General features: G+C 36.3%; 1 protein-coding gene across 1 annotated transcript; it reads left to right on the top strand.

Moving 5' to 3' along the window:
- Nucleotides 1-13,956: 13,956 nt before the first annotated feature.
- NTS (neurotensin) lies at nt 13,957-25,601 on the top strand. The gene is made up of 4 exons (XM_004417923.3): nt 13,957-14,117; nt 16,391-16,452; nt 22,495-22,719; nt 25,255-25,601. The coding sequence occupies exons 1-4, from the start codon at nt 14,045-14,047 to the stop codon at nt 25,405-25,407; spliced, it is 513 nt and encodes a 170-aa protein (XP_004417980.1). The 5' UTR covers nt 13,957-14,044; the 3' UTR covers nt 25,408-25,601.
- Nucleotides 25,602-60,948: the final 35,347 nt, after the last annotated feature.

Raw genomic sequence — 60,948 nt, 5'->3', positions numbered from 1 at the left:
AGACCATAAAAAAAGAATTATGTGTCTCTTATTCACTGTTTAATCCCCCATCTTTAGCTAAGTGCTTGACAAAAAGTATGTTCAATAAACATGTCAAATAAATTAATTAAAAATGAATGAATACCTGAAAAACAGATTCCTTTATATCAAGTTGTTTGTTGCCATTTACCTTGTTTCAATCAAAGTGTTACGTAGAGAGTTATTTCTGGTTCACTGATAGTCCCTCCCATTTAATTGAGTTCCAAATATTAAATATTTTGCTGTGTCTTTTACAATTGGAGCAGGAATTAGAGAGTGCAAAATGAGAATTGAAAGAAAGGTAAAGCAACTAGCTATTTGAAAGAACGTCATTCATTCAGTTGAGTGTAAGGAGTTGTAATAATGAGGTATATACACAGCCAGTCCTAGCCACAGGAGGGTAATGGATATAAGGTTTATCTTCCTGCCATAAAAATCAACAAAATAAGATAAAATATATGAAACAACTCTTTTCAAGCTTTGGGAAAAACGCAGCCCATAACTATAATTCCTGGAAGAAGGATAACGTGTGAGCCGAGTCCCATGTTCACTCTGGTTTTCTGCCCAGGCACTTCTCAGACTGCTGCACGGGAAGGAAGAACCGAGAAAAGAAGGCAGCAGCCTTGCTGGGCAAAGAAAACAGTGATCCTATTAGGGAACTGCTGACGCTGCTGTATTCTGTGGCACAAGTAGCATAGAGAAGGAGCCTCAGAAATCTGCATACTGGTCCCTACAGATATTTGGCTGAACACAAAACAGTGCAGCGTAGGGCTTGACTCCACAGGCCTAGCACAGAATAATTGTTGGGAAGGTAAGAGCAGAGCAGAGATTCTAGAAGTAGGCAGGTGTTGGAAGAAATTGGATTTCCAAACTGCTAGAGTGAAAAAACCAGAGGAAGGCTGCACCTTAAGAGTAAGAACCATGCCTGAGAACAGTGGCCCCTCAAGTCTCGTCCTCAGACAGCAAGATTAGCATCATGTGGGAATTTGTTGGAAATGCTGATTCTCTGACCCCAACCTGCTCTACTGAATCAGAAAGTCTGGGGGTGGGATCCAGCACTCTGTGGATCAAATAAAAGTTCACAAGGAAATTATGAAACATTTTTAAATGAATAGTAATGAAAATACTACTTATCAAAATTAGTGTAAAACAGCAAAAACCATGATTTGATGGAAATTTACAGATTTAAATGTTTATATAATACAAGAGAAAAAGTTTGACATCAATGTTCTAATCCTAACCTAAAGAAAATAGAGAAGGAAGAATAATTTAAACCTAAAGTAAGTAAAAGGAAATAATAATAATGATAAAACTAAAAATCAATAAAATAAAGAACAAATAATGGGCAAAATCAACAAAGCCAAAGTTGGTTTTCTGAAAAGACAAATAAAACTGAAAAATCTCCAACAAAATTGACCAAGAAAAACACAGACAACACCAGCAATGAAAAAAGAGAATGTTGCCATACATCCTCCAGACAATGAAGAGATAATAAAGAAATATTATGAGCAAATGTATATGAATAAGTTTGATAACTTAGATAATATAGTAAAATTCATTGAAAGACACTAATCATTAAAACAAGGATAATCCAGTCAGGTTATATATCTGCATTTAAAAACAATGGGATACTTGCTGAGGCAGCATCTCAGTATTGTGATCATAATATCAGAATTAATAGATGGTTTCCTAGTATGATCACAATGAAAGACAGTTATTGTGATGTGTCAGTCTTGACATGTATGTTCATTTAAACTGTTGGTTATCCATGTCTTAAATAATTTGTGGTACTCTCAGCATCTTGTAGACCTACATGAAAAGACTTACAAATAAGGACAGGCTGGCCCTTCTGTAATCATGATTAGTTTTAGATAAAAGATAGATTAGATAAAAGAAATCAAACATATAAAGAGTAATAGATTTGTTAAAAAAAAGAAATTCAAAAATTTAAACTTTCCCACCAGGCCGAGGTGTTTTCACTGGTAGATTCTAACCAAAGTTAAAACAATAACACCAATCTTATACAAACTTTTCAGGAGACAGAAGAGGAAAGATGCCTTCCCACCTCATTTTATGAGGCCGGAATAATTCTGATACCAAAATTAGTCAAATATATTCCAAGAAAAGAAAACTACAGACCACCATCTCTCATGAAAAGACATGAAAAAATCCTTGACAAAATATGAGCAAAGTACATCTGACTATATATAGAAAAGATAATAAGACAAGACATAGCAAGGTTCACCCCAATAACAAAATATTGATTTATTATTTTTAAAAATCAGTGCAAATAATTCATCACATTAATAGAAAGGATAAAATTTATGTGATATCTTAATAGCTGTGGAAAAAGTACTTGAAAAAATTAAACATCCGTTAATGACAAAAACTCTCAGCAAACTAGGAAAAGAAGGAAAAACCTACAGTTAGCATAAAATTTATTTGTTAAATATTGAACTCCTCTCGCTTAAAATCAAGAATACGGTAAGGATTTCTGCTCTTGCCAGTTTTATTCAACATTGTACTGAAGGTCTCAGCAAATTCAATTAGAAAAACAACAACAACAAAGAAGCAAAGGACTTAAAGTTTAGAAGGAAGACATAAGAGTGTCTTTATTGGCAGAGAATATGATTGTTTAGGTGGAAAATCTAAAGGAAGATACAAAAAAGCTAGTAGATCTAATAAGTGAATTTAGCAAGATTACAGGATACAATGACAATATACAAATATCTACCTGATGTCTATGTGCTAACAATAAACAATTAAAAAATAAAATTTAATAAAATAGATCCCTAGCCTGAAAACTGCAAAACATCGCTGAGAAAAGTGAAATTTAAAAAGACCTAAATTAAGTGGAGAATATGCAATGTTGAAGACTCAATATTTTGACGATATGAATCATCCCCAATTTGGTCTCTAGATTCAAAGCAATCTCAATCAAAATAAGACTTTTTAAAATATAAACAAAGAACCCAGTTTAAAAATTTATAGGAAATGCGAAGAACCTAAAGTAGCAAAAATGATTTGGAAGAAGATAAAGTGGAGGAATTCATACTTGTTAATGTCAAAGCTACTATAAAGCCACGATAATCAAGACAGTGTGACATTTACATAAGGACAGGCAAAAAGATCAATGAAAGAGAATAGATCTATACATATATGATCAATAGTCTTTCAAAGCAGGTGCCCGAGAATTTCAACAGGGAAACAAAAATCCATTCAACAAATGATTCTGGAGCAACTGAACATCAAAAGGGAATTTTGAATCTTGATCTGTATAGTATTCTCAAAAAATAATTAGAGATGTTTTATAGATCTAAATTGAAAAGCCAAAGTTATGAAGTTTCTAAAAGCGAACGTGGAGGAATATTTTCGTGACATCGGGGTGGGCAAAGATTTCTTAGGATCTTAAGAGCACTAACCAGAAAGGATAAAGTGATAAATTAGATTTCATCAAACCTAAAAGCTTTTGTTCATTGAAAGACATTTTTATAAAAATAGGCAAGTTGCAAACTGGGAGAAAATATTTGCAATACATGTATCTGCCAAGAAAACCTTATAACACAGTAATAAAAAGGCAAACAACCCGATTAAACAATACGTAAAGACCTGGACAAACGCTTCCCAAAGAAAAATATAAGAATGTCCACTATGCGCATGAAACAGTTCAGCATCTTTAGTCATCAAAGAAAAGCAAAGTAAAATCAGATACTGCTGTATGCCCAATATAATGGCTAAAATTCAAAAGAATGGCAACAGCAAATGTTAGCAAGGATTTTGCTGGCGTGATTTTAAAATGGTACAACCACATAAAAAACTGGCAATTTCTTCCCCCCCCAAAGCCCCAGTAGATAGTTCTATGTCATAGTTGTACATCCTTCTAGTTGCTGTATGTGGGACACGGCCTCAGCATGGCTGGAGAAGCGGTGCGACGGTGCGCGCCCGGGATCCGAGCCCGGGCCGCCAGCAGTGGAGCGCGCGCACTTTACCGCCAAGGCATGGGGCCGGCCCTGGCAATTTCTTTTTGAGTAAAACACACACCTACTCTATAACCCAGCACTTCCATTCCTGGTATTTATACAAGAGCAATGAAAATACATGTCCAGGAAAATACTTATATTTGAATGTTCCTAAGAGCTTTATTCAAAATAGCTCCATACTGGAAAAACGCAATGTCCATTTCACAGGAGAATGTATAAACAAATTCTAGTACATTTCTACAGTAGAATAACAAGCAGTAATAAAGAGATACAAACTGCTGATACGTGCAATAACATAAATTAATCTCAAACACATTATATTGAGCAATAGTAGACACTCACAACAAGTATATAATGTTTTATTCCACTTTTATGAACATCCAGAATAGGTAAAACTAAGTGTTTGCCTGTGATGTCAGAGGAATTCACCAGGAATGTGCATGAGAAAATTTTCAGGTATGAAGGAAATGATCTTCATCTTTATTGGGTTTTGAATTACACAAATTCAAACATTTGTCAAAACACATCAATCTTTATACATAGGATCTATGCCTTTCACAGTATGTAAATTATACCTCAGTTAAAAAACAAGCCACAGGGGGATAAAAGTCATATATTGGACTATTATTAAAAGACCTCAAAATTGGAAAGGAAAGAGGAAAAAGAATATTCATCTTTGGAGAGAAAAGAGAAGGGTAAGTTTCACACAAAATCTCTGAGATGGAGTCTAAGTTAAGATTTTGTGAATAGATACTGGAATGATTTAAAAAGATTAAGGTATATAAAATAGAAAGTAGAAAGAAGACAGGGAAAATAAGAATTAAGGTATATAAAATATAAAGTAGAAAGAAGACAGGGAAAATAAGAATAAAAGGAAGGAATGTGTGTAGCTTACAACTGGATGCACAAGCTAACGTTTATCGAGTGTCTGTTACATACACACTGTGATATATATGTACCATGTGAAAACAAATATAATTCCCATTACCATCTTTTAGACAGTAATTATTATTTTTATTTTACAGATGATGAGAGAGGTTCAGAGAGTTAAAATCTAAAGCCACAAAGGCAGAAAGTTTTAGGAATAGGATCTAAACCAAGGACTAGCAAAATGGTGGATCTTGAGGCTGAATTCAGTCACATAGACATTTCAATTTGTCTAGTGAGGGTTGTAAAAAAGAAAATTGAACTAAACATTTGCATTTAAAGATTGTGACATTTCCATAAAAATCTGAATTTCTGGAAAATGCTGAAAAGTTGGAAGATCTGCCATCTTGGGTCTGTTTCTGCATGGAGAAAGATCATCTGAAGCTCAGTGGTAAGTAAATGGCCCCCTTAAATAGGACGTAAAAAGGATAGGTTACCTTCCTGGTCCGTGTAGGCATTTGAGTGTGGATCCCTGATTCATGACCATGTTTATTTGACTTCAGGGCCAGAGAGGACGTAGAAAAAAGCTGACGATATTACACAGTGAAGGAGCGACAAAAGACCATATGAGTAGAGAATCCCTCACTTAGGAGGTAAAGATTTTACGTCTACTGAAAGATAGCAACTGAAACTGATAATGTCAAAAGCAAGATGTTATATAACAGAAGACAAAAAATATCGGCCTGTTCAAAAGGCAAGTCCATTTTATGGTGACTGATACCCTCTGGATGTTTTCCAACGTGTTGTGGGGATGTTGTCCTAATAATAGAGAAACTCACAGAAGATACATTAATTTCTCTAAATAGCTTGACTGATGGTGGAACATAACCTTCCTCTGGGATCAGGAGTAAGGTTAGACTCTGAGCAGTCAGGACCAATGTGATGGAGAGTGAGAAGGTGGAGGAAATTTGTAACCCACGCAGAGTATCTAGGTCTGTGTTTCCTTCTGCGTAAAATTAAAGTATAAGACTACTTGTTCCATACAGCCCTTTCAGTTCCAACATTCTTTGGCTTAATGAGTTAGGATGACATTAAAATATGGCCCATACCCCAAGAGGGCTTATCTGGTTTTTTCTGTCTGTACATACTAGTGCCTCCACCTAGAGTACAAAGTGGGAAATGTTCTCCTTCCCAGGCTGGTGACTTCCACTCCTCTTGGGCTGTAACCTCGCTTTCTCCCTCATTCTTCTTTCACACTTTCTAATCTTCCATCCCAGTTAAAGCAATTCAGTGCATGCAGAGCCCACTGAGGGTCTACATAGTCCTTATAATAAGAAGGAGGATTCTGAAATAAAAAGTGTATTTCTTTAATATGTGTAACACACCTAAGCCTGGAAAGGGAGAAAAAACAAGGTTAAACTGATGAATTAGAATCAATTTGCAACTAGAATCCAATCCGACTTTTTACTAATTGTACTTTTAGGTTAAAAGTGTTAGCCTGTCCTTTAGTTGGCATAATATTTTCTTCAACACGTTAATACAAGATTTTCTTTGACTTGTACTTGGATCCGGTATTAATATTACAAAGATTAGCTGTTGCTTTAGAAATGAAAGCATTGTTCAGTCCTATCCAAGCTCTACTTAATAAGTCCTCTTATCCTTATTTAAACCCTACAGCTTTTTATTCTTTTTAACCTACACAATGGGAATAATATCATTCTGTGAACCCTACTTCACAGTGCAGGGTTCCATCAAATTAACCTGGCGAAGTGCCTGTCATAGAGATTTTCAATAAATGAATTTCAATGTAATCTTTAGATTACTCTGAGGCCTGTAGTATTGGTTACAGCAGCTGTTTCCAGACTCGGAATGCTATATTGTTCACTCAATCATCTGCCTCTAAAAACTTGCCTCTACCTATTCTTTCTGCACAAACTGGCTCACCAAATTGGAAACACCAACATGTGGCTTTAGGACCACCATACTACCACTTTTCCTTAATGGTAACTTACAAAATGTCAGTTGCATTTAAAAATAATATTCAAGACTCCCTCAAAGGGAAGTATTCTCTCATACCATTTGGCTAGGACTCTCTCCAAGAGAGTTTGCTTCCTGGATTTCATCATTCACAGATTGGAGAATGAAAATGTCCTTGTGAGACATGAGGGAGACACAGCCCCCCTAAAACCACCAGGGAGGGGTGCTTGGACACCTCATTAATTCATCCACTTAACAATATTTACTGAGTGCCTACTATGGAGAGGGATTATTTTGTGTTCTGAGAATATAAGAAACAAGACAAAAAAAATGATTCCTGCTTTTACTTACAAAAGACAAAAAATAAATGGACAAATAAAGACTATACAGATTGAATGGGGTAGCAGTGGGATGGGTTTTAAAATAAATAGTTGTATCAGTCAGCTTTTGCCACCAAAATGCTGCATAACAAACTACCCTAAAACTCAGTTACTTAAAACAAATCATCTAATCCTCTTCATATGTCTCTGAGTTCACCAGGGTGACCCTGCTCAGGAAGCTCTGCTTCAAACCTCAGGTTTGTAAGACAGCTAGTTCAGCTTTGATTCATGTTTCTCCTCATTTTGGGACCATCCAGAAAAAGTTTTTCTCACAGCAGTGGCAGAAGAGCTAGAAGGCAAGCCCCATGCTGCAAAACACATATCAAGTCTCAGTTTCCCTTGTGTGTGATAACATCTCATTGGCTAAAGCACGCCTCATGGCCAAAGTCATGGTCAAAGAGTGGGGAAGAATCCCACCCACTCTGGGATGAAGCAGAGAATGAGTATTTGCTGAATGGTGACCTGATTACAGTGTTCATTGAAGGTCCTTGAGGAAAAAGGCTGGCATGTTTGAGGAAAAGCCAGAAGGCCAGGCATGAAATATACAGACAGAAGGGGAGAATGGTAGATGTGACAGTAGAGAGGGAGGCAGAGGCCACTCAGGACAACATAGGCCGGGTCAGGAATTTGTTCTAAGTGTAATAGGAAACCCTTAGAGGGTTTTAGGCAGAGAGTAACAAGAACAAATTTACATTTTTAAAAAAACTTCTCTGGCCACTGTGTGGTGGCTGCATTGAAATGCATCAAGTCTGTTGGTTGGGACACTATTCAAGTAGTTCTTGAAGCAGCTCAGGGGAGGGATTGGTGGCTTGGACCTGGGTGGTGATAATGGAGTAAAGAAAAGTACCTGGACTTGGAATATATTTTGGTGGCAGACCTGCACCCCAGGTGGTTTTGATAACTTAGAAGAGGTGAGGGGAGAGAAAAAAATTGTAAATGACTTCTACTTTTTGGTCTGTGCAACTCAGTGAATGATGGTTTCAATAACTGAAATGGAGAACACTAGAGGAGAAGGATATTTCTAGAAAGGTGTTTGGGGGAATCAAGTTTTATTCTGGACAGTAAGTTTGCTTAATGACCCTCCAAGTAGAGCTGCAGAGGATGTGATTGCATATACAACTTGCGTAGTCAGAGATGCGAACTGGGAGGTTATTAGGGAGCAGATATGATTCAAAGCCATAGGACTTATCAGGATCACTAGGGAAAGAATCTAAATTGAAAAAATAATAAGATCAGGGAGTACCAATAATATGAACCATTACATTCCAAATTCAACATCTAATATCTCCTTAAGATAAAGAAACAAAAAGTGTTTCACTGAATCAGCTCCTGGTAAATGGGAGCTCAACAGCATCTGTTCTGTTTTGTGCTGGGTATTCCAGGTGCTACAGAAATTTTCTTAAATTTTGAAACATTAAAAAAAACAAGAGGGGAAACATTTCTTTCAATGAAAATGCATCTCATTTTGTACTCTAGATAATTACACTAATTTGTAAAACTAAGACAAATAAAAGAAGAAAATTGATAGGAATTTTTTTCTTTTCCTGTAACACTTTCATTTTGATCTTACTCAAAAAGTAGGCTTATAAGGACAATTACACATAGTGATTTTGTGGACATCTCAATATTTTCTTAGATGTGAGAAACAAGATTATAAGTGAGATCAGCAGTAACTACAATGTGGAGCATGTTTAGTTAAATATGACAACTCATTAGCGCGCAAATTCTAGGCAAAGCTTGTGTTATAATTGGAGTTTACGTTGCAAAATATGCTTTGACTACAGAAATCCCTCATCAATTTTTCCAAGTTAATTATCTATAAAGATGCAAGAGCAGAGACAGGAAGAGCCAAAGGGAAACGAGCTGGGAATTTATAGAGATTATGGGCAAAGCACAGCTACGTGTAGATGGGGATATTGGACATTTGGCTTACATTTACCTAAGTCTGCAAGGACTGGGTTATATGCATTTTGTGTGTAAGATAGTACCTGTGGGTGTGGGTGTGGGCATGCACATAACTATCTGTATGTCTAGAAAATGGACTTTAATTGAACAGAAAAATCAATTGAGTTTACTAAGAGATTGACATCATTGTTTGTTCAGATGAATCAGAGTTACAGTTCCCAACCAGAGACTCATTTAGAGGAATGGAATAAACCCACAATTTATCCTAAGCACTCAGCTGATGAATGCACATGATCCCAGGGCACTCTTCTTAACTAATTTTTTTTTTTTTTGGGTGTGAGGAGATCAGCCCTGTGCTAACATCTGCCAATCCTCCTCTTTTTTTTTTTTTATTTTGCTGAGGAAGACTGGCCCTGGGCTAACATCCCCTTCTTCCTCCATCTTCCTCCGTGCCCATCTTCCTCCACTTTATATGGGACACTGCCACAGCATGGCTTGCCAAGCAGTGCCTCAGGGCACGCCTGGGGATCTGAACCGGCGAACCCTGGGCTGCTGCCCCGGAGCGCGCGCACTTAACCGCTTGTGCCTCCCAGCCGGCCCCTTAACTACTAATTTTTTAAAGTTGACTTTCCCAGTCAGGGAGGAAAAGAATGACTTGAGAAAACTGAATTAGTTAAAGGCTCACATCAAGTATTAAGATTAGTGATAACGGAGTTTTAAATAATTGAAATTAAAGTCGAGATGTGGCTGAAAGGACCGTTACAAATGGAAACGCGGAAAAACATGTGAGAAATTTAAAATAATTAGTATTTCAATTCAATTTAATAAATATGTATTGAACACTTACGGATTGTGAGCCTTAGAAGAAGAGGCTATACAACAATGAGTAAGAGTTCTTTTCTTCTAGAAGTTTACAGTTGTAGGGGAGGGAAAACAATTTTTTTCTCTACACTTCTAGGTTCTTGGCTGAGACCCTCCTGCAATAAAAGACAGATTTAGAGGAGAAAAACAAACGGAAATTTTTTAATGACGTGCATGCCTCCTGTATACATGGGAGATACCCAGGAAAACTGAGAAACTCCCCAAAATAGCTCAAGCCACCATTTTAAATACCATCTCCAGCTAAAAGCAAAAGAAGATGTTGGGGCGTGGGGGCAATTATAGGAGGTTCCAGGAAAAGCACAGTCAATAAGGGTATGGTTATTATGCAGATGTAAGTCCTTGCCTTCTCCATGGATAAGAGTTTCTAAATACTTAGTCATTCTTCCCTTCCAGGTACAGAGAGAGAGAGAGAGGGACACTCTTAGAAAGGAAGATTTCCTTTATTAATGTAAACTTCCCTTACAAAACGGTAACTTCTCCTCAGTTTTCAGAGCTTCTCTTGTGTCTGCTGTTTCTTAAAAATAACCAGCTCAAGATACTCAATATGCCAAAGAGGTATATTTTGGGGTGGCAAATTCTACTCCCCTTCACGGTTTACCACAAATGGATGAGCCGTTAGCAGAAACTAGGAAGAGTTGAAGTAGATGAGACGACTTTCAGGATTCAAACTCGGAAAGGTTTACTTGATTAGACCATAAAATACATTCTTTTAAAAATGAGAGATATGTCAGAAAGGGAAAGACAGGGAGGTCAAAGGAAAGATGGAGGTCAGATTCCAAATGGTAGAAACACCACAGGCTAAGTTTTGGATATGAAGTTACAAAAAGGTTGGAGAGCCCAGGAAGCTGTTAATGGGGCCGTGAAGCCTCCAAAGGTACAGGAAGAAATCACCTGGAACTGAAGAACCACTGTTCACCAAGCAGTTCTGAGCTTTCCCATCTTCAGATTAAATAAATTTACAGATCACCCTTTCTATTGCCAATCCTTCAGGCGTCTCTGTTGATTATTTTAAGTAATTACCTAATAAAGGTTAGACTTAAGTCACAGTAGAAGCTCAGAAATCTAGGTACTGTAGAGATGTTGCAATCTACAGGTACCCAGATAAACTTATTTAGATAGATAAATAGACAAAATCTATTTAGAATTAGCTACTCCCAGGTGACCTCAAACTGGAAAGCCAACACATGAAGATTATCAGAGAGTAATATTCAAACTTTTTATGAGTTAAGAGCTAAATAAAAGTTAAAAGGATTTTAGGCGTAAAGCCTTTAGAATAAAAATAGTTCACCCATCTCCATAGAAAGGGGCCTAAATTAAAGACATCATTTGGGTACTTCCCAGAATATTGTTTTGTGTGTGTGTGTGTGAGGAAGATCAGCCCTGAGCTAACATCCATGCTAATCCTCCTCTTTTTGCTGAGGAAGACCAGCTCTGAGCTAACATCTATTGCCAATCCTCCGCCTTTTTTTGTCCCCCCAAAGCCCCAGTAGATAGTTGTATGTCATAGTTGGACATCCTTCTAGTTGCTGTATGTGGGACGCGGCCTCAGCATGGCCGGAGAAGCAGTGCAATGGTGCACTCCCGGGATCCGAACCCCGGCCGCCAGTAGCAGAGCACGCACACTTAACCGCTAAGCCATGGGGCCAACCCCCCAGAATACTTTTTAAAGGCAAATATGCACACATGCCCTACCCTCTTAAAACAAATTGTTTAATTGGCTTTTCTATAGCTTGAAGGCATTGAGGCTAAAAAGGAAAAGGGTAATAGATTTTAAAAATACCAATTAGAGGTCAGATAAAGTTTATCTATATCATAATTTTACCACAAAAAGTTACACATCTTTTTCTCCCAAAAGAAAAATAGTGTATAGCGTCTATTTGATTTTGAATCATTTGGCATTAGTTAATACATTTTCTTCCAATTCTCTCAGATTTATCATATATTCAAAACAACTCTTACATTGACAACTAATATTCAAGTGACATACTTAAAACAAGATGAATTTCCATTATTCATTCGCCCTCTTTTTTCTAATTAATTAGGAATAAATTTGTTAACATTTCCCTGAGCTTCATGTATTAAAGAAATCACTTGAGGAAAATAGGACTCACACTTTCTCTTTACTATGAGGCTGCTATCACACAGTTTAAAAGATTATTCTTTGTATTTGCAGTTCAAAAGCAGATAAAACAACCAATTTAAATATCATGCAAAGAATATATGTTCTTGATTTCTTCATCAAAGTGGCTTTAAAAGGATCCTATCACAAAGGCAAGGGGAAGACAGTAAGTACAATCCTCAGAGTACTGATGTGATCAGTTAAGTAAAAATAAAAAGCCTTTTAAACTTCTATCGCGCCCCCTAGTGGCAGGAAAGCAAAAATTTAGACATATATATCACATTTCTTTGCCAATCACCCTTTATATAAAACTTTCCTCAAGTGAATCGTGTTCAATATTGTACGTAAGTTTGTAAAACAAACTAAAAGTAATAAAAATATCAGCCATTGTTAAATTCCTGAACATTAAATTATATGAATGACTCTTTGCTATTTTACATAATTATTAAATATTTGGAATTAATCTCTTTCCTCAAGTTTAGGGTAAAAGGGGAAGTTAATTTCAAAGACATATACTGTATAATATAAATCAAATTTTTATAGAAATCAATCCAGATTTTTTTTCTTGTTATTACTACATGGTTTATATTGATATATTTAAAAAGTGAACAAGTCTCAGACAGCTTTACCTTCAACTACTCACATTCCTAACAGCATCCTCTTTTCAGATCATTCCACGTATCTCAAAATATTTAATGCGAAAAGAAAGCTTCACTCCAAAAGACACTTTGAGCAATTTTCTCCTGAGAACCCAGAGAGGGAATGAGTATCGTCATAACTCATGAAATATGTGAAGACACTATCTTAGAAAAGTGACTTTGGTGGATGGTGGTTATTTAGGACTATCTCCTTTCTGGAAGTGCCTTCTCATTTTTATAATTACAACAGGGAAAGAAATTTGATGCAATGGTGAAAAACAGTGAGAAGAGGATTATACAAAGAATAGCATATAGCCTCAAGAATGAATCCAAAAAGATTAGAGAGCAATGCAGATAGAAAAAGGAGACACTGTCAGAAAACAGCAATCAGTGATACAGTGATACATATTTCCACCTGCTTGGATTTTATAAATTTGAAATTGTTTTTCTAAGGCATTCAACCAAAAGTCAGCAAGCATAATTCATCATTCTCCCCGTTACTTAAATTTTTCTTTTTTGTTAGGAAATAATATCCTATTCCTTAGAGGTACTAGTCTTGCATTTTTTTAAATTTCTTTCCTTTCTTTAAATTCTTTTGCTTAACCTGAATGTTATAACTGATTTTCTGCTTCTCTTCCACTTCTTTCTTCTAGCAGGTATTATCTAAGACCTATATCAGTCCCTAAATCACAAAACATTTGCTCAAAAGTGTGGGTTATCAGAAAAGAATTCTAACTCTTTAAGAACTTACAAACCTAGCGAATCACTGATTTCATGCATTCATCCTGGAGATTTCGCTTATTTTAGAAATAATAGATCTCATGCTTCACAAAATCAAAATGACAACTTCTTGGAGGCAGAGAATGAGAGGAAATGGAGACAGAATGGTACTGGAAGTTCTCTTCCAGTATGCTCTATAGGAAATTACTTTTGAATCACTCCTGTGCGTCAGAAATCCGGAGCAGCAGCCGCAATTAGGGAAGATGTCACTTTCATTCGAGGTTCAGAAGTGGGGGAGGTGGGTGGGGGGACAAAGGAAAAGGGGAGGAGGAAGTGGGGAGAGAAGAGGAGGGATGGGGATGAAGGGAGGGCACATCCTGAAGAGATAATCCCTGTACTCTCATGACATCATCTCCCTGCATGTATATATAGGGAACGGCCAAAGCATCTCTCATAGCTCAGGCACTCCAGGTCAGCTGAAGGCAAGAGGAAGCGCTAGAGCCCCCTTCAGCGTGTCTCGGACGTTTAGGAACTCGGCTTGCTAGAAGGCTCAAGGAGATGACGGCAGAAATGAAAATCCAGCTAGTGTGCGTGATACTCCTGGCTTTCAGCTCCTGGAGTCTGTGCTCAGGTAAGGTCAGCTGCATTTCACAGCTCCTTGAAGTGATTTCTTTTTCCTTTTTTGCAGTGTGTTGCCACTTACATTAATGTATCCGGGGAGAAGAGTTTCTCCCTTGTTCTGGATTTGCTTTCTAGTGATGGAAACTGAATATTTTCTTTCCCTGTCTTTATGATTACAAGAACTGAACGATTTCTTTCCCCTTTTTAAATCTTCAAAGTAATAAAAGGGATTTCAATGAAACACTTCATGCTCCCCTTTGGAATGTAACCACTAGGGAAAAAAAAAAAACCATAAAAGTTAAATTAGGCTGGTCACTGTCTAATGAGAAGTACAGGTGCCGTGTCTGCCCAAGAGCAAACCGAAAACTAAAACCCATTTCATTCGAAATGCTTTATCTCATCCTCAGTCATTCTCTTAGGAAGCAGTGGCTTCTCCCTCCCCAAATTATTTTCTTAACTGTGTGTGTGTTAAGACAACAAAGTGAAAATTGATGATTAATGAATACACGAATGAAGCGTTATTTGTAGAAAATTATTTCTAGAGAAATACAAAAAGATTCCAAGTCTTTTGAGAATATATTTTATATGTCTTTCTATGTGACAAATAGGCATACTATTAATTGTTTGTTTTTTTGCATGTAGTTTAAATTGATACAAAATGTATTTGGAAAATTGGCATTCTTATGTTAATGAAAATTATCTGGGTTTAGAGTGTTTGCACATGATAATTAAGAAGAAGCCATATATTGCTAAATATCTATCAATAACTCACCTTGAAAAAACATTTAAATTTAAAAGAGTAACAAGAAGTATTATAACGATTGCAGTATGCTCCAATTAGTGTTTGAAAAATAAGTGAATGATCACATCAAAGTGAAAAAATAAAAAACATAAGGGATAAATGCAGCATTTAATCTCATTTATACTCTTATATATTATAAATATAACATGGAAATATTCGATTCAAACTTCTGCTATGATTTTATTTAAAGTATGAAATTAAATCTAGCAGAAGATATAAATGTTAGTAAAATTTTTAATTTCATTTGATCATTAGAAAAAAGATCTTGAACTTCGCAAATTTTTTATGAGATAAATACCAAATTTTCTACAATTATGATTTTATCTAGTAGTTACATGAGGTTACAGGTGTATTTAGAGTATGTGAGAAAAACTGGGTTATTGATTAAATTGTTTATTTGTTGAAACTTCTTGTTTATTGTTGCAACTTCTTGCTGTGATAAGCCAAAATTTATGGATATTTTGATATACATTTTTTATAAATGGCTAAAGGAATTTGTCACTCCTTTTGAAAAATAGATCGCGTCCCTAACAAATAGGAGTAAAAGATCCCTGGTATAATTTAGTTTCTAGATATAATTTAACAGATAGTTTCTCCAAGTGGGACACTTTTTTTTAATGAGTGTGCAATGCAGGAAAGATAGTCTTTTTAACTTCTGCTTTGTTTTATGACATATAGATCAGTGAGTATGAATTGTCACCTTATCATAGTGTTCTATTACTTTGTTTCTACTATCTTATAGTATTTCTAAAATTTTTCTCCTCTGTTAAATATTCATTAGTGGAAACTGGAAAGGATATTCTAAAAAAAAAATCAGAAATCCATTTTCAACACATTGTATGTGTATTGATGGACAACTCTTTTGCTTAAATAATTTCCATAATGGCCTGTGATAAAATTGCTTCGTACATATAATTCTAAATTCTCATTTAAAGTAGAAAAACAAATCTTTCAAAGTGTGTTTTATAAAATAGCTTCTCAAATTAAATAAATCTCATTTTCTTTCTTATTCTAAAATTATCAGTAAGCAGTTCCCTTTGGTTTTGTCTTGAAAAAGTCTTTTGTACACACCTTTTCATTATGTTGCCTTTTAAATATGAATATGCGTGTATTTTATTTATGTAAACTATTGCTGGTAAAAATTAACCAGCATATTTGATGAAATCCCTATTATATAATATAATCAGTTTTTTTATACTGAGATTCAGAGATTAAAGAACATCAAATCATAAATAGCTCTCTTGGTGTATAATTATGTGCTTATTTTCTTCGAAGTTCTTCTATTATTCTAGCTGCCTGTTAGCCTAAAATAAAACTGTAATTGTTTTTTCTGAGTTCTATTTTAAGAAGAATAAATACATAGGAAAGACAATAAGCCTCTAAGACTAAATTATTTTTGAGATTAATCTAAAATCTGTAGGCTATAATATAATTATATGATATGTGATCATATAGTAAACATGTGGTTTGATTTTACTCAGATTCAGAAGAGGAAATGAAAGCATTAGAGGCTGATTTATTGACCAATATGCGTACATCAAAGGTAACTTTTTCTTTTCTTTAACCAAGGATTGAAAAACATATGAACTCTCACTATAAACGTGGTATCCTTTTCCTATAGTAATAATTTCCCATCAAGACCATGAAGGCAAGAACTTCTGTGCATTGGGAGGCATTTCCTTTTTTTGGGAAACTTTTCCTTGAGTTCAAAGGAGTTAAGGGTGTTGATGTGACGGGAAAAGAAGTTATAGCGGCTATCAATCAATATTGCAACTTTCACTAAGTAGTCACATATTATTTATGTGGACATGTAAATTGATTTAAAGGAATCCTATTTCCATTCCTATCACATTGTGTATGATGAAAGATATATTGGCCTCAAGTTAAATACATAAATGAAAATTAAGTGACATTTTTGCCTTTTTTATTATGTTGGAGAAAGTAAAATGGAGTTCCTAAATTAAAAATGAAAGTTCACGACAGTCCATGAAAGAAATGCGGTAGAAAGCGAAGAGCATAGGCTGGCAAAGAGAAGCCTTGAGATGTAATCTGCTACTGTAACTCATGAACGAACTGATCTTATGCAAGTGGGTTCGTTCACATTACTTGCCTTTGTTTTCTTATTTTTAAATACCGGAGTTAGAGTTTATGATCTCATATACATTTACATTAAATCCATGCCTGGATTTAAATCCTCTCTATAACAGAAGTATTATCTGTACCTGTTCATTGTTTTTACTGAACCAAGTAAAACTTTATATACTGGACTCTATTATTCCTCTCTTGGGGTCTTGAAAGCAAGGTTCCTAGATCCCAACTGACACCTATGAATAAAACTCAACTAGAATATACCTGATTACCAGGCTACCACACAATATTGATTTACCCAGAATGAGTCAATCCGTGTGTATTTAAATATAGAGTTAGAAAACAGGGTTCCCAACCAAAAGATGTTTCTCAAAGAAAAACAAATTTTGAGATGAGGTGTCATCTGGCACAATCACTGCAATCACTGTTGAAGCACTGGGACGCCAGGGCTGAGGACTCAACAGCTGTTATGGTAAGAAAGTAAATGCTCAAAACTCCTGTGTAATTTCTGAAGCAATACTCCAACTCAGGTCCTGCCACCTCAGATTTCTCTTCTCTAGTTGGATGAGCATGTTCTAGATACAACAATCCCCAGTATATAACTAGCATTGTGTTTGATAGTGGGTGTGAAGAGAGAATACCCATTTTTGTGTGTGTTTGAGAGTTTAGGGCATTATCATCTGAAAGCTAACAAAGATGTGTTTTCTACTATAGTTTTAAAAAGACTTTTGGGGAAAATTTAAGCATACAAATATTTCCACGGTTGCCCAGATTTATATAAATTGAATGGATTGAAACAAAATTCTACTATAATTTGGTAGGTTTCATATCAGGAATGATCTAATTTAGCTTAGTCTAAAACTCAGTGAACAAATATATTTAACCTTATGATAACAGATCCCTTGTTTAGCACCTAGTCAGAACAGCAATGGCTACAATCACTGCAGTTCAAAAATAGGAAGACAAGTGTAGTCGATAATCTGTGTTGGAAAATGGGGCAGGTTAGAATACCTTAGTGTCTTGGTAGAGATTTCACCTCTATAATTCCAAGGACACATAAATCTCCTAAATAATCTCCAAAACGTGGTACAGTTTGGGGAGTGCTAGCTACTTTTTGAACATATGGGAGTAGAGTTGTGATTCCTTCCCTGGCCAAGATTCTGCAAGGAAAAAACAACTCCAGTATATGGAGTGGTTTAGAATTTCTTTTAAGAGAAATACATAACAAAAGTATAAGCACAATAAAATTTTTCTCTTTCATTCATTCATGGGATATATCACTAAAACAAATAATGGAAAAAAAATTTGAATCTGATTGCCTCCTTTTAATTGAAATAAGTAAATACAGTACAGTTGATGATGAGGAAACACCTGGAAGCCTAATTATTCCAATTTTGCTGCTAGGATGAGAACAAAAAGCTCATTGTTTATTTTTTACAAAACTACCATCACTTATTTCTCTGTGATTCAATTGGTTTTTGGTGTATAGTAGGGTCCTATGCAAATGAAAACTCTAAACTTATGACGATTTTAACCAAATTATTACATTTAAAAAATTTAAGAGAATAGTATTGATATTGGTATAACTCCATTATTAAAAGATTCAGCAAGCTTCAGCTTTCTTCTCTTTATTTTAAAGGCAAATATGTGAGCAATTTCAATTTTAGAGTAAAGCTATTTAGACACCGAAATTCTAATGTAGAAGTACACTTAAGCAACAGAAGGCCAAGAGAGATTCCGAAGCCTGAAAAGAAGTGAAAGATAAAGGAATTTTTTCTCACAATGCAATTGTCTTTATTACCAATACTAGTGCATTGGTGTAGTTTTTTTTGTGTGTGTGTGAGGAAGACTGGCTCTGAGCTAACATCCGTTGCCAATCCTCCTCTTTTTGCTGAGGAAGATTAGCTCTGAGCTAACATTTGTGCCCATCTTCCTCTATTTTGTATATGGGATGCTGCCACAGCATGGCTTGATGAGTGGTATGTCAGTCCGTGCCTGGGATTTGAACCTGCGAACCCTGGGCCACCAAAGTGGAGTGCTCGAACTTAGCCATTACGCCACCGGGTCAGCCCCTGGTGTAGTTTTATTAAGAAAGAGAACCTGTACAGCGTGTTTTGTTCAGGGTCTCAAAAAGCTGTGGAAATGTTATAATTTTCTTTGATTAGATTCAATGCCTTGTATACAGTAGGAGTTTAATAAATATTTATGAACTAACAATGAGAATCTAGGATTCATTACTAACCCTTACCTTTCATATTCAACTATATAAACTTTGGGGCTCCACGACAGATGAACTTAATTATTTTCAATTTGGTGAAATGCTTGAATTTGCCGCTTGCTGTACTCATCTGAGTTCAGTGTATTACAGGTAGAGAGTATTAGTCACATAGATTAGGTCTCATTTAATCAAGGAAACAGAAATTTGACCAGGATCTTATTCAGTATTAGAAAGTTAAATCGAATAATGGTAAGGAGGAACCACAAATATTCTTGTTCTCCCCATCTTAAAAACAAGAAGAGACAATATTCTAAATTTCTTATCTGTAGGCTTAGGTCTATTATAAACATTTGTATCAAATAATTTAATAAATGAGAATGTTTATTGTTAAAGAAAAATTCAACATGACACTTGTTAAAGATAGTAAGGCAGACTTTATTCAAGAGGACTACTGCAAGGGGTGTTTTGTAGAGATTGGGTTCAACTTTGAATACAACAAGGACAAGTGTGGATTTATAACCAAGGTGAGGGTCAGTGGATGGAAAATTGCTAAGAGGAAACGTTAAGGCTAGGAGGATTCTTGCTAGATGACTCAACAGGATTCTGATATCAAGGGTGGAAATCTGACCAAAATCTGATATTTTATCAGATATCTAGGGTTACCAGATACCAAAGGTGAGGCATTTTCACTAAATTGACTAAGCAGGAGTCTTGCTAAAACTTGGCTAAGCAATCCACGCCCTAGGTAAGGACCTAGTCACTGAGAGGGCTCAAGGGTGCCTGACTCAGATTTGGTCAGGGAGAGAGTCTTTGTCATTTTCCTGAGTGAAATAGTTTAAATCTTACACAAAATGTTCTTAAACATATGTCTACTTAGACATCCTTTGGTCAAGAGTGCCTTCTCTGCTGTGCTTCCTAGGTATGACAGGGGCTAATGTGACATTAAGCAGTAGTAGTGAGTGTTGTAGAGACCATTTTAACTGGCAGAAGGGAACAAGATGACTAACTTAGTTTCCTCATCCAAAAAATAATCAGGCAACACTAGTCCTGACAGATACTTCATGAATAAAGCTTTCTGTGGTCAAATTAGTTTGGGGAACATTGGATACAATATTAGCACCATTGAAAATTTACAGTGAATATTTCCAAGTGAAAAGCTCCGAGGATACCTAAATTCAAGAAGTCTTTAAATTTCCTTTAAACTCAAGTTTTCCAATTATTTGCCAGTGGAACTCCTTTTTAAAAACAGTGAGCGCAGAACTAGTGTTCTAAGGAATGCGCTTGAGAAAGCGGTCAATGAGATGATCTTGAAAGATCTTTCCAAATGCAAAATTATCATATCCCATTCATTGGCAGGACATAAGGTGTTGCTGCCGCACAATGGAGCATGCTGCCTCCAAGTTTCCCAAAGCAGAAATATTCAAGCAATGACTGGATAATCATATTCAAGGGAGGTAGTTGAAAGGATTTCCATGCTGGGTGATAACATTATAATGAATAATATCTTTACACTTACCAATTTGCATGTCTTTAGGATGAAATCTTAATCGAAGGGTATGCGCATTTACAATTTTAATACATATTGCCAAAACACCTTTCAAAAAGTGATTCCAACCTACACCCAGACCAACAATTATTTAGAAGAGGAAGTGTCTATTTCTTCCTGTCCCCATAAGTACACCATTGAGTGTACTTACACTTTTTAAAATCTTCGGATCTGATGGTAGTAGCCAAGTTGAACATCATCCCCATATTTCTTTTACATATTCCTTCTTTGATGAGTGATTCTGAGACTTCTCTGCTTATATTACTTATCCAAGGTTTAAATTTTTTTAAGTTTTTTTTTTAAATAAGGTTATTCGCCATTTTCTTTTTGAAGAGCTCCACCTGTGTTAAAGATATTAACATATTGCGGCAGCTTGTACAATATAGCTTGCTTTTGATTTTAGTTCAGGTTATTAATTTTCCAGAGAGATATTTTACACATTTCTGTATTTTCTTTATGGATTCTGGTTTTGATATTTGCTTAATGATATCTTTCCAGATTTTTAAAATAAATTCTATATATTTATACACTATTTTATTTTTACTCTTATTTAACCCATCTGGATATTGTTAGACTATAATATGTCAAGAAAAGTTGTAACTAGATCTAAATCCAGACTTCCCCATAGCCAACTGTCCCAAGGATTTCAAATGCAAACTTGCTGATTGCTACATACTCATATGTACTTGGATCAATTTGGACATTATATTCTGTTTTGTTGGGTTTTATGTTTATTCTTACTCTATTAATTCACTCATTTGATTACTGTAGCTTTAAAATACATTTTAATATCTGATAGAGTTAAGTCCCTCATTATCTTTTAATTTTTCTAAATCTTGGTTATTCCAAATTAACTTTATAATTATCTGCCAAATCCCCTCCTCTAACTTCCAGTCTCCACATATTTTCCAAATTAGAACTTTGATTTGCCGTTGCATTACACTTAGAGAGTAACTCAGAGAGAACTGACACCTGATACTATTGTTATTGAGTCTCCCCATCAAGGCTTTGTGGTCATTCAAACCTTTTTATTTTTTATGTCCTTTAGGAAAAATTTATGCTTTCCTTCATTTATGACCTTTGAAATTTTTGTTAATTTTTATTAATTATTTCATATTTAGGTTCTCCTAAGTCCTTGTGTCTTCTCATTGGTTATTGCTGGCACATAAGAAAGTTGCTGATTATGGTAATAATGGTTTCAGATAAGATCTTACTGGAAAAGAATGGTGATTCTGGAATATATTATAATTTGCAAATAAATAAATTGGTCACCTGTGATGCTGCCTATAACAACATTATCGTGTGGAATATATTAGTGGTCTCACACTACTGTAATTGTCCAAATCTATTAGTATTATGTTAGTCTCTGCTCCATTAGACACTAAAGTGAAGCATAATTAAAAGAGAATGGTATTCTTAATATTTTCATCTGTGATGTATACATGTATATATGTATATTTATATATTTGTACTTACTGGCATTTATATTTTCTTGCTTGCTTTGCTCCTGTATGTGTGCGCACATGTGTGCATAACTATTGCATTCTTTAAAACGGAGGATTGGCACTATTTAACTTTGTGATATGAAGTTACTAAATTAATAACAATGTGTTTATTAGGCTAGAGTTACAATTAGACTCTAAAATGTAATGGCTTAGCACAATAGAAATTTATTTCTTACTCATATAAAACAAGTTTTAACTGCAATATCTATTTTTTTTTCTATATTTCAGATCAGTAAAGCAAATGTGCCCTCTTGGAAAATTACCCTGCTAAATGTTTGCAGCCTTGTAGCTAACCTGAACAGCCAAGCTGAGGAAACCAGAGAGTTTCGTGAAGAGGAGCTTATTGCAAGAAGGAAATTTCCCACTTCCTTAGATGACTTTAGCTTTGAAGCAATGTTGACAATATATCAGCTCCAAAAAATCTGTCACAGCAGGGACTTTCAACACTGGGAGGTAAAACAAAAACAAAACGTGAATATTATTATGCTTATACTAGTTAGCTCTCATTTGTACTGATTTTTTTAATCCTGATCATTATTATAACAGGAAGACTTAAAAATATTAAAGAAGAATAAACCATGTGTTGAGATAAACATTGCTTTAGATCTCCAAAGTGTCCTTCACATATTTGGAGTTCAACAAAATATTTTTTCTTCAATCTTAAAAGAGGGATATATCTTAACGCAGATTTGATCCATATGCTTTTATTGTGCATAATGGGTGTCATGCTTAGGCTATTTTTGGTGGTAGTGGCATGCTTAACAAATTCAGGGAACTCAAAATGTTTTCTTAGAAACACTAAGTCGTGTGTTTATCCATAGACATACCCAAAACACAAAAAGTTCCGTTTGTATTTGAATATATTAGGCAAATAAAACCGGAATGATAGGGATATATATATACAGCTAATATGAATGTGTGAGAAGAACCAAGAAGATTTAGAAAAATTAAAAGATAATGAGGAGGGACTTACTCTACCAGATATTGAAATGTATTTTAAAGCTGCAGTAGTCAAATGGGTGAATTAATAGAACAAGAATAAACATAAAACCCAACAGAGGAGAATATATTGTCCAAAAACTGATCTGAATACCTATAAGTATGTAGTAATCAGCAAAGTTGGCATTTGAGATATATATATATATATATATATATATATATATATATATATATATATATATATTCTTGTTTCAATTGAATACATGGATTTTAGGCATCTGTAGCACCTAAATTAGGTCCACCGCAGCCAAGACAGCCAAATTCCATTATCCAGAACCGCAGTGAAGGACTGGATGACTCTGTTGTATTAAATACTGTACTGATGACTCACCACCTTTGGTTTGTTTGGAGGAGAGTAAGAGAAATGAAAATACTTTAAAGAAACAAAGAAGAAATTTAAAAAGTTTTCCCAACAAAGGAGACATTTCTTTCATATTAACCTCTAAGAGAAATTTGCTTAATATTTTATATTCCACGTTTGCATCGCCATGGGGCTCTGAGGGTGCCTTCTCTGCTAATATCTGACTAAGAATAACAGACTATCCCAGAGACACCCTGTGGAAAAGAGGAAATGCAAAGCAGAACTTCTAGTATTTATTTTAACTTGTAAACAAAAAGATGTTTTCTAGTTGAAAAACCAAAAAAGCCAGTTTTAATTTTACTTGCTGGACTATTCATACCTTAATGCAAATTCCAGCTAAATAGTTTAGTCTTTAAAATATTGTTTAAGCCAATAAAACTTGAAAAATACTAATTTTAACTTAAGGAAATGTCAATTATATGCTATTTATCCAGGAAAAAAAAAAAAACCCTCAATAAACTATTAAATAGACAAATCAGGTGCACATAAGATTAAAACTTTGCTATTTTAAATGTCATTGATTTAAAATAAGATGATAATATCTTTCATAGCATTGCACAAGTAATTACAGGCTAAACACACAAAGGAACAAAAGATTAAGAAAGTAGATTGTCTGACAGTAGTGGTTTTTCCTTCTCTGAAATTGAATAGCTATGGGGTGAAATAAAGTACTTAGTGATCTGATTCAATGTATCTGCATTATAATTAAAAACTTAGTCTCTTAATATTAGTTATAGTCACCTTAAAGTTTAGGAGAGAATCACAAATATGAATACAATTCTTAAGCATTTATTTATTTTTTTCATTTCATGTAAATTATGTGCAAAACTCTGGAAAGAGTTCTTAAATATTTTATGCTAGCTGAAAGTTTTGAATAAAAACAGTGTTACCAGAAAAAGTGTTTGGAACCAATTTTAGAATGGTGTATATTCAATGGGATATTTTAGGTAAGATTCTATATGGAGATTAACTCCCTTGAGTTATTGAATTTGAACTTGCTTTCAGTTGTTAAGCACCACAATCTAAAGACATCTTTATGATTTAAACAGAGCTTTCACATATGTTAGTTTCTACAACAACTGAGTAATGAGGCAGAGCGGGCATTCCTCTCTCTATGATTGAGAAATGGATCTTTGGAAAGCTTTCAAGTCAAGTCAGTATTTAACTTAATTGAATATAAAATCCTGTTGACCTCTGAGGCCAAACTTGGTTTATTAGATTCAAAACTGTATTTGTTGTGATTTATGATATATTTCTATAGCATTTGGGTCTATCATAAGTTGAAGTCTGAAAAGTGCTAAGTCGGGGTGTTCCTTCAATTGGAGGTATTAGTGTATAGCCTTGACATACAAAGACATTTTTTTAAAAGGCAAACCTGGTGAACTAGGAAGAACACTGAACAGAGAATCAGAAAAATCATGTTCTCATCCTATCTCAGCCACTTGACAGCCATCTGTCCTTGGACAAAACACTTAATTGCTTAAGTATATAAATATATTAAGATCTCATAGATCTCATTTACATACATCATACTGTCTGAATAGCAAATAAGATAAAATGTAGAAAAATACTCTGAAATGGAAGACTTTATGCATGTAAGTTTGTTTCACATTCTATCTATCTTGCAGTTAATTCAGGAAGATGTTCTTGATACTGGAAATGACAAAAACGAAAAGGAAGAAGTTATAAAGAGAAAAATTCCTTACATTCTGAAACGGCAGCTATATGAGAATAAACCCAGAAGACCCTACATACTCAAAAGAGGTTCTTATTACTACTGAGAAGATGAATATTTTATTTACATGTGATTGTGATTTATCATCCTTTAATTAAATATCAAATTGTATTTGTGTGGAAATGTGACAGAACACAATTATTTTGTCTCTTCTACAATTGTGATTTATTGGATGTGATTTTTCTGCATTAATATAAATTGGCCTGAATGTTTTCAAATAAATCTAGATATTGAGCATGATGCCTTGTGTATAATTGATGTTAAGTCACATGTAGAATGCTTTGCAATTTTGCCAAGCACTTAATGGGTTGTTTAAACAGTCAAAATGTTTGACATTTTAAGCCAAATTATAAGAGATTATAACAGAGTCTTACAACAAAGTCTAGCCTACATATCATTAACCCAAAACAAAGTAACAATACTTCTTTCATTATTTGACTGTTTTTTGAATTGAGAGAAATACCTGCTCTTTTCCCAGACTCACTCATGAATGTCTCAGAAATAGGCAACGTGATAGTGATAAAATAGAGTCATCTTAAAAGAATGATTAATGAACTATTGTTATGCCTATCTTAATGAATGATCTTCAACTGACTTTGTGTTTCTGTTAAATGAATTTAATAGCAAATAAAAAGATAACAAGTCATCAGAACCACATGAATCTCTGCAGATTTCCTTCCATTAGAAGAGTTACCCTTTAATGACTTTTTTCCCCTCACACTTCAATCCAGTAAATGATTGCTCTATTTTTTAACTTCACTGAGGAATTTGTGTTACTAATATTTTTCCCAGTTGAGAGGGCATTTGTGTGTGTGTGTGTGAGGAACATCAGCCCTGAGCTAACATCTACGCCAATCCTCCTCTTTTTGCTGAGGAAGACTGGCCCTGGGCTAACACCTGTGCCCATCTTCGTCTACTTTATATGGGACGCCGCCACAGCACGGTCTGACAAGCAGTGCATTGGTTCGCGCCCGGGATCGAACCTGGGCCGCCAGCAGGGAAGCGTGCGCACTTAACTGCTGCGCCACGGGGCCGGCCCTGAGAGGGCATTTTTGATCAAAAGGAATACTTGAAATAGCCCCTTCTAAATTCCCTTTAAGACCATACTTATGGTCTCATAATCCCTCCCAGCCTTCATAGTGCACCATTAGCAGTGGCTTCCTAGACTCTCACTCTCACAGGGATCTAGAAAACCTCTCCTCACAGGGCTGCAACTAGTCCACAGCCATCTATGAAGGAAAATATCAGGATTTGAGTTGTTCTGGAATTAAGGAGCCTTCAGAACTCCATGTAATTTTGATGAGATCACCCCTCCCTTGGGCTAAACCCTACTCAGTAGGATTTAAGAGCAGTCCACTGATCTCTGAGTTTTTCTGGTAAAACCACGACCTCACAACCCCCACCCCACCATCTTTCACCATCCTATCAGCTTCAACATTAAAAAGTTCCCAAGGCATTGATCCTAAGAAGGAAATTATTTCATAGTGATTCAGAGTGTGTACTCCGGAGTCAGAAAGCCCGGATTCAGCGCCATTGTTCACTAGCAAACCTGGATAACTTATTTAACCTCTCTTGTTTCTTCAATGACAAAATGCGGATAAGAATGGGATCTGGAGGAGGATAAAATGGTCTGATATATGTAAAATGCTTAGAATGGTGCCTGGAACATATTAGTAACACACTAAATTTGAGAGTTCTTCTGGCCACCTTCATATCACTTTTCCTTTCTCCTCCAAAAACTGGAGAGCATAACAATTTCATATACCAACCCTCTGTCCTTCGAACTACTGATCTCCTAATTACTTGCTTCATTCATTATCCTTGAGGACTTCCACACTCATGTGCAAGATTCGTCCAATAATCTCTCTTCTCTGTTCCTGACATCCTCACTTCTAATAATAAAGGTTTTTTTTTTTGTGAGGAAGATCAGCCCCGAGCTAACATCTGTTGCAAATCCTCCTCTTTTTGCTGAGGAAGATTAGCCCTGAGCTGACAACATTTGGTGCCCATCTGCCTCTATTTTTTTGTATGTGGGACACTGCTGCACACGGCTTGATGAGTGGTGCATAGGTCTGCTCCTGGGATTCAAACCTGCGAACCCCAGGTTGCCGAAGCTGAGTGCGTGAACTTAACCACTATGCCAACGGGCTGGCCCCATAATAAATTTTTTATCCATTTCATTTCATCCAATCACCTCCATGGTGATACCATAGAACTTTTCACTACTGATAAATTCAACCTCCCCCAAATCTCAATTTCAAGCACTCTACTGTCTACACGTCACCTTTTCTTTCCAGTTCATGTAATCTAGCACTCTAACTCCAACATTTAAGATCCCATCTAATCCATTGACCCCACCTCTTTTCACTTTTCATCTTCTAATCATGCTCTCACTTTGTTCTTTACTTGGCTTAGTAAACTTAGTAACTATGGTCCAAAGTTAAAATCATCCCCTTATTACCTTCAGTGTGCTGTCCTTCTATCTTATATGAGCCTGTGAAAACACCATTAGTTAAACTGAAATCTCCCCTTGATTCTGACCTCACCTGAGAAACTGAGCATAGCCAGAGAAAAACACCCAACCTTGTTGCAGAGTCACACTTAAAATTTGTGATCCCGAATCTCAATTGGGTCCTTAGTGCTGCCTAGCATTCTTACTACATTTACTTAATAAATTTTGCCTCTAATTCTCACAGATGATTGTTTTTTTACCTTCTCTTCTTCCTTAAATTGCAACACTTGTCATTCCCCTCACGTTCATCACACCACTTTCTGATTATTTCACTAAAAGTTAAAAGCAGTAAGAAGAAAATTGTATTATTTCCCTACCACTGATGTAACGACCACCCTGTGTTCCCCCCACACTCTCTTCCATTGCAGTGGCAGAATTGTCCATCTCAATGGAGGGACTGTCCCTTCTCTTCTGAGGCTCACTCCTTCACTCCCCATCTCAGCAAGTGGTCCCAGCCCCTGCTCAGGCTCAAAATCTAGTAGTTATTCTTTTTTTTTTTTTTTTGTGAGGAAGATCAGCCCTGAGCTAACATCCATGTTAATCCTCCTCTTTTTGCTGAGGAAGACCGGCTCTGAGCTAACATCTGTTGCCAATCCTCCTCCTTTTTTTTTCCCCCAAAGCCCCAGTAGATAGTTGTATGTCATAGCTGCACATCCTTCTAGTTGCTGTATGTGGGCGTCCTCAGCATGGCCAGAGAAGCGGTGCATCGGTGCGCGCCCGGGATCTGAACCCGGGCCGCCAGTAGCGGAGCGCACGCACTTAACCGCTGAGCCACCGGGCCGACCCTCTAGCAGTCATTCTTAACTCCTGTCTTCAGGACACACCTGCCATTTCACCCATTAAGAACTTTTGTTGGCTTTGCATTCAAAATACATCTCAAATCCATCTACTTCTTGCCACATCCACCACTACTGCCCTAAGCCACAAATTTTCCCCCTGGTACTATGGCGATTTCTTCCTAGCTGCTCTCCTATCATCATTTTCATCCATCTACATCCACACAGCAGAATACATTTTTAAAAATCATTAATTAGATTATGCCACACATCTCTTCTCAAAATTCTACAATGTCTTTCCATTGCGTTTTAAATAAAATCCAAATTCTGTCTTAGAGGGCCCTAAATACTCTGGCATTTGCCTATTTCTCTGTTTAATTTCACTCATTCTTCTCCAGCCACTCTGGCCTTCTTGTTATTTCTTTAACATATCCAGGTTGTTTCTGCTCCAGAGCCTTTAGAGTTGCTGAAATCTCTTTTCTGGAAAGCTCTTCTGGCAGAAATCTTTTCCTGAGCACACAAGACATCCAGTTAGAGACTACATTTCCAGCCTCCTTTGTCTCTAGGAATGGCTAAGTTGGAGCTAATGGAATATTGAGTGGAAAAAGTGTGTACGACTCATGGGTCGTTTACAACCTAAAGAGAAACCTCATTCCCTGAACTTTGATTTTTTCCTCATTTTTTTGGTCTTAAATGTGAGTTTCTTTTAACCAGATAAATGAATACTATTCTCTTGAGGATGGCATTGATTGAGAGAGCTTAAGCCCTTTAATGACTATGTGGAGCAAAGCTGCCTCACTGTCCTGGACCAACCAGACTGTTACTAGAAAAAGAAATGGTTTTCTAACTTATTTAAAGCACTGCATTTTCCAGCCTCATTGATACAACATCTCAACCATTACTTTTATTTATTTATTTATTTATTATTGAGGTAACATTGGTTTATAACATTATATAAATTTGCTGTACATCATTTTATTTCGGTTTCTGTGTAGACTACATCATGTTCACCACCCAAAGACTTATTACCATCCGTCACCATATATTTGTGCCTGATTCCCCCTTTCACTGTCCTCTTCCCCCCATCCCCCTGTGGTAACCACTAATCTAATCTCTGTATCTGTGTGTGTGTATGTGTTTGTTGTTGTTGTTGTTTTTATCTTCTACTTATGAGTGAAATCATGCAGTATTTGACTTTCTCCCTCTGACTTATTTCTCTTAGCATAATACCTTCAAGGTCCATCTCAACCATTATTTTAATTGTTACAGTTATCTTCAGGCTTTCTCATGCTTTATTCCTTCACATCATTTAGATTTTTGCATGTTTGATATATGTCCAATGAGGCTTTTTCTTAACATCCTATCTCAAATAACCTTCATCTCTGAGTTAATATCTCTATTTAACTTGCTTTATTTTTCTTCGTATTTGGAAAAGAAGAAAAGAAAAGCAGCCACTGACAGCCATCAGCTGAGAGCTGGCCTGGCACCAACGACTGGTCATGGTGTTTTTCTGTTAAACATGAATAATTTCATGAACTAAATCTTAAGGCAGAGTCATTCTAACCATGATTGCAAAAGACCATTCTATAATCATGTTTGAGCAAAAACAAAAACAAGAACACTGCAAACCACAAGAATGATCAATTATCCACCTTTCACACATAATATGAGTGACTGCTGCTTCTTCACCAACCACTGCTTTAACTCTGCTCCGTTCTTCCACTTCCTGGGTAAAAACTACTAAAAGACCCAATCATAGAATTGCCCTTACTTTCTGAAAACACCCAAACCAGAGCAAAGCTATACTTCTAGAATATTCCCCAAATGACCTAATATAAGTCCAAATCCTGTAAAAGGCCCCTGCCTATACCTTTTTATTGAGAAGCCCCATGATTTCCCACAGAATGAGATCTCCGGTACCAATAAACCCAACTTTGTGTGAGTGTGCTCCTGGCGGTCTGTGGCTGGTAGGCATCGCATAGCACATATCATAACTTGAAATTATATAGTCATTTGTTTGTTTACTTGTTTATAGTCTATCACCCCCCTAGAATGTGTAAGTTCTTTAAGGACAGGGTTTATGTCTTTCTTATTCATTGTTGTATCCCCAAAGTTGAGCACTAGGTCTGGTAAGTGTTAGTAAGGATTTCTTACATGAATAAATAAATTAGTAGCAGAAGGACTCTCTCTGCTATAGTAAGAGGTTTTAGACACAGTTTTACAGATTTTTTAAGTCCCAACTCAGAGATTACATTTCAGAAGGATTAGTATAAGCTCTGGTATCTACAAGAGGTCCCTGGTCTTATGTGAAGCGACACAGGATCTGAGATACTGATGCTCACATTCACTTACAGTGACAGCCTGGGGAGATTGTCCTTCATTTTTTATTTCTTAGATCCCTTGTGGAAAAAAACCGAACAAATGAAAATGCCTAAGTGAAATTGGTAATAGTTGAAATGGGAAGAAATGGATTTGTGAAATATAAAAAGGAAGAACTATCATAAGCTGGTACTTGAATATACGAGGAAAAGAAGAAAGGAATATTGTAAGACTATTTTGAGATTTCAAGTCAGGAACCTTGCTCTATATTTGTACTTTCTGAGATTCCTCAGTCACTGCTGGGATAATTTGAGCTATGTGAGATTTGGATTCAAATCCAGTCCTTGTGGAGAGTTGAACAAGATGGTGACATAGAAGGGTCCCGAATTCACCTCCTCCCACAGATACACTGAATATACAGCTACACACAGAGCAATTTCTTCTGAAAAAAATCTAGAAATAGCTGAGTAACTCCTACACATCAGGCAAATGAGAAAATACTCACATCAAAACAGGTAGGAAAGACACATTCTTGCTATAAAACCAAGCCCTGGCACAGCACCATACAGTTGGGTGGGAATGCCCAACCCCAATGTCTCCCTGAGGAGTGAAGAATTTGGACTGCACATCTTGTGACCTTACCTTTTTTTTTTTTTTTTTTTGGTGAGGAAGAGTCACCTTGAACTAACATCTGTTGCTAATCTTCCTCTATTTTGTATGTGGATTGCCGCCACAGCATGGCTGATAAGTGGTGTAGGTCCATGCCCAGGATCCGAACCCTCAAACCTAGGCCCCTGAAGTGGAGCATGTCTAACTTAACCACTGGGCAATGGGGCTGGCTTCTTGTGACCCTACTTTTAAGACTCCCATCTGAGGGACAGGCCTCCAAAACACCTAGCTCTGAAAGCCAAAATTCTTTGCATCCATGAGAACCCTAAGACTATAGTAAACAAAGAAGCAGTTTTCAACAGGTGTGGGAGCACTTGCTGAGGCTACACCCCCAGGGCTCAGTATAGAGAGAGCAGGCAAAGAGGCCCATCTCCCAGTCTTTCCCTGAAAGGAGTCTGTCTACACACTCTACAAGCTGGTGTCTGATAATCCAAATTCTAATTTTAGCAAACCTCTAGGGGCTGGCTGTGATTCTCCCCAGAGACCAGGGAGGCTGGTGGACATTTCCCCTGCCTTCTCCTTCCAGTCACTACAACAATGAAACTAAGTTGCCAGTATCTACCTGGAAGGCACTTGTACACACATCTGGTACCCTAGGTTTTGTGGCTGCTGCTTGAGGGATGGACTTCCAAATCACTTAGCTCTGATAGCCAATAGGGCTTCAATCATGAGTCCCACATGACTTTAGTAAACAACGTAGCTGTTTTTAAATGTATGCAGGGGCACCTATCCTTAAGCTTACAACCTACCAAGACTGAATTATGAAGAACTAGAAAATCTGAATAGATTAATTACTATTAAGGAATTTAAATCAGTAATCGAAAACCTCTCAACAAAGAAAAGTCCAAGACCAGATGGTTTCACTGGTGAATTCTACCAAACATTTAAAGATGAATTAATACCAATCCCTATCAAACTCTTCTAAAAAATAAAAGAGGAGGGAACACTTCCAAATTCATTTTACGAGGCCAGTGTTACCCTGATAGCAAAACCACACAAGGACACTATAAGAAAAGAAAATTACAGGCCAATAATCCTAGTGAACATAGATACAAAAATCCTCAACAAAATATTAGCAAGCTGAATTCAGCAGTACCTTAAAAGAATCATAAGATGTAATGTAATAAATCCAGTCCTTGCCCCTCCAGCATTCATCCCATGGAGTCTGAATGCTTCTAATCAAGCATAAATTTTAATGCAAATTATATTGAGAATTGTTATATTGTATAAAATATCTTTTTCAAATATCCACTTTAGAAGAGATAATAATATTTATAACATAATTTACAAAATTAGAAGTCCTATTATGTTTCTGGGATTTTATTTGCATGTTCTGTTATTGTAAAAATATATTTTCAGGGGCCGGCCCGGTGGCGCAAGCGGTTAACTGTGTGCACTCCACTGTGGCAGCCTGGGGTTCGCCAGTTCGGATCCCGGGCACTCACCACCGCACTGCTTGTCAAACCAGGCTGCGGCAGCATCCCATATAAAGTGGAGGAAGATGGGCAGGGATGTTAGCCCAGGCCTAGTCTTCCTCAGCAAAAAAAAAAAAAAAGAAGAAGAGGCCTAGCGGATGTTAGCTCAGGGCTCATCTTCCTCACAAAAAAAGAATATATACATATATATATTTTTTTCAATAGTATATAAAGGGTACAATATTATATTAAAATATAAAATAGGGAGCCAGCCCTGTGGCATAGCGGTTGGGTTCGGCATGCTCTGCTTTGTGGGCCGGGGTTCATGGGTTTGGATCCCAGGCTCAGACTTACACCACTCATTGGCAGCCATGCTGTGGCAGTGACTCACATACAAGATAGAGGAAGACTGGCACAGATGTTAGCTCAGGGCTAATCTTCCTCAAGCAAAAATAGGGGAAGATTGGCAACAGATGTTAGCTCAGCATAATATATTATTTAAAGGTAGATATATTAGTCCTATTCTACATATGAGAAAACTGAGTCTCAGGGGAGATTAAGTGACTGGCCCAATTTTCAACTGGGGGTAAGTGAGAGGATCAGGATTTGAACTCAAGTGTATTTAACTCCAAAGCCTGTGACCTTGTCACTACACTATGTGTGTCTCAGTAAGTACACTATTGACAACATACTTGAGTTTTAGATGGTGAGGTTCCATATTTGAAATTTTATATGAATAATATTTAACTAGATTCTTTGGTGGATGAAGAAAATGACCATAATATTCCTGAAAGTGCAATTTCCAATTTTGTATTAATGTGCTAATTACGTAAATTATCAAATTAAACATACCAGTACATTCTAATCTTTTTATCGCATAAATATCAATAATTAAATGAAGAATTATTTGAAGACTTTTTAGAAGATTTCCTTTTCAGATGTGTTTGTTATGTTATACACAAATATTTCTTTTGCTGTTTTTTCCCTGAATAAATTTGTGTTTTCTGTACAAAATATAATCATTAAATTGCCATACTGAAATGTGAACAAAATTCTAATTCTACTTCATATTTTTATACATGTATTATCATAAGTAAGGAAATCTTTTTACCTTTTTAACAACTAAAAAGGTTAGTTATTATTCATTCTCATGTATTTGCATATGAAAGCATAATTCAGCTTTTTATTTAATGCCAGAAAACAAAGATTTTGAAAAGTCATCTATCTCCCCAAAATGTAAGCACATTTGTTGTACCAAAAAGAACATAAAAATTAAACTGTTTGACCCTTTACCAATCTTTTTATTATTTGTGAAACAAAACAATTAGCATTATAAAACACATATCTCTTTCAAAATCTTGGAATTCAAAAATGTATTAAGAAGCTTTTCAAAAACTTTATACTTTTTTTTAGTGAAATGTTTTTTTTCTATTTTTTTTTAATTAAGGTAACCTTGGTTTATAACATTATATAAATTTCAGGTGTGCATCATTATATTTCGATTTCTGTGTAGACCACATCATGTTCATCACCCAAAGACTAATTACCATCCATCCCTGTACACATGTGCCCAGTCACCCCTTTTCCCCTCCTCCCTCCCCCTTCCCCTCTGGTAACCAGCAATCTAATCTCTATATCTATGTGTTTGTCTGTTGTTGTTGCTGTTTTTATCTTCTATTTATGCATGAGATCTTATGGTATTTGATTTTCTCCATCTGACTTATTTCATTTAGGATAATACCCTCAAGGCCCATCCATGTTGTCACCAATGGCAATATTTCATCTTTTTTTATGCCTGAGTAGTATTCCATTGTGTATATATACCACATATTCTTTATCCATTCATCCCTTGATGGGCACTTAGATTTTTTCCAAGTCTTGGCTATTGTGAATAATGCTGCAATGAACACAGGGGTGCATATATCTTTTACGCATTCCTGTTTTCATGTTCTTTGGATAAATACCCAGCAGTAGAATAGCTGGATCATATGGTAGTTCTACTCTGAATTTTTTGAGGAATCTCCATACTGTTTTCCATAGTGGCTGCACCAATTTGCATTCCCACCAGCAGTGTATGCGAGTTCCCTTCTCTCCACATCCTCTCCAACACTTGTTATTTCTTGTCTAGTTGATTATAGCCATTCTGATGGGCGTGAGGTGATATCTCATTGTAGTTTTGATTTGCACTTCCCTGATAGTTAATGATGTTGAACATCTTTTCATCTGCCCCTTGGCTATCTGTATATCTGCTTTGGATAAATATCTGTTCAAATCTTTTGCTCATTTTTTAATTGAGTTGTTAGTTTTTTTGTTGTTGAAATGTATGAGTTCTTTATCTATTTTGGAGATTAACCCCTTATCAGATATATGGTTTGCAAATATCTTCTCCTAATTCTTAGGTTGTCTTTTCGTTTTGTTGATGGTTTCCTTTGCTGTGCAGAAGCTTTTCAGTTTGATATAGTCCTATTTGTTTATTTTTTCTTTTGTTTACCTTGCCTGGTCAGACATGGTATTTGAAAATATGCTGCTAAGACTGATGACAAAGAGCATACTGCCTATGTTTTCTTCTAGAAGTTTTATGGTTTCAGGTTTTATATTCAAGTCTTTAATCCATTTTGAGTTAATTTTTGTGAATAGTGTAAGATAATGGTCTACTTTCATTCTTTTGCATGTGGCTGTCCAGTTTTCCCAACACCATTTATTGAAGAGACTTTTCTTTCTCCATTATATGTTTTGGCTTCTTTGTTGAAAATTAGCTGTCCATAGATGTGTGGGTTTATTTCTGGGCTCTCAATTCTGTTCCACTGGTCTGTGTGTCTGTTTTTGTGCCAGTACTATGCTGTTTTGATTACTATAGCTTTGTAGTGTATTTTGAAATAAGGGAATGTGATACCTCCAGCTTTGTTGTTTTTTCTCAGGATTCTTTTGGCTATTTTGGGTCTTTTGTTGTTCCATATAAATTTTAGCATTCTTTGTTCTATTTCTGTGAAAAATGTCATTGGAACTTTGATAGGGATTGCATTGAATCTGTAGATAGCTTTAGGAAGTATGGGCATTTTAACTATGTTAATTCTTCCAACTCATAAGCACGGAAAACACTTTATACTTTTACTTGTCTTTTCTCTCCTGTTGAGATGTACATTGCCAATACACAAACTTGATTCTTCTCAGAAACCCAATCACTGGAGAATACGAAACATTTGTAAATACTGTGGTTACTACTAGGTCATATTTGAAAAAGGTGTCACTTCCTTCCAGTGGACACAGCCTTGAGCTCAGATACACAGCTGGGTGAGCAGAACATGGTCAGCCCTGTGCCCACCCACCCTCTCTTCTAGATCCTGTGCAGCGCACATCCTGCCCATATGTAGATATTGGCCAGGTTAAAGAACTTAAAAGAGCTTGTCAATTCAAATATTGACTGGATACTAATTTGAGTCTTAATTTACACTAACAGAGAAAAGAAAGCCTCTTCTGAAAGTCTGGCACTGATTGCTTAATGAATATTAACCTACTGATTAATTGAGTGAAATGACAAATTCAATTTTGAGAAAAAAACAATTCCAAGTCTATCTTCATGCTATAATTATTTTGGGAAGTCGGAATTAATCCTGATCAAAATTGCAAATAAGCAATTTTCCCTTTACCTCTACCACCCATCTGTCATCATTTTTTTTCTCCACTGAGTGACAACTTTATAATGAGTTTCTCGGAAACTTTTCATTTCCCCTTAGTAAATTTGTTAACAAGATTTTAATTACTTCCTCTTGGAATCAAATCTTAACCTGTAGGAAAGAATCTCAGATTGTGAAATCATTCATAGCAGCTACAGAAATATTAAAACAAATGAGCCTGATTTATTCATTTACTCAACAAATATTTCCTGAGCTTATGCCAGGTATTGGGGTAGGCACTGTGGATGAAGCTGTGAACAGGACAGCCCAGACAGACTGGGTTCTCTCCTCCAGGAGCCTACTAGCTCTTCTGCAAAGCCCCTCTTCCCCCACCTTTCTGGTTCTGCTTTCTCTAATCCTGCATCATAAAGCCCCAGATGAACCGTTACCTCTGAAACAGCTTCTCCTCCTGTTGAAGGGGGAACATGTGTGCTGGTAATTACCGTGTTCTCTTTGTTTGGCTGGAGAGGAAGAAGATCTGTAACCATTCCTAGACAATATATTTAACTTCTTAGACATATTGAGGTAAAGAGTAGTGAAGTGACGTGTTTTAGCTCCATAGAGCTAACTTATTACAGAACTGGGATTAGAATCAAGGTCTTTTTATTCCTTATGTAGGTTTTTCCTGGGGCAAATAAAGCTAGTCCATTACAAGCTATCAAACTAGTCTGCTGGGTTGAGCTTACGAGAAATGGAGAGCAGAAGTCCCACGTTGGAGCAGGGACTTGAGTGGAACCTGCTGTTACTGAGGACCACAGACTCTGGACCAGTATTTCTCAAATGAGGATTGCTTTCTTCATCCAAGTTAAAAATACAGATTCTATGAGTCTATTGAAGATTCAGTAAATCAGAATCTCTGAGAGTGAAGCTTGATATTTTCTTTTTTAATAAACTACCTAGGTGATTTGGAGATGTATTCAAATTTGGAGAACACTTTGCTGTAAGCCATTTTTAGAGACTTATTTTCCACCTGATAATCTATGTTTCGTTTAATAGATTTTCTTATCAAGTTCTAGGCTAAATAAAAAATTCAGTACTAATTCAGATAAGACAATAGATAAAGAGAACTCAAGTTGTATTAAAATTTTCTAGTCTTTCTTACAAGGTTATAAAAAGATAAATGTGAAAATACTAGAAATCCTAAAATCACTAAATAAAGTTTTATTATGTTACCCTTAATTACCACTCACAAATGTAAATATATTGAGGAGGAATGGGGGAAATCATTGTATTTTAACTTACCTCCCGTGATTTCTTACTCCACAAACCCACCACCCCACACTAAGATGAGAAATTTGCCGGGTGCCACGTCTGGGGCAAGATTTCATTCTGGTAACTGATTTTTCAGTTTTCATCTGAATGATTGTTGATGGTATAAAAATACTCTTGAAGTCAGCGGAACTTGACATAATGAAGCATTCAGACATTTCATTTCGCAGGATCAGGATAGTACAAGACTTTAAAGTTGTGTGTTGATAAAACTTAAAACTATAATGAAAATGAGCCTGAACATGTCCTCTGCTCTGAATTTAAGTGTAAAATTACATCTGAATAAGCCACAAAGCCTCTAGCACGGCACACACTAGCACTTGTTGTATGACCCATCTCTCTGGTTTCATCTTCCTTCATTTTCACACTCTGTGACTTCACAGTGCTTATTTTTTTATGCTCTTTGCTCCACATCTTTTCTCATGCATTTCCTCTACCTAAGATTTACTTCCACCCTTGTCCAATTGGTCATGTCTCATGTCTTTTTGGGACATGTAATGCCACTTCTTGGAAGCATTTTCTAACCTATCAACTCACCACCCAAAGCACAATTAGGTCTCCTCTGTGTTTCTTCTGTGCACTGCTATAACACCTTCTGTATGTCCCTGCTAGTGCGTTTGCCGCATGGTACGCAATAATAGGTTGCATGCTTCTCTGAAAATAGGTTGCAAACTTCTTTAAGTTAGATATTTACATTGCTCATCTCCATATCCCTTCACAGTTCCGGGCGCACTCATGAAGATGTTTGTTGAATGAATAAATCATTGCTTAGCTGAGGTAGGCAATGATTGCAATCTCTTACTCTTACCATACTCCTTTGAGGCTAGCCCTTTAGAAAGATGCCCTCTAGAAAGAACCAAATCTATCCCTTTGTAGACTCTTCTATAAGATCCTTTGTGGATACAGGGTTTCTACTTATTGCAGTTATCAGGTTCTTATTCCAAAAGGGCCATGGAGCTCTCCCAAAATTTGGAGGGCCATCAGCATCTTAATGAGCTAGTGGCGTCAGGGTTTCTCTTATGCAGCTCAGCGGGTGATAAGTAGCACACATAGTGAAGGCTTTCTTGAGAGAGAGCAGTTGTAGCTATCTGATATCCACCCAGGAAGCATCTGAAGCTTAATAGCTTCTTATAGAGCCCAGCTGCCCTGGCCAACAAATTGGTTTCCTCCACCAGGCGTTACTACCCTGACAGACCAACACAAACCAGTTTTTCTCTGATTAAGAACAACAGCCTAAATACAGCTAGGCATTCCGTGACAGGAAATCTTTCAGTGCTTTGAAGCTTCTTGGAAATAACTGCGTCTGATTTTTACCTCGTTCGAATTTAAATTACTTCAGACTTTTATAGAGCATTCAATATATGGACTTTCACTTTAGAAGAAGATTTCAGATAAATACTGAAATACTAGCAGCTGGAAATACACTATGTGCAAATGAATCTAGGTAAGAGTTTTTGAGCAGTCTCAGCAAGGCCCTGGGGAAAAATAAAGTGAGAGAATTTAAGCTGTTTCTTTTGAACTTATTATTGGTAACATTTAAAAGGTAGTGTGAAGCGCCATGATGTGCAGCTGAATTTACCATGGCCCAGCCTAATGAAAGACAAGCCATCTGACTTTTACCAAAAAAGGCTTCATGTTCCTGAATTTAAATTCAATAAGTGTTAAAATACCCTCAGTGTTGTGCTTGAAACGCTAATTCCTATTCACCTACCAATTTACTACTTCTCTGGTAGATAGAAGCCTGCTGTTTGTCTTCAAGGAGGCGTTCTGACTCACTTGTTTTTCCTAGCCAATTTTTAATCAAGAGAAAGCTGCCTACACAGTAGTATAGAGATGTTCAATTTGTTTCTTCATGAAATGTCCTCCTGATATCTAAAATGTGCCAAAATGATACCGACAAAGGACTTCCAAAATATTTTCATGAAATCTCTGGGAAATAGTCACAAAGACACTAGAGTGAGTTCCAAGGCCATATTAGCTTTCTGAGAGCATAATTCTTTGGGATTTAATTTTGAAATTGATATTTTGTTTCATTTTCAGAATTTTTTCCAAGAATTCTGATCCCTATGTCATCAAGATAGAAAATACAGTGTAGTTTTTAATTAATTTATTTATTCTTTTAATTAACAAGTATTTCTTGAGTATCTACTCTCTGAGGCACTGTGCATAGCATTGGGAGCACCAAGTTAAAGACACACTTCCCAATGTGTACAAATAATATCTTTCCAAATCACATGCTATGTCCATGTGACTAGATTTTGGCCACCAAGATATAAGAGGAAGTCTTAACATGGCAACTTCCTAGAATCTCCCTGAGCAGACAACTGACACAAATTCTTTGTACCTTGTGTTTAATCTTTTCTCCACCTTGCCTTCTGGAACACAAGATATTATCTTGGGCTTTAAAGTCTAGAGGAACACACTAAGTGTGGCACAACAGTGATCTGAAAGGAGCATAAATCCCTGAGAAGCAGAGCCAATTTACCAGCCCTGGATCAAGTACTTCTGGATTTTAACATGAGAAAGAAATAAATGTTTATGTTTCATTAAGATGCTGGTAATTTTAAGGGTTTCTGTTACTGCAACTAAAATCAATCATGATCAAATTAACTTTCAATCCCATTTTGCCTTATAAATCCTTCATGACACAGACCAGAAATCATTTCTCCGGAAAGTAGTCCCTGCCCAGGACCAACAAAATCAACTAAAATGAAAAGTAAAAAAAAATTATCCATCACGTAGCATAAATAGAGAGAAAATACGACAGAGAAGTTAAGAAACATAGAGGATTGAAAAAATGGGGAAGCACTGGAATATTTGAAGAGATTTCCAAGAACTTACAGAAAGTTTAATGATTTCCAAGCAGGATAAAAAAAAGGAAATTTATATCTAGACAATTATTAGTGAGACTTCAGAGCACAAAGAGAAGATCTTAGAAATAGCAAACAGTTCCTACCTCTTCAAAATCAAATCACCTACAAAAAAATAGCAAATAGACTGAGCTGAACTCCTAAGGGCAACAATAGAAATTAGAAGACAGTGAATGTCTTCAGTGTACCAAAAGAAATAATCATCAGCTTAGATTTCTATGCCCAGTAATAGAAACTTCCAAGAGCAAGTGTGAAACAATTTTTTTAACTGAGAGGAATATTAAATGATTTCAGAAAGACAATAATCCCATAAAAAAGATCTGAGAAGTAAGAGGGAGTGGTGAGTAGGGATATTGGTAAATATCAAGGTAAATGGAAATACCAATACACAATATTAATACGTAAGAGTAATAATAATAGTAATAATACGTACTTCAAAGAATTTTAAAAAAATCTTAATAAAATGGAAACACTGGTCAACAGTATCATATTAGAAAGGAGGGAGTTTGGAGTTAAAACATTTAAGGTCCTTGAATTATTTGAGGAGATCTAAATACATTGATTAATGTATGACTTTATTAAAGTAAACGTCAAGATAATAGGTATAGACAGACTAACTTCAAAGCTGGAAAAAAATGGGAATGAGATAAATAAAGGGAAAAAATAAGCTCAGTAAATCCTGAGGATGGTTTGCATAGGAAAATATAAAGAGAGAAAAAATAAATAAGAAATGCAAAATAAATCGGTAGTCAGAGGTGGGATTTTCTGGAGTGGTGGTGTGAGGTGCTCTGTGAAACATCTTCCCCAGAGACATATCTTATAAAACTGGTCCAAAATACAGAAAACACAATCATTCAACATCTGTACAAATTGATCAAAGGACTTATAACAAATTGAGATGCATTTATTCAACAAAATCTACAGAACTTGGTAAGAACAAGGAGAGGCCAAGACATTCGAATTCAGGGCAACACCCATCCCTCCATGGCTCTGCATCTTGGAGGAGCTGTTCTGTTAGGCTGAACAGCAGAGTGGCAGCTCCCATTTCCTCCAGCTTCCTGGTGTGGCATTGCTATTCTGGGGGGGACTCAGCAGCAGGTAAACATGGGCAGATCCCGTGGGACACATCTCCATCAATTGATGAATAGGTAAACAAAATGTAGTGCATCTCAGAGACATTATGCTGTCTGAAAGAAGCCAGTCACAAATAGCTACATATTGTGTGATTGCAATGCTGAGAAACAAGTGGACGAGGAAAATCAATAGAGAAAGATAATAGATTAGTGCTTGCCTGGGATTTGGGGAGTGTGACTGCTAATGGACACATGGTTTCTTTGTGGAGTGAAGAAAATGTCCTCAAATTAGATTATAGCGATGGCTGCACAACTCTGTAAATATACTAAAAACCATTGAACTATACGCTTTACACAGGTAAACTTTATGGTATATAAGTTGTATATTAATAAAAATGTTAAAATAAAAATAAATTGCAGGAAATAATACAAATATACCAGTAGTCTTAACGTACATGGCAAAAAATTGCAGAACTACAAAGATAAATTGATAAACCCAGTATCACAGTGGTAGATTTTATCACCTCTTGTTACTAACTGAACTGTGTGCCCTCAAAATTCCCTTAGGAGGGAAAAGATACAGCATTTTCTAGTTACACAATTGAAGAAGAGGTGAGGGAGTGTGAAAGAAGGATCTAAAATGATGCCCGGACACAGCGGTTAAGTGTGCACGTTCCACCGCTGGCAGCACGGGTTTGGATCCCAGGCGCGCACTGACACCCCGCTTGTCAGGCCATGCTGTGGCAGCGTCCCATGTAAAGTGGAGGAAGATGGGCACGGATGTTGGCTCAGGGCCAGTCTTCCTCAGCAAAAAGAGGAGGATTGGCATGGATGTTAGCTCAGGGCTGATCTTCCTCACACACACACAAACACACTAAAATAAATTAATTAATTAAAAATAAATAAATAAAATGATGCCCGAATTTTTAACTTGTGTAACTGGGACTATAATGATGCCATTTCATTGGAAGTAAATAGGAATAACAGGTTTTTCAGGAAGAGATTGCGTGGTCTGTTTGGGGAAATTTGTGAGGCTGATATCTGTTTGATATTTGGGATGGAAAAGTTGAGTGAACTGTTCAAACTACAGGTTTGGAGCCAGTTATAGAAATAGGCCAAAGATGGTCCCTGTATATTGGCCCCCAAACTGCTGCTACCCTGACTCAGAGTCCCCAGTGACTTTGTTGCCACACCTAAACACCTGAGCGCTCTCTCGGATTTGCTTCTTTCCTGGAAGTGCCCTTGCCCTATTCCCCTTTGAGCTGGCAGCTAGAAGGTATCCTTCTGGGCGGGACTTCTTCTCTGGAGCTACCCAGCCCAGGCACCACCCAATGAACTTGTGTGTTGCTGCCATCTTGTGGTCCCATCTCTTCTTTGATCAGTCCCCAAATCTTCACACTCACCAGAGAGCTCTGGAGACATTCTGGGCTAGAGATGCAGGATTTGGGATCAGGAGCATAATAGGTCCTAGTGGGGATAAGAGGAGTAGATGAGAACTTCCAAGAAAATTGAACAGAATGAAAAGAAAAGAGGATTAAGAAGGAAACATTAGAACACCAACATTAAAAGGCACACAGAAAAGAAGGAGACAGTGAAGAAAACTGAGAAGGAATAAAAGAAACACCAGAGATTGGAATTACGTAAGAAAAGAGCGGAGACAATTTCGAAAAGAGGAAAATCAAAAAAGTTGAGTTTTAAAAGCAACATAAGGGTTGAACAAAATGTGTCCACTTTATTTTGCCTTCAGGCCATTGGTGATTTTAGAGGAAATTTCTCTCACTAATAGAGGAATGAAATGTAAGAAAGTGATACTGTTAGCCAAGAATTGTAGCCGACATTTACTGAGCACTTACTGTGTGTCAAATATGCGCTAAATGCTTTTACATTCTTTATCACATAACTTTCAAAAGAACTCCATGAGAGAAGTAATAGCATTACTCCTAGTTTACACGAAAGGAAATTGAGATAGAGAGATATTAAGTAACCTTTCCAAGGTAACATAAATCATTAGTGGTAGAAGCCTTACTCAAACACAGGGTGAATGGCTCCTGGATCCATTTTCTTCACCACTGCACAGTACACGCATTCATCCTGGAACTTAGGTATGAAGTTTTGTCCCTGTCTACCTCCACACTAACTTCACTTTCTGGACTAAGAACGGAACTTTTAGCATAACTAACTGAATTATACATCGCCTTTGCATATAGTAGGCACATCATCAATTGATTATTAAATATTGTCGTGTGTTTTCTATATACCAAATTCTAAGCCAGGTGATGCAGAAATTATAGTCAGCAAATCAAATTCACTCACTGTCCTCATAGACTTAAATTGAGGGTAAGAGACAATAGCAATTTCAGCACAAAATTAAAAATGAACAATAAACAGTAATATATGCCATAAAAAAATATTAAAAGATCTTGCAGGAACTTATAACAAGGGGTGACGGAAAGTTTTGTTGAGAAATTAACATTTGAGCAGAGATTTGATAAATAAATATATATATGAGTTACATATGACATGCAGATGAGGAGATGGAGGGTGGGAAGGACTGGGGGAAGTTACTTCAGTCTGGGGAACAGTGTTCTAAACGCCCCAAGGCAGGAGGAGAGGAGGCCCACTTACGGTGCAGGAAGTGTGGGAACAAGAGGAGGGCACAGGATGGGCTTGGGCAGCAAGGGACCATCACAAAAGATCTTGTAAGACCTTGTCAGACAAGGTAAAGTTCTGTTTTTTAATCCCAAGAGTAATCAGATGCTATGAAGTGAGGTTGGGTGTGATTTTAGCAAATCTGCATTTTAAAATAATTGTTCTGTCTGCAGAGAGGAGAACAGATTAGAAAAGGGCAAGATGACGTTGGAGACTGTTGCTGAGTTTCTGGTCAGGAGTGATGTGACTTGGGCTCAGTGTTAGTATTGATGATGAGTGATAAAGGGCTGACTTTAGAGCTGTTTCTGAGATAAAGCCAATGATCCTTGGTGATTGGATCAGGCATGTCAGCCATAGACACGTGTTCAGAAAGACTTCTAGGATTCCCATCTGTACAACTGAATAGCTCCCTGAGAAATAAGGGCACACTAAACCATCACAATGTTGTTTGATTTGCTTTGTTTACTTGTTTTCTTTTTGATGGTAGTTGTTGATTCTTTTGGGTGGCTGGGTAGATGTATTCATTTCCCAGGGCTGCTGGAACAAAGCATCACAAATTAAATGGCTTGAACAGCAGAAATTTAGAGTCTCACAGTCTGGCCCAAGGTAGCCACAGAATTTGCACCTTTTGAGGGCTGTGAGGAAGAATCTGTCCCATGCCTCTCCCCTAGCTTCAGGAGGTTTGCTGGCAATCTTTGGTGTTCCTTGGTGTGTAGAATTTCAGCTTGACCTCTGCCTTCATCTTCATTGGCATTCTCCCTGTGTGTATGTCACTGTGCAAATTTCCCCTCTTTATAAGGACACCGTCATACTGGATGAGGGACCCATCCTACTCCAGTATGACCTCATCTTAACTAATTACATCTGCAGTTACTCTATTTTCAAATAAGTTCACCTTTGTGGTCCTGGGGTCAGGACTTCAACATATGATTTTGTGGGGGACACACTTCAACCCATAACAGTAGGGAAGCCACAGTTCAGGAGCTGAGATTGGCTCATATTGGGTTTCACATATGTGTGAGACATCCTTTGATATACCCAGATGTAAATTGTCTGGTAAGTGGTTGAATGTAGGAGATAGGACTTAAAGAAGAGATCAAGATGAAGGTACAAATTATAAGATTAAGAATCATAATCATCCAGATAGTAATCGATGCCATATGCATTGCTGATGTTAATGAGAGAGTGATAGAAAAGAATTTAAGACTGAACATTGAGCTTTATTGAAGAAAAATGACTAGAATCACATTCATTCATAATATAATTATTCAACTATTTGTAAGGGTATATGGAAAGTGCTGTATGGAAGACTGAAACATAAAACATTAATTAAAGAAAACACTAAGGGCCGGCCCCCTGGCTTAGCAGTTAAGTGAGCGTGCTCCGATGCTGGCGGCCCGGGTTCGGATCCTGGGCGCGCACCGACGCACCGCTTCTCCGGCCGTGCTTAGGCCGTGTCCTACATACAGCAACTAGAAGGATGTGCAGCTATGACATATAACTATCTACTGGGGCTTTGGGGGGAAAAAATAAATAAATAAAATCTTAAAAAAAAAAACAAAACACTAAGGCATCATCACCTTTCCTAACAAAATAGGATGGTAACTTAGGCTCTCTCCTTCTCTCTCATTCCAATCACAATCAATTTAAAAATCCATTTCCCACATACCACTGTGTGCATATTTCTGTGTCAGATGACCAGAGTTACAGAGCTTTGCAATGAAGATTTGCAATGAGGGTATTTTGAAGGGAAACTTTAAAAAAAATTTTTAGGTTGGAGAATTGCTAGAGTTATTCCAAACTAATTTTGTTTTCCCCCAGTCATCAATGATCTTTTCATTTTTAGTTCAGTTTTGAAATCCTTGTTTAGGAAATAATGTAATAAGTAAACATGCTGAGACCAGAGTCAGAATCTCTATGCATTTATGGGCAAAGAACCAACATGTATTTTGGACATTTATATAAACTACACAGGATCACGACAACTTCAAAAAAATCTATGATTTGATTCAAAGAGACTATTGTGGCTCTTATTTTGCCCTCGTCCCAGGAACCCAAACAGTCTTTGAAATAAGTACACAGTTCTATTTGGATCCTTCAGCAAGATGCAAAGATGAAATGTACCCAGTACATCATTGTCTACCTCTTTGAAAGGAATCTCTTCATCTCTTTGTGGTGGACTGTATTTCGACCTAGGTCGTCCCTATGCTTTTGGCAGTGGGTGATTTCTGAGAATCATTCTCACGGTGGCTCTTATGGAAGCAATCAGCATGCTGCATCAGTCTAGAGGAGTTATCAGTAATGATGTAAAACCTTCTGTTGCCTCCGTTATTTGTGACTAAAAGCTAGGGAAAATAGATCCTGGAAGCGTTCTGCCTCTGCATCAAGGTCACGCTCATTAACTAATGGAAAGAGATAGAATTATACATTTAGCCGAATGCTCTGGCCCATGGTCAGAAAGGTTGCCGTAAATATGTAAAGGAAAGTAGCCTCTGTGATTTTACAAAGGAGTAGGGAAATTTATGCAAATTCAGGAGTGGACAAAGAAGCTTTTCTCTTTTCTGTAGTTCAGTGACAGGAAATGGTGAAATTGTCCAACCTTACAATATCAAAGGGAAAATTGAATGAAATACTAAATCCAGGATATTTTGAGGTTTTATCTAAAATGATAGAGAGTGATCTAATTTTTACCTCTAGGTTGGGATGACCTGAAAAATATCAAGTTAGCTGACATTGACTATATTTACATGATAGTAAAATATATAAGTGAAAATTGAAACATTCTTAATGTATTTTTACCCAAGGTTTAATTGGAATACATTTTCAGTAAAAATTATTCAGTTAATGTATACACATTTATTGCACTGCCTAGCCAAGTGTTTCCAAAATACTGACATGTAACACTAGTTCCCTGGGATATTAATGGTTGTTTTTTTTTTTTGGAAGATTGGCCCTGAGCTAACATCTGTTGCCAATCTTCCTCTTATTTTTCTCCCCAAAGCCCCAGTAGATAGTTGTATGTCATAGTTGCACATCCTTCTAGGTGCTGTATGTGGGATGCCACTTCAGCATGGCTTGATGAGCGGTGCGTAGGTCCACGCCCAGGATCCGAACCAGCGAATCTAGGGCCACCGAAGTGGAGTATGCTACTGAATTCCTAGGCCACTGGGCCAGCCCCGGTTGTTTTTTTTGTTAAAAAGAGTTTCCTTGGTGGAAGAGACCACCAGATCTCATATGGTCATTCCCTTGAAGACACTGCACATAAACAAATGTACGTGTCCCAGGACACTATCACATTGTGGGTTCAATGGAGCCTCAATATGTACAATTTTGGTGCATGGTCATAATTATAAGTAACTTATTATGCCTGGGGCCATAGGAACCAATTACATCTCAAATCCTGATGTAAGATCTAGGAGATTCAGCTTGCAAAAGGTAGTCTTTGCAACCGTATAAACTAACTATGCTGAGATTTCATGGTGAGATCTTTAGGACGTAAGAGGTTTGAAAACACCCAATCTGAGTTTCCAATGACCTGCAGGACCTCTTCCAGTTGTTTTGGAGGAAAATAATTTTTCCTCTACCCTCCTGGAGTTCTTGGTTGAGACACCTCCAGTAATAAAGGACAGATTAACAGGAGAAAAATAAACCAAAGTTTAATAACATGTATACCCAGGAGAAACCCAGGAAAACTGAGTAATGCACCAAAATGGCAGAAGCCCTCATCTTAAATACCATCCTCAGCTAAAGACAAAAGGGGATGTTGGGGGTGGGGAAAGTCAGGGACTTCAAAGGGAAGGAAGGCAACTCGAAGGTAGGTGAAAAAGAGCAAACATTTGGTAAATAAATGTTTATTCAGCCACACAGAATCAAATAGACATTGCTACGTTCTTCCCTGTCTACTACCTGGTTGATATTATGCCTTAGTGACAGCGTCCTTCCCAGAACTGCTATTTTTATTGAATACTTTTAGGCAGTTAAGGGAGAGGTAACAAGAAAAACTTTGAGTCCTTTGTTTCTTAAAAATAATCAGCCTAAAATAATCCTCATATTAGAGACACATTTTGGGGTGGCAAATTTGGTTCCCCTTCACAGGGCCGGCAGAATATCATTATCAGTTACTCCACTTTGTGTTCTGCGAGGAATTAGAAACTTGAGAAGCCACTTGCACCCAACATTCCTGCAGCCTGGTAACACCTGTACATTTTGCCGAGTCTGCCATACCTTCTTTAGGATTTATTTGTCAGACTGCTCATTTTTGGCAAGCCTCTGACTTGCTACTCGGAGAAATATTTCACACAAAGTTTGGAAAATGCTCTGATAAGTAAAGTTAAACAATTCACTTTAGGATTCTGTACCTCCCTTAATATGCTAATAGGCCCAGCCTGGTGGCTTAGCGCTTAAGTGCCCGTGCTCTGCTACTGGCGGCCCTGGTTCGGATCCCGGGCCCGCACCGACACACCACTTCTCCGGCCATGCTGAGGCCACGTCCCACATACAGCAACTAGAAGGATGTGCAGCTATGACATACAACTATCTACTGGGGCTTTGGGGAAAAAAACAAAAGGAGGAGGATTGGCAATAGATGTTAGCTCAGAGCCAGTTTTCCTCAGCAAAAAGAGGAGGATTAGCACAGATGTTAGCTCAGGGCTGATCTTCCTCACACACACACAAAAATAATAATAAAATAAAAGAAAAGAAAAAGAAAAAATAATATGCTAATATACATTGAATATCACCATGAGGAAAATATAAGACGTAGGATTTCCCAAATTTATTGAATCAGACAACTCCCTTTAAAAGAATATTTCTCGACAACCTCCGTGTACACATTTTGAGATATATCACCTGTACCAACACTAACTTAACAAGTATTTCCTGAATGCTTAGTATATACCAGGCATGGTTGTAGATATTAGGAATACAAGGGGAACAAGCTACCCAAGGTCACTGCCTCATAAAGCTTCTTTTCTAGACCTAGGAACAAAGGTAATAATAAATAAGGAAACAAATGAACTAACAATATAATTTAACTTAGTAAGAAGGTCTATGAAGAAAAACAAAACAAAATGTCATGGAAAATTTGAGGGCAAGTTTAGTTTGGATGATCAGATTCTCAGAAAGGATATGAAGTGACTATTTCTTGGTTTAAAATTTCAAGCTTACAAACCTCATTTACACAGGTTAATTGTATAAATCTGTGTAAATCTTTGGGGGAGATTTTTATGAATTTCTATTTTCCTTAGTGAATGCAATACAAGAGCAAAATAAGAATAAATATATTTTTTATGTTTAAAAATTTACTGGGAAATTTGACACGTAAGAATGCAGGAAATCTAAAAGTACACCTTCATGAATTATTATAAAGCAAAAACTTGTGTAATCACCACCTAGCTGAAGAAAGATAACACTGCCAGAACACCGGAATCCTTAGCCATGACCTTATCCTAAGTCCTGATTCTTCTGGTAATCACTTTCATCTTCGTATTTTTTATCACTAAAGTATGTTTTGCTAAACCCTTTCTGTATCTTAGCTGTGCCTGTCTTATATATGGAATCATGCACCATGTACTCATTTGTGTCTCACTTCTTTTGCTCAATATTAATTTGTGAGATTCATCTATGTTGCTGTACATGATTGTAGTTTATTTACTTCTATTGATAAATGATATTCACTACATATTTCATCCATTCTTTCCTTGATGGACATTTGGATAGTTTTCATCTTTTATTACTACAAGTAATGCTGCTATGAACATTTTGAGTGTTTTTCTTGGTGCACATAGTTGTATATTCACTGGAACAAATACCTAGGGGTGGAGTTGCTGGCTCTTAGATTATGCATTTCTTCAATTTTCTATAGAAAGCCGATCTGCTTTCTAAAGATGTTATACCAACTTATATTCCCACCAGTAATGTATGAAAATTTTTCTACATCTTCGTCAATATTTTTTATTGTCAGTCTTTTTAACCTTAGCCATTGTTTTGTATATATAGTGGTATTGAATTTTGTTTTTAATTTGCATTTCCCTGATGACTAATGAAGTTGGATACCTTTTCATATCTTTATTGGCCATTTAAATATCCCTATTTTGACATTTATCACCTAGAAATCAATAATAATATAAAAAGAGAGATCCATATATGTATATGTATACATATATATATATACACATATATATATCTATAGTCTATTGCCCTGTAATGTAAATGTATTTTTAATAGAATTTGTGGTATCTTTCACTCTCATAATGTTTTTTCTAAAGAAATAATTATTTTTAATTCTATTGTAGTCCTATTTGTAAATATTTTCTTTACGATTCTTCTTGTGTTTAAGAAATCATTCACTGTCTTGTGAATTTTTTGTAATTTTCTAAAAGCTTTAGTATACTTTTTTCTTTTTGCTGAGGAAGATTCACCCTGAGATAACATACTGTGTCAATCTTCCTCTATTTTGTATGTGGGTTGCTGCCACAGCATGGGTGATGACTGGTTTAGGTCCACGCCAGGGAACTGAACCTGCAAACCCAGGCTGCCAAAGTGGAGCATGCCGAACCCAACCACTAGGCCCTGGGACCAGCCTCTAAAAGCTTTAGTATTTTACCTTTCCCATTTAGATCCAAAATCCACTTTGAAATGATTTTTGTGTAAATGTGGAGAAAGGATAAAATTTCTTTTTTTTCCATGTGGGTATTCATTTTTCCAAGCAACATTTATTGAAGAGTCTTTACTTTCCCTGCTACTCTAAGGTGCCAAACTTATCAAGAATTAGGTGTTCCTATATGTTTGGGTTATAGTCTGGAATCTCTACCTGGTTCCATTGGTCAATATTCTTAAAGAAATATCACACTGTCATAATTACTGAGATTTTGTAATAGCTCATTAAGCAAGTCTTCCTACTTTTTTTCTTCTTAAAGAGTGGTAGTTATTCTTGGACATTTGCATTCCATTAAAAATTTAGAATTGGCTTGTCAAGTATCATACACGATAAAAATAAGAATAAGAATTAAGGAATTCTTCATATATTCTGGATATTAATCCCTTATCAGATATGTGATTTGCAAATATTCTCTCCCATTTTGCGGGTTGCCTTTTACTATGTTAATGGTGTCCTTTGATGCACAAAAATTTTTACGTTGATGAAGTCAAATTTGTCTTTTTTTTCTTTTGTTGCCTGTGCCTTTGGTGTCATATCCAAGAAATCATTGCCAAATCCCATGTCATGAAGATTTTCCCCTATGTTTTCTTTTAAGAGTTTTCTTTCTAGCTTTGTGTTTATGTCTTTGATCCATTTTATGTTAATTTTTGTACATGGTGTTAGATAAGGGTCCAACTTCATTCTTTTGCATGTAGATATCCAGTTTTCCCCCTATCATTTGTGAAAAGACTGTCCTTTTCCCAATCAATGGTCTTGGTATTGACTGAAAATCATTTGATCATCTACGCGAACATTTATTTTTAGACTTGATGTCTTTTTCCATTTGTCATTTTATCTGTCTTTACGCCAGTACCACACTGTTTTGATTACCATAGCTCTGAAGTAAGTTTTGAAATCAGGAATGTGTACCCTCCAACTTTGTTCTTTATCAGGATTGTTTTGGCTATTCAGAGTCCCTTGAAATTCCATATGAATTTTAGGATGGATTTTTCTATTTCTGCAAAAAACTTTGTTGAGGTTTTGGTAGGGATTGCATCAAATATGTAGATCATTTTGGGTAGTATTGACATCTTAATATTAAGTTTTTCAGTCCATGAACATGGATGTCTTTCCATTTATTTATGTCTTCTTTAATTTCTTTCTGCAATGTTTTGTAGTTTTCATTGTACAAGTCTTTCACCTCCTTGATTAAGTTAATTTCTAAGTATTTCATTCTTTTCAATGCTATTGTAAATGGAATTGTTTTCTTAATTTCCTTTTTGGATTGTTCACCGTTAGTTTATAGAAATGCAACTGATTTTTGTGTGTTGATTCTGTACCTTGACAATTGGCTAAACCCACTTATGAGTCCTAGCAGTTTTTTTTGTGTGGAATCTTTAGGGTTTTCTACATATAAGGTTATATCATCTGTAATAGGATTGTAGAGCCAGAACAGTTTACCCTGAAAATGTCTCCATTTTCTCTAGTATTTTTAGAGTAGTGAAACTAGGTTAATATGAATATTTGTGGACAGTGTTAAAGGGATAAATAAAGATAGTTTGAAGAATGTTGACAGAAGTGTGACAGGCTGTCTAAACACATCTACCTTGTACGTTAAGGAGCCTACTATAGCTCAGTTGAAAAGCTTTGAGCTCCCTGACTGTGGAGTTCATCTGTGCTTCTCAGTTGGCTGCTTGTCTGAGTCACTGTGAATCCTGGGGCCGAATTCACATGTATCCTGGAGGGTCTCCCAGATACTCCTTTAGAATAATCAAAGATGAGTTAAAGGAGGGAATATACTTGTAGTTTTTAATTATCTTGGAAACTATTCTTATGTGATTACTTTCTTAAAAACCAAAACTACAAAATCCATTTCTTGATCTTACCACGAGAGAGAACCTGTAAGTTCTCTTTACATATTCTAGTATTCTTTGTTACATCATCATATGTTCCACTTTAAAGGCAACATTAGTATAACTTGCTGTTGTGATTGTATATCTAGAAATAATTTCGTAGTCAGGTTTGTAAGACAGATGGTTTTTCTTACTCATTTCATAATTTTAAGGACGTGGCAGAAAGGAAAAAATGATACAAAGGCAGGTACATAGATTACAAGATCTTATTTTTGAATTAAAGGTAAATTTCAGGGACGCACAGAACATATCATCTATAAGACTATTTGTGAGGAAAAGCAAATCTAGAAATTCCTTTTTAAACTTTTAATTTTTAGCATTATATTGCCACCTAATGGTTACAAGTGGCATGAAAAGCAAAGCTTTTATGGCACCTTGATGTCAGGGAGCCTTATCATGGTCAATAAATATTAAAAAGAGGCAAAAGGTAGATTATCCTAAAATACTCAAGGAGTGGTTATATATTTGCAGATTGGTTAGAGAATTACTCAATTTTAGGCCATATACGTATCTATGACTATATTGTACACGCAACTCTTAACTGTTTATCACAAAACTTAGAATCTTGGCCAGATCCAGGAAGAGGATAGAGAAATAGATTAGAGGAGCTTGCAAACATGGTGATGCCACATTTGAGCTTTAAGTCTTTAAAGCTCTTTCTGAAAAACTCACTTTACTAAAAGATCAGTGAATTGCTGTGAACTCTTCAATATTTTAGCAAAGAATGAAATGTACTTACAGAAAAGCTCAAGCATTCTGATTGGAGAGCTTATTATTAGAATTAAAGTTTGACTAATCAGCATTCTGGTTTACTAATTTTACATTTTCCTTATTTTCAGTCTCCTTTTGACATAGAAACTTTTTTTTTAAATATCTTGTAATTTATGTATTATTGAGTTTGGTATTTTTAACTGGAATTGACCTTAATCCAAAGTTTTAAGACACATCTTCTTTGTGCTGTGCTGAGATTTTCCGAATTACCCTCAAAAAGAGACAAAAGAAAACATCAGAGAATAGAGCAGGCAAGGTATTCTTTCTCCATGGGGGTCTCTGAGCTTCCCCATGCTCTTCTAGGAGAAGGGTCGACCCCAGTGGTCCACCAACTGATGAGGGTGAGCACTGACTCTGTCCTGCCTACCTCGTGCCCATGCACACGGCACTCTGCTGGAGACATGGGAAGTTCTTTAATGAAAGATTTATGTGAGCACTCTAAAATTGCACAGAGTAGAAGCTGTCATCTTATTTAGATAACATGTACCCTTGTGCTACGTAAGTGTGTGTGGAAGAGGGTAGGAGGAGGGAGAAGTGAGGTGTGTTACTGATTAGGCTTTCAGAAGGGGTCCATGTATATGGATATTCCTTATTTCTGTCATTTTCTGTCTCTTCCAAAATTCCTCTCAAGCATTCCTCACAATTCCTTCTTTAATCCCACCATCATCCTTTTGAGGACATCATAAGATAATAGAAACTCATTCTCATTTCTCTTTTTGTTTCTTGCATATATTTTAATACTCTTTTCTTTTTTCTCTGTCCATCTGCTTAGTGAGGTGACCAGTAGTCCCACGGGAGGTAGAAGCAGTATTTAATAAGAATAGACAGTATTTAATAAGAATATATCTCCTATTAAATAACCCTGGGTTTTTATGCTAGAGGAGTATTTATCTTGTTGATTACAAGGAGCCCTCATATTGGCTGAAAATTCCCCTGCTGAGCTTCTAGAAGAAAAATGGTGCTAATCCCAAGTAGTGTCCTCTGTCCTGAAATTCCTCAGCTCATATGACAAGAAGGGTGCCTATTCATCCAGTCATATTATGAATCAGAATTTTTTGTGTAATATTATAGGTAATAAAGTTTGAGCTGAGTGTGTACTACCATAACTTACATGATATAGTTTGAATTTCAAAATAAAAATATTGCATCTTTACCTCAAATTTGAAATAAAAATAAATATTTACATCTAATGGAGGTTTAATTGTACAAATCACACTACGAAACCACCATCTTGGAGTTGTCTAACTCCTTATCTAATAGTATAAGAGGTTTATATATTATGTATATGAGTTTTCCGATGCTTAGAAGAGGAAGAAACTCTGGGAATTATAATATACTTAGAAAACCTGGTACATGTCCAGAGAAGTAGAGTTTTGTAATACATAATAAGCTTTTATTAAGCATTTATCAGATAAGTGAAAGAATGACTAAATGAATGGATGAGTGGATGGATGAATAGAATGGCAACGATCCATTCCACAAGAGTGGAGGCTCTTTCCCTCCGTGAATTGAAATAGTAGACATAAAAAATTCTTTAATTTTTCCATGACTGGAACAGTGTCTTTTTTAATGTCCTTGCTTCTTCTATGAAGGCCCAGTGGTGTCACTCCCAGGAATTCTTTGGGGAGGATTGCCATTTAAAATGGCAGCAGTTCCTAATAGCCCATTCTGATAATTCTCTGCATAGAACAACTTGCTACCAAAATAAGCAATATATATTTTTATTATAAATATATAACATAGTTATAATTATATACGTTATATAATATACAGAAGCCCAGTGCAGTGAAGACTTCCATGGGCGACTCTGCCGGCAGCACCCCTTCCGCCCGGAGCCCTGAGTAGCGCCTCAGGAACTGATATTTGGGAGCAGCAGAGGACTGCTCAGGAGGAAACAGAGGAAAAACACCGACAAAAAGCATTAAAAGCAAAACCAAAAGAAGACTGGAATGGTACACATCTAAATTTTTGTAAGAAAATTTAAAATTATAAAAAGGAAGAAAAGAACAGGAAAAAGCACAAAAGAAGAAAAGCTGCCCACGGATGGTTGGCTTTATTCAATTTTCCGTGGTCGGGGAAGTCATTGGCCGTGCTCTACAAGTAGAGATATATGGTATATAAATATCAGATGTCTGCTGAGAGGCATTCAAAGAGAGAGTTGTTGCAAGGGCTTTATGTTCCAAAGGTGGTGGTGTTGGTGGTGGTGGTATGCGTGTGTGGGGTGTGTGTGTGTGTGTGTGTGTACTTATAGGCTTCTTATGTCTTCCTTAAAACCGTTTCACAGGACCGTCTCAATTCGCCTGAGTCTCTGATTCTGGTAAACATTTGCAGTGCCCTTGTGCTCTCTACAATGTAGGATTTCCTAAAGTTTCTACTGATTAACCCCTTGTCAATCTGGACACTGTTTAACAGGATGGACTACAGTATACAATAAGGGAAGGATAGAAATTGGTATCCCAGGCATGGAAGGTGAGCCAGTGAGTTATTTCCCATGGACACACGCTAAGAAAGCACTTGGAGGCACAATGTTAATGAAGGCCTTCTAAATAGAATGTGTAAAGATAACTAACACTAAGAGTTAGGTGGAAAAATCTGTCAACATTTCTATAATAAGTCACACTAATAGAGCAGTAGAATTTCAAGATGAAAAAACTTTTAAGTAAACTGCCCAATAAAAATTTATTTTTTTTCTTATGGAACACTAATGACTAAACATCAAAATCAATTCAGAGCTAAAATCCGCAGTGAAATCACAGGGCTATTCCGGCTCTCACGAAAACTGTCATTACTCTTTTACAAATAGCAAAGGCATGATTTATAGCAAAATATTTGTATAAATCTTCTATTGCTGCTGTAGCAAATTACCACAGATTTAGTGGCTTAAAACAACACAGATTTATTCTCTTACTGGTCTGAAGGCCAGAAGTTTGAAATCAGTTTTACTAGACTAAGTCAAGGTACCTGAAGCTGGTTCCTTCTAGGGGCTCTGAGGGGTGACTCTGTTTCCTTGTCTTTTTCAGCTTCAAGTGGTTGCCTGTATTCCTTGTGTATAGCCCTGTAGCCCTTCCCTCCACCTTCAAAGCTCATCACTCCAATTTCTGCATCCATCATCACGTTGCCTTCTCCTCTGCCTGTTAACTCCTCCTGCCACCCTCTTATGAGGACGGTTGCGATCACATAGGGTCCAGCTGGATAATCCAGGATGGTCTTTCTATCGCACAATCCTTAATTTATTCCCATCTGCAAAGTCCCACTTGCCATATAGCATAACATCTACAGGTTCTGGGGAATAGGACGTGGACAAATTTGAGAGCCATTATGTAGCCTACCACAGTCCCTACGTAGCTGAAGTAGATAGCTGTGAATACTTATTTAGAGGGCAATGATTTTGGGGTCACTTAGCAACTTAAATTATCGTAGAGATATTTGTGAACTTTGATAGTTATCAATACTAAAGTCCTATTAAAATGTTCGAAATATCTACCAATAGATTGTGAGTACTTACATTTTTAGTATATTTTTGTTTAATTCTTACTCTCTCTTACAGTTCATTATTATTCCATGAAAATTAATTTATCTAACCCAGAAGTGCAAATTAAAAACTTATATTGTTTTCATATATTCTCATGTATTTCGGCCATTTTCTTTTCAAGTAAATAGACTCTTACGGGCTTAGAATACTTTTCCTTTACTTTGATTGAAAATTCAAAAATCTAAATTATAAAAAAAAAAGTAAGAATATGCTCGAGGGAAATAAAATTAACAAGGAATAGGCAGATCTGAGGCATCTACATTAAAGAACAGTTAAGGAAGTATAAATATTTTTGACCACTAGATGGTATTCCTAACCCACAGAACTGTAATAAAACAAATCTCTAAAGATCTCACTTCCTTTGGAAGTTCAGTCATTTTATTATTTGTGGCCTAATTTTTAATGTAAGATTTAAATTAGTTAATCAGTGGTTTCTGACGTAAATACCTTGCCACTGAATTTCAATATCACAGACACATACTTTATGTAACCGTGTTTTTAAAATGCAGGAATAGAACAGTTTATAGGTGACAGTTCCTTGGCTTTTTTTGTTATAAGTTTTTGTTTTGAAGTATCATAAAGTTAGTACAAACCAGAAGATGGTTATCCAGACTCCTTCCTTTGAAGATACAAACAAGTATCAATACAGAAAAATTAACATTTTTAAAAGAATAATATTTATATGCTCAGATTTTAAGGCTGTTAAATCTTCACAACATTGAACAATACCTATTTTGTCGTTCCAAATGAATAATTTTTAAATCAAATAGTAAAACATATAGCAAATATGTTTCTATATTTTCTATAGCATATAGAAATCTCCAATATTTTCACATCTTTAACGTAATACAGGACCATCATTTACAATAGATCTTTGTGCTACTGTTAGAGCATTATCATATTTTTATATGATACGTAAATCACCAAAGAGTGATTTTTGAGAGGAATGTCAGCAGAATTGCATTCTTTAGGCCATAGGGAGCGTTATCATCTTTGCCAGAAGTAAATCCTTGTGCAAATACAGTTATAGATATTTTTTTCCCACTTTTAGGTCAAATTTGATTTTTACAAGCTCAGATTCATGAAAATGATAATCAGAGGGAATATCCCTAATGAAAAAGGAATATATCCAATTGGTTTGTAGTTCTTTTTCTTTTTTTTCTTGGGGAAGATTTGGCCTGAGCTATTATCCACTGCCAATCCTCCTCTTTTGGTATGTGAGCCACTCCCACAGTGTGGCCACTGGCAGATGAGCGGTGTAGGTCAATGCTCTGGAACAGAAGCCGGGCTGCTGAAGCAGAGCATGCTGAACTTAGCACTAGGCCACTGGGGCTGGCCCTGGTTTGTAGTTCTGAAGGATTGTATTATTATTATTTTTTCAATTTGGGCAAAGCCTTTAAATTTATGAAAGGAAGATCAATGGAAATGGTAGTGGTTTTCTATTGAAACTCTATTTCTGCTTGTGGTTATATATGAGAATAAAATTTTCAATCAAATCAATGAGCTGCAATCTGTGACACTGAAAGAGAACGAAAAAAATAGATTTCTCCACTGTATCTTTGGAAGAATTGCAGATGAACTGCTAAAACCAATGTTGGAACCAATTCCCTCTTTGGTGTGACATGTGAAGAAAGACACCTAACTAAGATCTGCAATATGTTTCTATTTCAGAATAAGTTTAAGAAAGAGTTTAGAAAATTACTAATATAAGTTAATAAACTGAATTTCAATGTTGTTGGGACACGTAATTCAAAGATATTAAAAAAATTATGCACTATGTTTTCTGATTTAGTTTGGTCCTTTAAGAACATTGTGATGTTTGTAGCTCAATTGTGGGACAAACTAGGTGATTGTGACTGACCCTCCACTGAAAATAGAAATGCTGGAGAATGAAAAACAGAAGCATAGAAGAGCTAATATTTGAGTGAAGATTTACTGAGCAAAGATCCACGAGAGGAAAGAAATCCAGAAAAGCAACCTTGTTTTGGGAATTATTTTATTCCGGGGATTTTTTTTTTCCCCTGGATGTTACCCAATGTCTGGTAAATACCCCAGACATTTGTTACTCACTGTGATGGACCACACACCAGAAGAAAGGGTGATCTTGAAACAGACGGGCTTCTCAGGGACTGAAGCTCTGTTTTGAAACGTCTTGATCTCTCGCAGGTCTGAGATCCAGGATTCATAGGACCTTTATTTGCATGCTGGAAGTAGATTTAAAGCCTTTTTAGGAGAAGATAACATCATTCTAGGCCTCACAATATCTCTGAAATTTTCTGTATTCAATGCTTAGCATGTAGCACAAATCAACAGGAATACAGAACCTAATAATGGAACCATCTCAGAGAACTTAAAACAAATGTTCTATATATGTTCAAAGAAACAAGGAGATTGAGAAATTCAGTAGAAGTCTGTAAAAAAAACCAAAACAATAAGCAAAAAAAAAAAAAAATAGATCTCCAAGTACAATAGGTGAAATAAAAACACAAATGATGGTTTTTAAAGTAGATTAGAAGGAGGGAGGAGGGTGAAAGGGATAATTCGGTACATGTGTGTGGTGATGGGTTGTAATTAGTATTTTGATGGTGAACATGATGTAATCTATGCAGAAATAGAAGTACAATGATGTACACCTGAAATTTTTACAATGTCATAAACCAATGTTACTGCAGTAAACAAAAAATTAAAAAAAAAAAAAAAGAAACAGCTTTAGAGATTATTAGTAAAATTAGAATAGGTCAGAAAACAATATCCAAAATGAAGTACAGAGAAACGAGCTTGAAAATTACAGAAAAGAGCAAAAGACACATAGAGGATATAGTGGATGAGTTTATGAATATAGAATGCGAGTCTTAGGAAGAGAGGAGAGGAAAAAAAGATCAGAGCACATTGCGCACGGTCGTGCTCAACATTGTCACGCAACTTTTGTTTCTGCTTTGTGTGTTTGCTATGTATTCACTGAATTGTGACAATGTATGGTATTTTGGATCTTTATTTAAAGACAAAACAAAACAAAACTGAGAACTACACTGTTAGATATGCCATTCGCAATAGCAGAGCCTAGATCTTTCCCAAAGACATTAAGCTTTCATTCCTCTTGGCAGCAATCATGCAGGAAGCATTTCTCAGTGGACCAAAGAGATTTAAAAAGTTCTTAAACATAAGGGAGTGGGTAATAACATCAGGAAGTCCCTTTGACTATCCTGTAAAGTTGAAATGGAACAAAATTTAACCGTTTCCTTGATTAATAACTTCATGTGTAACAACTTCATCCGAATTACAATAATTTGTAATACTGTGGCTGCTAAAGAGGTATTTCAATTGTTATTTTAGCACCAGGATAGGCACCTTCAGACATTTCATTACACAGATTTATTATTTGGTCAGGGGGAGGGAGGGTCCTGATAATCAGGAGGTTGAGTGAACAACAAAATCCAGTTCCTCAGTGGTATCTGCTACTGGACTCCAAGTTAATCACTCACAATCCTGAATAGGTTATAAAATTATA

Source organism: Ceratotherium simum, chromosome 25, assembly GCF_057802395.1.
Source record: "Ceratotherium simum simum isolate JZ-2026a chromosome 25, ASM5780239v1, whole genome shotgun sequence".
In the NCBI taxonomy this organism is placed as follows: Eukaryota; Metazoa; Chordata; class Mammalia; order Perissodactyla; family Rhinocerotidae; genus Ceratotherium; species Ceratotherium simum.
The sequence above is the reverse complement of the archived record's forward strand: the minus strand, read 5'-3'. Positions and strand labels throughout refer to the sequence as shown.

What these genes read in the sequence shown, in the direction of transcription:
- NTS (XM_004417923.3), top strand. Translation starts at nt 14,045, where the DNA reads ATGACGGCAGAAATGAAAATCCAGCTAGTGTGCGTGATACTCCTGGCT. An exon ending in CTCCTGGAGTCTGTGCTCAG is followed by an intron (nt 14,118 to 16,390) that starts GTAAGGTCAGCT and finishes GATTTTACTCAG; the next exon opens with ATTCAGAAGAGGAAATGAAA. An exon ending in GGGACTTTCAACACTGGGAG is followed by an intron (nt 22,720 to 25,254) that starts GTAAAACAAAAA and finishes TCTATCTTGCAG; the next exon opens with TTAATTCAGGAAGATGTTCT.